The 72089-nt window shown below is 29.3% G+C and overlaps 5 protein-coding genes and 1 long non-coding RNA gene across 9 annotated transcripts; 3 read left to right on the plus strand and 3 right to left on the minus strand.

Moving 5' to 3' along the window:
* The first annotated feature begins 4725 nt into the window (after window positions 1–4725).
* Window positions 4726–6952, plus strand: LOC123305944. The gene is made up of 2 exons (XM_044887784.1): window positions 4726–4924; window positions 6592–6952. The coding sequence occupies exons 1-2, from the start codon at window positions 4738–4740 to the stop codon at window positions 6876–6878; spliced, it is 474 nt and encodes a 157-aa protein (XP_044743719.1). The 5' UTR covers window positions 4726–4737; the 3' UTR covers window positions 6879–6952.
* Window positions 6953–8635: 1683 nt separating this feature from the next.
* LOC123301169 (nucleoporin Nup35) lies at window positions 8636–10514 on the minus strand. 2 transcript variants are annotated; one of them, XM_044883904.1, is made up of 3 exons: window positions 10203–10514; window positions 9808–10138; window positions 8636–9746 (listed from the first exon to the last, which is right to left on the minus strand). In XM_044883904.1, the coding sequence occupies exons 2-3, from the start codon at window positions 10134–10136 to the stop codon at window positions 9092–9094; spliced, it is 984 nt and encodes a 327-aa protein (XP_044739839.1). In that variant the 5' UTR covers window positions 10137–10138; window positions 10203–10514; the 3' UTR covers window positions 8636–9091. The 2 variants fall into 2 exon arrangements, with proteins under 2 accessions (XP_044739839.1, XP_044739847.1); XM_044883912.1 differs by lacking the exon at window positions 10203–10514 and having other exon boundaries at window positions 9808–10158.
* A 1084-nt stretch (window positions 10515–11598) lies between these two features.
* Window positions 11599–17188, plus strand: LOC123301186 (gametocyte-specific factor 1 homolog). 2 transcript variants are annotated; one of them, XM_044883924.1, is made up of 7 exons: window positions 11599–11815; window positions 12119–12282; window positions 13205–13336; window positions 13864–14055; window positions 14132–14203; window positions 14736–14782; window positions 15292–17188. In XM_044883924.1, the coding sequence occupies exons 1-7, from the start codon at window positions 11785–11787 to the stop codon at window positions 15446–15448; spliced, it is 795 nt and encodes a 264-aa protein (XP_044739859.1). In that variant the 5' UTR covers window positions 11599–11784; the 3' UTR covers window positions 15449–17188. The 2 variants fall into 2 exon arrangements, with proteins under 2 accessions (XP_044739859.1, XP_044739867.1); XM_044883932.1 differs by lacking the exon at window positions 11599–11815 and adding an exon at window positions 11945–12057.
* A 3597-nt stretch (window positions 17189–20785) lies between these two features.
* On the minus strand, window positions 20786–21027 carry LOC123301204. The gene is made up of 2 exons (XR_006535426.1): window positions 20889–21027; window positions 20786–20824 (listed from the first exon to the last, which is right to left on the minus strand). It is a non-coding gene; the product is annotated as an uncharacterized LOC123301204 (long non-coding RNA).
* A 1088-nt stretch (window positions 21028–22115) lies between these two features.
* LOC123305563 lies at window positions 22116–28456 on the plus strand. Of its 2 annotated transcripts, none has more exons than XM_044887317.1 (7): window positions 22116–22337; window positions 22638–22801; window positions 23809–23940; window positions 24440–24631; window positions 24708–24779; window positions 25431–25477; window positions 25996–28456. In XM_044887317.1, exons 1-7 carry the CDS (start codon window positions 22307–22309, stop codon window positions 26150–26152), a joined length of 795 nt encoding a protein of 264 aa, XP_044743252.1. In that variant the 5' UTR covers window positions 22116–22306; the 3' UTR covers window positions 26153–28456. The 2 variants fall into 2 exon arrangements, with proteins under 2 accessions (XP_044743252.1, XP_044743253.1); XM_044887318.1 differs by lacking the exon at window positions 22116–22337 and adding an exon at window positions 22484–22576.
* Window positions 28457–29807: 1351 nt separating this feature from the next.
* Window positions 29808–36862, minus strand: LOC123301795. Its single transcript, XM_044884697.1, has 5 exons — window positions 36849–36862; window positions 36575–36779; window positions 31435–31793; window positions 30314–31147; window positions 29808–30227 (listed from the first exon to the last, which is right to left on the minus strand). Exons 2-4 carry the CDS (start codon window positions 36763–36765, stop codon window positions 30318–30320), a joined length of 1380 nt encoding a protein of 459 aa, XP_044740632.1. The 5' UTR covers window positions 36766–36779; window positions 36849–36862; the 3' UTR covers window positions 29808–30227; window positions 30314–30317.
* Window positions 36863–72089: the final 35227 nt, after the last annotated feature.

Consider the following 72089-nt stretch of genomic DNA (forward strand, 5'->3'; position numbering starts at 1 on the left):
GTAAAGATATAGAGCCCGAGCTAGCTTTTCATGTGGACAATATCCTTGATGGTGGTTTTTGAGAAAAGAGACACAACTTCTATGGTACCTATTCCTGAATGTCGGATAGAGGAACGTTTACCGACTTGCACCTTCACCCTGCGGTAAGGAGCTTCTATCACTTTATTAAATAGGGAAGGAACGGAGCATTGGTGGACTCACCGATGCTAATTATCACCTAATGCTGCGTCTACGGAGCCACTGCACTCATCTCTCTTAAATATTTTTTACCATGCTTTTAAATTAATCTGATTTATTTTAATCGCATTTGCGTATCATTTTTAACGGGGCACCTGCATGGGAATGAACACTGGACCCTGAAACTTACATATAATAATATGGTTTATGTTCTAGTTGCATCAAAATAATCTAGACACAACACCTAATTTAGTATTAAAGAAATCTTCTTTGGAGCTTTATTCGAATATAATAAATTCTGATAAAACTGATTGTGATGAAATATGTATTGATTTTCCTAAATATCCCGAAAACACTGGGGAACCAACAGATATTAGTAATTACTTAAATATGGTTGTATCTAAAGTAGAAATGTTTCTTTATGAACGAGTGTTTCGATACGAATATTTTGCCGCAATACCAGATGGAATTCTAGCAATGGTTGATATTTTGAGTGAAGAGCAACCAAAAAGTCCTCCAAATGAAAGGAAATATTTTGAAATATTCACGTTTCTCAATCGAATGTACGGAGAGGAGACATCTCGTTTTTTTTCTAAGGGGTAATTTTTGTATTAGATTAATAGTATCATATTTAATATTATATAAACATATGGCTACAAAAAAATGCTATAAAATTTTTAACTTTAATTATAGTGGTGAATAATAATTCTGAAGGGAGTTTTTAAATGCACATTTGAAGTAGAAAACATGTACATCCAATACGGCTACCGATTAATAAGTACGAAATAAAAAATTTGATTTTTTCTGTTAAAGCCCAAATTTTTCGAATGTCATATGAATTTCCAACACAACTTAACCTTTTAACCTTAATTTTAGATTAAATGACTTTAATAACCGTTTTAATTTAGTTAGCCATTAAAATTTGTAGATTCAAAAATGAAATAAATAAAGGGTTTTCAAGGTCCTCAAATCTACCTTGTGAGGGTTATTCCACAATTTTTGGTTAATGTAATTTATTTGTTATTTGAAAATCTGGGGATGAAGTTATTTGGTATCTTTTATTTCATTTATAAAGATATGCATATATTGTACATTCCGTTGTTTGAGAATAAAAATTTCCTAATGTACCTAGATTCAGCATTTAGCCCCACCAAGTCCATTTAAAAGCAATCTCAATTTAATTTTCATTTAATCTTTACACTCCACTATAGGGAACAGCAATTTATAATGTAAGTGATTGAAACATTAATAATTCCCTATGATTCTCATACAGACCTTCTCTTCTCTGTGCGTACCTATTAACATGTGTCAATGGTACATGACACATGTGTTATGTTAAAACTGAACTATGACATAATATTATCCCCAATAAGCAATGATTTGTATAGAATGTGATTTACAACTCAAAGCACAGCTTGTAAATAAATGAACAGTAAAAGCAAAATTTTTAACTTTGAAAACTCTAAAAAATTGTATATCTATTTTACTTGAAAACAAATACCATGGAACAATCATTCTATCGATTACTCATCTAGTAAGTAAACTTTGGCCTCATATAGTTGCTACCTCATAGATGATATCTGCCGAGAAATTATAGAGTGCTTTATTAACCCTACTATCTCTAATATTTGGCATGGTATAGTAAATCTTACTGATTTTTTAGTAATAAATTTCAGACCATTACCAACGGAAAGAATGGATCGTGTACGTTTTGTTTACATATTATTTAAGCAAATGATTGATTTTGTTGAGGCTCAAGGTGGTCATGTAAAACATATAGATCCTAAATATTTATTATCGTATGGAGATTATGTAATATTTATGAATGCGATATTTCCTCATACAAAAGAACCTACGAAATCAAAAGAAAATATAAGTTTATATGATCGGAAAATATTTGATCGATATTGTAAACGATCCTGGTTAGATATACTGTTACAATCGCTTAAAGGAAAATTATTACCACATATAAACACAAGTAGCTTGACGAATCATGCAAAAATCGTGGATGAATCAAAGCCAAATGTTCAAGAAATTAACGATTCATATAAAATGTCGCATATAAAATGGATATTATCACATGATAGTTTGAAACATTTGAATACACTGGAAAGTAATGTTTATAGTTTACATGAAAGAATTTTACTTGCATGGTTAAATCGTCACTTTGAGTATCACCGACAAGCAATCTGGAGATATGGAGTATGTGTTCCGGCACGTCGTATATGTAATTTTGATACAGATTTATCAGATGCATTACCATTTGTATTTGTAACAATGTCTTATTGTCCATATGTTCAAAAACAATGCTTCAACGATTTATTTACGCATGCAGCTACACTAGAAATGGCATATCATAATGCAGCGCGTTTAATAAACGCATGGCAAGATTTAAATTTAGGCAAGTATTTTTCGCTGAGGTAGTTCGATCACCGGTATAGTAGGGTTACTACTCAAACTGCTATTTACTAAAATCTTTCTAGCTTTTCATCTCTAAAGTAAATAAAAAAACTAAAAGTAGTGTTTATTAAGTGAAAATCTTAATTGAAAAACAATTGTTATTCAGTCCAAAAGAAACTCCAAAAATATGCAAAATGCGAAAATATTTCAGGAAGTCGATTGGAACAACAAATTTCTCTAAAAAAGACTTTTAAGAAAAGTTTTGTATTTTCTACAATAACCGAGTAAAACCCAATTCAAGAATTGTACCTAAATGTTTTGTATGTCGATGGTATTGTGCACTCATATGGTAATTGTACAGTAAAATATGTTACAAATGAAGGAAAATGAAATAAACCGCTCACTTTTTATTAAAACCTTGTGGAATATGTTTCTTAGGTATTAAATACCATTAGTAAGCCATGAGCTAGTTGAGCAAAAATTTCTATTGGTTAATCTATACATATAAAATGCTTTATCTTGAATGACTGACTATGACTGGCGGATCAACTGAAATTGGAGAGTAGGGTTTTTGCATGACGTAGGCATCCGATAAGAAATAATTTTCCGAACTTCTTTTCCTAAGAGGCTAAAAAACGGGGGCAAATTTTGTATGGGACAACGTGATGTCTTGGTCCAATGTACTTCAAATTTTGCATAAACATTCTTTAACATATTTGTATGTATTTAAAATTCAAGTTAACCAACGAAGTGAGTGAATAACTGCTAGTAAACAATAAATTGTTAATTCAATGAAAAAGAATTTAAAATTGACTTTAAAAATTAATAAATAGGCAACTTGTATTACATATACGTTATACATGGATAATAATTTTTCGATTATTTGACAAACATTCACATTTACGTCATACAATTTGCTTACTAACTAATTTTTGTAAACCAATTTATTTTTTATTAACAAATAGAAACATTTGCGCAACTAGCTTACTGAGAAATAGCTTAGCTGTGAAATCTTTTACTGAACAAGAAGTGCAAATTTTATTTATAAAAGAGGTTTAAGTATGTAAATAAAGTTATTCTATTGGATGTTTAGAAATGCTCCCTTGAAAAATCAGCAAAATCCAATTTGCCGCATTTGAGCACAATACCATCAATGTATAATAAATCTTGAAATTAAATATTTTACTAAAAAATTTCTGTCCGTCATTCCACTTAAATAATTTGACATAATTTAACTTTTTCAAAAGGAAGTATATAAAGCATCTTTTAATTTATGAAGCGAATGGGAATGGGACAACTCCCGTTTCGAACTCCGGAAGTCGAACCAATATTATTATACAATTATTATATTTATTTATTTATAATTGGAAATATTTTTATTTAGGGATAACTGTTACACCCAAAGACATTGTTGAAAATAATTCAATATCGATGCTATTTCTTGTACTATTCTTATATTTCACACTGCCTGATTATATACCATGCCAGCTAGTGCATTTTAAAACAAATCTATCAGAGGTTACTTGTCGTTGTGTAAATATTTTAACACCTGTAGAAACAAACTACAAAGTAAATTTTATTGGTAATGAACATACATGTTTTTATACAAATCAAGATGAGAATGTAATTTCAGTCACAGATAGAGGTTTAGTGTTGCGTTTATTTTACCATGCCAAACAAATTGCACGTAGTACAACCACATTGATATTAATTGGTGAAGTTTCACAAGGTGTATTTAGCAGTAGTTTAGTATTGACTTTGGAAGGTGAACCAAGGCTAACCCCATGCCAAACGATTAGTGTTGCAGCATCTTTATATGATAATATTGAAAAAATAATAAATATAAATGTGCCATATAATTGTGCTGGTCAGTTTCAAATATTTATCAATGAAAATGAAATACGTGGTTTAGAGACCTTTACTGCATATCCATGGGATAAAGAATCACTTCGAAAAATACCACGAAAATTATACATAAAAGAAAAAGTATTAAATCACATCGGAGGTAAATCAGCAAGTCTACACTTATATCTATCATTTCTATTAGCTGAGACAAGTAATTATTATTTGATATTTATTAATAAACAAATTGGTGACTTTATTATCAATATTACAATGATACCAGCGCATTTAAGAAAAAGATCTGAATTTACATATAAAATGCCAGAAACCTGTTGTACACGTAAATGCATATGTAAAAATCATACAAGAACGGAATTTGAACTTTGCCCATGTGTTATAAATATACCAATTAGAAAACGTAACAAATATTGGTGGGAATGTTTTCGTAAATCACAACGTCAGGCGTTACCATATGAAGAATGGAGTTTTTGGGATAAACGATTAGGTACTTCATACAAAAAGGGAGGCCAGATCGTTTAAGAGCTAAGCCGGGATAATTTTATCCATTTTTATACACAAAGATAATGTGATATTTATTATATTTTTCATTTATTATACACTACCTACTTTGTGTGTTTTATTTTCAATGTTCGATTCAGAATTTGATTATGTTAAATAGAGCTATTTACACAGACAACAATTTCAACGCTCTTTATATCTCTTATTTAACTATATGTATTTTGGGAACAAACGATGAAACTTGGTACACTTGGTTCTTTTTCGATTTAAGAAGATTCTAGACTTATTAGAAATGGTTAGTATAATAATTTAAAAAAAATAATGATAATAAAATAAATAATGAAGTCTGAGCCATTGCGGATTTAGTGCGGAAAGGTTGAAAAACAGCCGCTCGACCGCTTTGTGTGTGTGTCTGTCTGTCTATCTGTGGAATCGCAGCGCCTAACGTATGAACCGATTTTGATTTTTTTTGGTTTTGTTTGGAAGGTAATTTAATGGAGAGTGTGCTTAGATATGTTTCAAGGGCGAATTTAGAGTTCCGCACCCGAAACATCTAAAAAAATAGGCGATGATCTTCAAAATCGGTTTAGTTTTCAGTTTTTTTGTTTAATTAAATGAAGTGTTCTTAGATATGTCTCATCTGCAAGTTTAGGGTTCCGTACTCGAAAAATTTGTCGAGAATTTTGTAAATTTCCATCGTTATAAATGCGATGTAAAAATACAAATATAAAAAGGCACAAGAAGCATTAATAACACAACCCTTTTAAAAATTTGTAGAATGGAATCTAAATATTCTCAAATATTAGGATAAAACTCCCGGTAGCTTGAACATCTGGCGGACCTTTTACTTTCTTAGTCTTGTAACTAGTTATATCTTATTTTACTTTAGTTAGACCCCAATGATTCTACAAAATTTAAATCGGAAAAGGATTTTTAGCCCACCGTGTACACAGGTTGGACAATTTTAATCTACACATCTATAAATATACCTCGTTTTGTACCAATCAAAAAATAACTTAAACAAAAGTTGCAAAGTTTGATGGGCTAGACATAATGTACTGACAGATTGGACCTAGTTCTTCGGGTTTCTTTATAGCCAATTTAAATCCTAAACGGTAAGAGATAAATTATTTTTTGATTGGTTAACTACAAAACGAGATATTTAGATGTATAGATAAAAATGGCTCACCCAGTATATCATAAATACAGGACATACAAAAAGTATGGAAACAGTCCAAGAATTCGAGAGAGGCACTTTGTTTTGAAAAACGAAACAACAGGTGACCAATATTTAAAAAAAAAAAAAAAAAAACATGAAAATCTCGGGATGGGGCAGGGTTCAACTATAAAACCTGTGAACCTCCTATTTTTTATTAAAGACTCAAATTTCCACAAAAAAAGTTTTTTCGATTTTAACGCTACAATCTTAAAAATTGTTTTTTCATAATTTTTGAAAAAATTAGAGGTGTGAAAAATAAAAGGTTTCAGTTCATTAACATGAAATAATCATTCAGATACTTATTTTCAGTAGTTTTTTTTTTTTTCAATTCGCATTAGTTAACGTCATAATACTAATTTTTTATTTGCTGGGCGATGGAAAATCTTTTTTGTAGAAGATGGCGGCAAAATTAATGATATAATAAACAATTTTAGATACAAACATAGGTGAACGTCTGGTGCAATGGCTTATAAATGAGAGTAGTCAACCAGCGCCTCAAAAGCTTAAAATTTATAAAATAAGAGAAACTTACAAAATCGAGGATTTGGACACATCTGATGGGGAAATCTTACATCCTGCAGAACTATGTATGGAAGAAATGGATATTGATGGTGTAGTCAATTTACCAATTATATCACATAAACCTGGAAAATATATCCTTCAATTGAAATCTGCCGATGGACTTGAAATTCGAATTATTTCTATAAAACTTACAGCCTAATGTATATATAATTAAAAATTTGTTTACTAAAAAGATTCATATTTAAATTAAATCTTCAATTTTAATATATTTGTCAGATGTTCATAACAAATCGTAATAACAAAAACAAAATATGAATTATAAAACTGTTAATAACACTTTAAAGGCATTCAAATATTGTTTTTTATTTTACTGATTATGTTTTAATTTTATTTTTTACTAGCTTTTACCCGCGGCTTTGCTACCAATAATAATTCATTTCAATGAATTCATTATTTGATTAATTTATTAAATCATTTATTCATTTAGAGAACGTACCTAGTCCCCACCCCCTTTACATACCACTCGAATTGTAGACAATGCCAACTTTAAAAACAGATCAACCGATAATAATTTGATAAATTTTACCTATAATTTCGAATATTAGATCGCATTATCATAGAGTAGTAAACTTTTCACCGTTTGGTCCCGAAAATTTTCAAGAAGATATAGAATATGTATTGCAATTAGTTCAAGGTTCCGTAATAAATTATTAATATTAATATAGAGTGTTTCGTATTTAAGATGAAGACGCTCATATTTTTGTTATTTATAGGAGTATCGATTTGAAATTTTGCACAGGCATACATAGACGGGTTACATTTTTTAGGATACTTAACCAAAATCTGAACTTTAAACTCAGCATACAGCAAATTGAACAATATGGCCAATTCTTAATATTTTGCCTAGCGTCAGAAATGGTTAGAGATAAAAACTTTTAGAAATAGTTGCTTAAAATATTTTTTTTCTATTCATTCACCGATTTTCATGACAAAATTAACTTTTTTTTTATTGAAATATTTGAATACATAACACTCTTAAAATTATCAATTTGTCCAATTCCATAGCACACCAGCTATAAAATTGAAATAGAAACTTTTAACACTGGTGTGGTATGGAATGTAAAAATTGCACAAATTGATACTGAAGACTATTCGGATCCAAGAGTGCTACTTTAAGTTCACTTCTTTACATTTAAAACGAGCCCTGATAAAGCCCAAGAGGACCAAGGATAACAAAGATACATACTCATGTAAGTATTGTCTATTTTTAATGAAAGAAAAATGTGTAGCGTTTTTTTTTTGTCGCGTCTATTTAAAAAAAACAATATAGTACAAGATCCGAATTAGGGTCGACCTTCACCCATCCTTTTACCGAATGAAAGTTATTTTTTATGAAAAGTAAAATATTAACAAATATTCCTGTGACGGGTTGCCTTAAAAAATATGGTCCAGACCATTTTTAATATAAATATCAAAACTTGGAAAGCTTGTAAACATTATTTTTGACCAATATTTTGTGGCCAATCATATGCCACCGTAATTGGAACAAAATTATCTTTATTTAGATATGCGAGTCAATGAATTAACAGATGCACGTAATTACTATTTTCAACTTGTATAAATGCGATAATAGTGAACGAAAAAAGGCAGACAACATAGCTGCTACATATTCTTTATGGCTTTTACTTTCGAGTAGATCAAAATTCGTAAGATATGCAAGTCAGTGAAAAATTTCTAAAAATTTTACTCTTGATATTTTCACTAAAAGTAGTCTGGACCACATTTTTTTAGGCAACCCATTGCAGGGATATTTGTTAACATTTTATATTTCATAAAAAATAACTTTCATCCGGTAAACAGATGGGTGAAGGTCGATCCTAATTGGGATCTTAGACTAATACGACCTAGGATTAAATCAAAATGATCGTAAATTTTCAACTTATTTAAACAAAATGGTAATAAAAGAAATAACGTATTTATTTTAAAATAATAATAAACTTAACTAGTGTACAATTAATGAATGTAAAACTTAGTTCTTCATACAAAATATTCATAATTAGAGGTAAAACAATATCCAAATTATTTAAATTCCTGGCCGACGTGCCCATGGATGTGCATAATACAGTTGAACAACAAATTAATAAATATACAAAACACATATTTGCTAACCGCACGTATGTAGTAGCTAAATGAAACGAATCTACCGTGAAAATTAATATTAAAAAAAATATAATCTAAAAATTAAATTTTTATGAAAGCCAAGTTCGTTATTTTTAAGTTAAAATTTTAGATCCCAAAATAAAAGGATTTTTTTGATCAATAAGAACATTAAAAGATAGTTTTTTTAAATATTTAAAACTTGACCCTCAAAGATAATTTGATCAACGTTTTTATTATTAATTATTATGTTTTTTACCACCCAAATACATATTCCATAGCTTTAGTAACAATCCCAGTTGATTTTTGTGGTACAGGTGATGTAATTGTTTCTGCTATATTTGAATTACGTTGTTGAGGTGATAAATACGGCTGTGCCAAAGATCGTACAGGTCGTGGAGATGCTGCAAATGTACCATTGTTTAAATTTGACTCATTTATTGAAACATTTTCTTTATTGCTCAATTCATTTGGTCGATAAGGTAGTACACCAACCATAATTGATCCAGCTAAAATTTTACCATTAAACGCTAATGCTTTACTCGCTTCGTAAGGATTTGAGTATTTAATGTGAACCCAATTCCCTTGTGATGGGAATTTTTTTTCAACAATTGTTCCACACTGTGCAAAATGTGCTAGAATAACATTTGTGGTAGAGCATGGAAAGCCTAAAATTGTTACCCATGTATTATCAGGTGATAATGGATCAATTGGTTGACGATTTGTTGGTGTCCAATTTGATTGTAAAGTTGAATTTTCATGTTGCACACTCAAACGATTAAAAGGTCGTTTGGGCGTTGATGTTAACTTATCTTCCACAATATGGATAGAATTATTTTGAAATGTATCAAAAGTGGTTGCATTTTTAGGCGTGTTTATTGTCGAAGTTTCATTTGGATTGTATTTATACCTACAAAATAAATTTTTATAAATCGAGTTTTATTTAAATACAAATAAACAATTTACTATACCTAGCTTCCAATGTATCAAACAATCCTTGAACAGGGGGGCCACTTTTCTCATTCACCTTTTGTTTTGCCATTGCTGGAGACGTTGGATCAGATTGAAAATATCCAGAAGTTTGATGATATGTACTAGGGTATAAAACTCGATCTGGAGTTTCTGAATTTTTGAATAATCCTCCTCTACTTTTTGTTGGGCTTAATGATCCATGGCGTTGGCTTGGTGAAGTTTGTTGTTCACCCATCAAAAAAGCTGGTAAAAAAGGTGTATTTGAACTCATGTTTAATGGGTTAGTTTTTGGACTTTGAACGGGACTTCCAAGTGTCATTGGTTCCATTTCTAAATAAGTAAATAAAATTCTAAATTTTATATAATCAGAAAATATTATACTTTTGAAACTTACTTTATAATTTGTTTTTTTTTAATATTTGGAGCGAAAATACGAGGTTTTCAAACTGTTGTTTTAGGAGATTGAATACAAAACGTAAATCAGGCAGACAACTTGAGGAAAATACTTCTGTTACGTTGTCATTGAAAAAAAAACTATTTAAAATATTTTAATGAATTTAAATTATTTTTATTAAAGTGTAAAGACTAGGTAAACACATGGCGGTTTTTTTAGTTGTCTTCACTAATCAATCATATATTTTATGTATGTAATCAACACTAATTCATCACTACAAATTTAGATTTGCTTCTGTTCCGAGATTTGCTATTACTTTGAAATAATATGAAGGCAGTTGGTAAGATCATTCACCATGCTAATGTCAAACTTAAAAATATTGTTAAAATTTCAGCGCCGCAGTAGCAGAAAAATAAACCTTTTATCAGGTTATCCAGCGATCATTTCATTTAAAAATACGATAACAAAATACTTATTCGCTCCGTGCGTGAGTTTCGTTTCCATGGTAACGATACACTACTTTAATTATAGAATTGTATGGATGCATACATAATTGTATGGATTGCATTTAAGACTTACATTTAAAATTTAAATTTATTGTCTCACAAATTTAAATAAATAATTATGATAATTTACATTTGAAAAATAATATTTGTTCAATTTGATTTCTTATTTTCACAATTTTTAATGCATTAAGTTTAATTAATTCGTGTTTTTCAATAATTTTAATTTGACATTTCTATAACATTAACATGTAAAAACTTGCAAATTAGTCATAACAGCCCCCTTTAACTCCAAGATTTTTCACTGGCTAGATTTGATAGTAATACCATTGAAAGTGAAATTAAAATTGATTAAACAACGAAGAAGTTATACGCAATCAAAGATTGCTTATAACTTTCAAAGTTTGTCCATCTCTTTTTAGCAAAATCAAGTTGTATATATAATCTCTATGGCGACACCCACGTATGACGTCACTAGTGGGTGTCCTCTTTGTTTAATTAGAAATTTTAAACGTTCATATTTTGCACGCTAGTAAAGATTTTTAAAAATCAACTTCACTTTCCTCTCCCCTATTGTTTTCAATCACTTAGACAACCTGATGTGCAGTACAATGTATGTAACGACCGAAGACTAGACTAGTTCAGCCATAGTCGCTTATTATCCTTCTCAATCTTCTTTGAGAGGTAATTTTCACTATATTGCCATTCTAGTTAGTATATTTTCAAAGGTTCCACTCTGCTGCCAGCCCTGCCAGTCCCATAGTAAATATTCCAAGATAATTAAATTTATATCTAGTAACATTTGATTAAATCACAGTTGGTACGTTTGTTCGGCAGGTATAAGATATGACATATGACCTTTGAAAATTCACTACGATACGACTGTGCTCGAGACTTAGTAACTACTGGACTGAAGTTAAATAAATAATATTATTCATCTAGGTCATCTAGGATATTATTGTAACTTGTTTATGGTAGTATTGAAGGTTAGGTATTGACTCAACGAAAAGAGAAATTATATTATTCAATATTGAGAAGTTTAAATATTTAAAAGTTTGAAAATATTTAATAGTTTGGAAATGAGTAAAATAGTTCCTGCTGTTCACCATGGTAAACAATATACTATTTGTCTAAAAGCCGTATTTTCAATATAATTTTATTACAGACAACATTTTATTAATTTTATATACAGACATCATTGTTTTCATTGACACCGTTGTTTGAGTTGCATTTATTTACCGTTATCTACACGTGATTCAAGGATCAAAATTTTTTGTATTTTTAAAATCACTGATCATAATATACATACTCTTACAATTAGAGCTATTATTAGGACAGCTCATACCATATACGTAATTTAATACACACTTATTTATAACTTAAATGTTAAAGGCACTATAATTTTCTTTTCAGGCCTCGAAGCCAAATTCATTGAATGTCCATATAATAAATCTCATCAGATATTACCGGATAGGATGCAAGTACATTTAGTTCGTTGCCGAAGATCCCACCCTGACGAAATGAAGGTTCCATGTCCATTCAATTCAACTCATGTGGTGGGCCAGTGTGAATTAGAGGTAATCTGCTTTACTCAATTTTCTATATCAAATTACTTAAAATGTCCTTTTGAAAAATATATTTACTAGAAAATATCTATCTCCGTTGTATAAACAAACAAAAACTATAGAACATATAATTTATTATTTTATAATATCATTTACAACTCTAATTCGTAAGGCAAGAGTACAAGCCCATGCTAAAAATTTTCGAGTATGGAAAAAAACTGAATGTCACGTGTACAAATGGGAAGTTACGGTGAAGTATTTTTGTACGGCTTTCTTCCTTGTGCTAGAACCTTATATAAAAATGATGGAAAACCTAGTGCTGTTAAAATATTTTTGTTTCCGTAAATTTCCGAAGCACTACGGGTGATTTTTTTCTGTACGGCTTTTATGTAATTCGCTTTTAATACTTATGTTGAGTTAGTGTCCAGTAACACCGTACATATTTACTATTGCGGAGATGAGATATCAAAGAGTTTCCCTAAATAGGTTGGGGTTGTTGATTTGAAGCAACAGAAAATAAAGTAATTTTAAAACTATTTTATGAATAAACAACAGTTTTTGACACGCCGTACATTTTTAGTGGTACATAGGTGTCTTAGAGGGAAACTACTTTCGCTGAAAAAATAGTACTCATAGTAACCTAGTACTCGATCTAACCCAGTCCGATGTCAAAAAATTATTTTAATTCCAATAGCTCATATTCGCGGGTTTTTTTATACACGTTTCTGTGCTTAATATTTTCTTCAATAGTTGCCTGAATATGTGCGGATATTCGACGCTTGATTGATGACGAATTGATCGGTAATATGCGAATAATATTGGTTTTGCTGTATCTCGGTTACGAAAATTTAACATTGTGCTCAAAATAGATAGACTAGACTATAATGTAGAGAGCAATGGTTGTGATTTAAAAGTACTTGTTTTTAAATTTCAGTATCATATTGCAAATTGTCCAGATCAGAAAACATTAGTTAGCCAACTAATCGAATACGAATCTGAAGAAAGAATTTTCGAACCTATTCCTATCATAAATACTGATGTGGAATGTTCTGAAAATTGGGATGACGTAAGTATTTTTCAAATGTTAAAAAATTTTTCAAATGTGTTACACTCGCATTCTGTAACTATTTAATGATTACATTGGGTATCGTTGTCTGTAGAGGCCTAATGTAGACGATAATGGTTGTGATAATTGATGTCATGACATCATAATAACCATTACTGTCTAAATTATTTCTCTATTGATAATTGTCAACCTTAAAGTTAAATTGTTACAGTTTACAGAAGGTGAGTACTGGGGAGTCAGCGTTTCCATCAATTCATAAAGTGTCGTTTTTTAAAAAGTTAAGAAATGTTGTTTTTGAGTAATCGCGATGACAGACGGGCAGACAGATGACAGGCAGACAACCGGAAATAGAATAATTAGGTGATTTTATGAACACCTATACCAAAATTTTGTTCATGGTATCAATATTTTTAAGCGGTACAAACTTGGGACTAAACTTAATATACCTTCGTATATTTCATATACATGGTATAAAAATTCGTATCATAATATTCATAAATTATTAGTAATGTTCATTTATTATTTAGGTTAACGTACCAACTTATGATCCCACTGAACATTTAGAAAACAACATCATAATAAGAAATATGCAAGTACGTCCTCCAAGCGAACGTAAGGCGTTCCGTGAACAAGAAAATAGGCGTATTGAAGCTTTAAAGGATAGAAACAGAGATAATGCTGGTAGAAAAGATAATGCTTCTTCGATGAATGAATCTAAGGTTAAATTAAAATTTTTATCAATATAATTAATATTTTATGTTTATAAGTTTTCAATGTCACATAATTTATTTTTAGGTGGCAACGTTTCGTCGTCCGAACACTGTTTCTGTAACAAAAAAAGCTACAACAGCTGCTAATAATGCTTGGGTAATTTTTTTTTTTCATTTCCTTTAATTTTATTAATAGTTTTGATGTTCAGAAAAAGGTGCATACAATTTGCTTTTAACACAAAGGAAAGCTGGCTGAATGAATAGGGAACACTCAGTCAATTCTCTATGTCTATACTTTAAACCAAATTATGTGAAGAAACTATCACTCTTTGGTCTGTCCGACTGGCATAGCCTATTTTTTTCCGAATTTCTTTAACGAAAAAAAGTTGAAATTTGGTACTAGTATAGAGTTTGATGATCCAATCACGGTCTTATAGTATAAACAATCGAGTTCTGATTTGGAGTTTTAATTTTGGTGGTTAAGTTAGGAAGTTAGAAATTTAAATGATTTTTTCCTAAGTTTCTTAATTTTGAAGGTTCCAATTGGGCTTTTTTGGTATGTATAGACAGAAACTCGTAAAATTATGTTAGTAAGCAAACGTGTTCAAGATGTTAATAAGCAACAAATTTTGTCAAATGTTACACAAATTAAAGCTTGCCATAATTAATAATAAATTTTATTTTTATAGAACGAGGACCATATGAGTCAAACCAGTACCGTGCAGACAGCAATAAGGTATGTAGCTAAGAATTTGTATTTATATTTTCATATTCATAATAGAAGTGCAGTCTGGCATGTAAAGGGTGTCATTGACTACAATTTCAAGTTTTTCTTTTATCCGGGTGTAGTAACTGAGAATTAAAAAAATTTAAATTAATGTATCATAGAGGGTGCTCATATATCCACACTACGTAGTACACTTTACAAAAACAATGCTAATTTTTTGTACACCATACACTCCTGTAAAAATGTTCACATCCGTAGGGTACAAGAAATTTATTTAATCTTAATAAATATTAAACATTTTAAAATAAAATCCCCGGAGTCTCTCAGATGTTGCATGTTACTACGAAAACTAAAATTTTATGGATAAATTACTGATTAATTTAGCTAGCCTCTTTGTGATCAATTTATGAAAATTATACTTTATTAGTTTATTCTTAACATTTTTTCGGTTATAGTTAGTTACCAAATATAAATTTACAATAGACTATAATATAATCCCTTTTATATTTAATTTTTAGCACTGGATATGATTCTTCCGATGTTGAGGTAACAAGCCAATTTGGTAATATGACTTTAAAGAACACCAATGATGGATTTATTACTGTTCCTTCGCGTAAAAAGTCAAATATGGCAGCACGCGGACGTGGTAAAAGGAATCCATTGAATTGCAGTTGAATGGAATCAAAAATATTGTTATGGTCCATGCAATAAACATATGTTAAAGTAATTTTGAAGTTTCCGTCAGATTGGAAACTGATTACAAAAAACCACCCCAACTAGCGCTAACTCAACACCTATTAACAAAAACAACTCATTGCGTTATGTTTAGTTGGTCTGGATTGAGTTAGCACGAGTTGCGGTGGTTTTTGATCATTTTTTTTTAAGTCAAATTTACAATTTTACTAGTCAATTTACAATCTGATAGAAATTTCAATATAACGGTGAAATATATACATCCAATGTATATTTAGTAACTTTCAATTACAGTGACTGCTAAGCCTTGAAATAGGTGTGATAATAACGCAAATCTGATGCGATGTTAAAATATTTATCAAAAATGATTCACAGAATTAAGATTTGTAACCTTTAATAACTTAGTCGTGACGCACAGTGTCGTAAAGAATATAATATGAGCAAAATTTCCGAACTCATCAATTCACACAGTATAGAGACAATTTATATGAAGAAGGCGATATAAAATATACAGCCAGTGTATCTATAGCTATGAAATTTGTTTCACTCATTCTTTAGAAATTCGTAATTATTATTACCCTTGACAATTATGTTGGCAATTACTTTTATAGCTATTAAATTTTTTAATTGTGGTTACAAAAAAGGATTTGTAAAATTTCAAAGTCAAAGATAAATTTACAGACAATTATTTTCGTTGCGTTTATACACCATGGACTGACTATTCGTTAAATACAAAACTTACCCTAAACAACAAAATATAATTTTGGTTTTTATTAAAAAAAGAAAAATTTTTTGTTTTAAAAAGTTGACTTAGTGTAGGCAATTTATAATTCGTGACCCGTCATTTAAAGGCTATCAGAGAAATTACATTTTAATTTTAAATTCATACACACTAAAATGATTTATTTTAATTAATTACTTATTTTTTGGTCCAAAATAAATATTATAAAATTTGTTAAACTAATAGAAAAATTACTTTTAAAGATGTTACATACTTATACCCCCTAAATCTAGAATTTTGCAGGATGGTACACTTGACCTTAATGTGAAAGTTTTTAGGGTTCCGTACCCGGAAGGTAACCAACGGAACTCTATTACAAAGTTAAGAATTGTTAATTATTATCACCAGTATTTTCCTTTTTAGATAAACTATGTACATCAAACTAATTTCGCGTTAATAGTTATTTTGTAAGCACGTGTATAATTTTATATGCCACTTGTACTATTCTTCGATTCTCAAAGAAATTATATTTGAGTAGAAAACGCAATATCTGCGCTTATATAACAATACCATTTAAGTAACATTTGATAAGTTTTCTTCAGGAAAGACAAAAAAAGTGTATATTTCCTTCCAAATTCTTCAGAAATAATAAATCCATTAACGGGTATTTATTAGCTTTAGCTACGATGTATTCGTTAAAATAAGTGCAATTTTTTGAAGAATTTAAAATGAAACACTTTTTTGGCTTTCCTGAAAACCTGTTCAAATGTTACTTGCGCGGTATTGTTATATAAGTGACGGTATCTACAATTAATACAGAATACAGAGTATTCTTTGGTATCTGTAAAATCGATGTATTTCTATTAGCTAGCATGTTTTGTACCGTTCTTATAGACCATAAATTCTTAAATGAAATGTTTAGAAATAATATATAAAGGCAAACGATAAACTTAAACTTTAAGTTAGTGAAACTTTTCTAAGTGATATGTATATATTTCAAAATATTTGTAATTCAAATTTATAAAAGTTATCAAATAAAATTTAAATGTAAGATGAGCAACTTTGATTTATACATCGATGTTTTTTGCCGAATTGAAATATGCAGTATGGGACAAAGTCCTGCAAACCATTACAAATTCTTTATTCATGTAATGGTTCTAAGCAAAATTTCTTATATGGGTCAACATCCCAAATACCATTGTACAGTCGGTTATCTAATTGTAAATGATCAAGATAATACTATATAAATGTTTATGAGACGTTTGGCATTTATTATTTATATATTAATGAGCGTGTGTAGCACGTTTGTCTTTTTTAGATTTAGTTCACCTGTACATTATCTTTCTCTTTTTTACTATAGAATTATAATAGGTGCTAAATTCACAGGAAGAGCGACTATAATCTTTTTAAACTAAACAATACCAATGCCATAATAAACTGAAATTGATTCTTGAGTTACTTGAAAAATTTAAGTTGCTCATCTAAATTTTAAATGATATTGAATATTAAAATTTTATAATTTTTTACTTGTATAAAGATAATAAAAGTACGTGCACACTATAACCAAAGTTTTTCTAGCCATTGTGTACAAATATCTCAAGAATAAAATAAATATATTTTCTCATACAATCATTTTTTTTGTCGAATATGTTAATATTTTCAAACTACTGAATGGCCTTCGAATAATTTTTGAAGAATGCGTTTTATTTGTGCCCATGCCAAAACTCAATTCAAATGAAAAGTCGTTGAAAATTTGAAACTGGTGTCGTAACTACTTATAGTTCAGTAATGGCTTGTTCTAAAAATGTTTCTACATTTTATGGACATGACAGTTTTTTTTTTTATTTACAGGGATCGTTTTGCCAAAGCCTTGATTTTTTTTAAAACAAAATAATTTTTTTAATCAGAAAATTTGATTCATGAAGTCATAGTGGAGGTGATATTTCGTTACCATAGTCTGAAAAAAAAAAAAATCATGCACGGTGCGGATAGATATTTTCACTGTAAAGAAGGATTTGGTTTTTTTGACAGACTTTTAAAAACAACACTAGCAAAAAAATGCAAAATATTTTTTGTCTGACAAAAATTTTGTGATATTTTGCATTTAATGCAAAAAAACCACAACTTTCTATCATGTATTGAAGAAGAGAGAGTATTTTTGTGATTGTTCTCACCATTTTCGGAGAGTTGTTTGTTAAAAAGTATTTTGATTTCTGCCTTCATATCAAACTTAAATATTGTCGAATAAAATGAACGCGCATCCTTCTAGGGCTATTACAGAAAGAAAGGAGGATACTTAAGGGATTGTTTTTCCTATTTTCAGGATTTCATCATTATTGAATAGTGTTGTATTTTATAATTTCTCAGTATAGAAAGTTATTGTAATGGGTTCGATTTTCGAAATCGAAATTTTCAACATATCTTTACTTTTCATGGTCAGGACAAGGCATTAACACCAATTTGAAGAACTATGTGTGCGTGTACGTATGCATATACGTTCATGGTCATTTTTTCCGTAATCGATATCGTGCGAAAAAAAAATGATATCGACTTCGTTATGGTGTCGATCGAAGCGTATTAACGACAATTTGGTCCAAAAAGCATTTTATAATATTCTGTTGCTGGTTTGGTGTAATTAGAAACAAATCAAGATTTTTATTAATTATTATATTAAATTTATTTTATTAAAGTACATTTAGCCGCTTGTTCATAAATTCGACTTCGCTTGTATAATGAATGATGAATACTGACTGTTTGATGCTTAGATACTGACTGAGAACAAGTTCTAATCAACTTCGTTCCCACTGAGCTTAGTTGGCGTGTGTGTCAGATGTCATATTACTGGAGTAAATCTAAGCAAAAAAAGGCTGTTATATGGATTAAAAGTTCGAGCAGCGAAACTTTGGGGTTTTTCTTTTCACATCAAAATAAGTATTTTTTGAAATTTTTTACTTTCCCGGAGTGGTGCAACATGTTTAAAAAACAAAATGGCGTCAAAAATAAAATTTTTTTCAGAAATTTTATCATTTTTATTTTCTATTCGCAAAAGGAGACATCGGTGCATATCCAAATTTGGTAGGTTTGTAGTCCATGTTAAGAACTACTCCTCATAATTTTTTGGTGGGGTTTCGCCCCTTCCCCTCCCAGTTATATATATATGTATACATACATATGGTAAAACAGTTCATTTGACTATAACTTGAAAAATATTCGATTGATTTTAATGAAACTAATACCAATAGTAGGTTTTATTACTTACAACTTTCGGTTAAAATTTCAGCGAAATCCGTTAAATAGTTCGGCCAAAATTTCCAATTTAGGGAATTGTTTAAAATGGCTGCCATTTTATGCCATTTTGTCCTACGAGGTTGAATTTTTTTTTAAATTGTAGAATTTTTTGTTATCTTTCGATTTTATAATAAGTGGCTTACCCGTAAAATGACTCCTTGATCCATATTTTTGCGAAAAACGGAAAATTTATCACTTTCTGGAAATAATTGTTTGGGGGGTGTATGGACTGGCTTTGGGGGGTGTTTTTTGTTTTGTCATGAGAAAACTATTTTTAAAAGAGGTCTATATGGTTTAAAGCAAAATTTTTAAGTTTTAACCCCCGCGCTGTAAGGGGGAAGGGGTGTATGAAATAGATGTATCTTAAAAGATTTTAAAAAGAGGTCAAAATAGTTTAAAATGCTAAAGTAACCCAAAACTTTAGATGCTTTTATTAATATAGCACTTGTTGCACCACTCCGGGAAAGTAAAAAATTTCAAAAAATACTTATTTTGATGTGAAAAGAAAAACCCCAAAGTTTCATTGCTCGAACTTTTAATCCATACACAAGGCGTAATTTCACTCTACTACAATGTCACCACCGCCAATGTGGTTTAGATTTAATTGAGAAAAAAATCGTTCATTATTTATGTATTCGGCAGGTTAGCATGTTTGACAAATACGAATTGAAAGCTTTTATTTTTAAAATAAAAATCCATAATTTCGATACTTTTCTAAAATGAACGTAGTTTGGTGTAAAAATTAGATAAAAAATAGGTTACATATCTAGGTATAAAACCTAATTTTTAAATATATCAGTCGATATTAATTATTTTGTCCATTGTATTTAACTAGAGTGATACCCACCCGCTTCGCTTGGCTTAAAAGGAAAGATTGATAAAGATTGCTCCCGCTTATCCCTTTTCTATAACACTCGAAATAATGGTGGGGTTTATTTTACAGAGGTAAAATATATATTTTTTTAAATGTATAATAGTCGTAATTATTTATTGAGTATATCAGAAAAGATGGCCTTGAAATATTTTATATTCACTATTTTTACAGAAATCTGTAATTTACGGTAATTTCACATGTCAAATTAAATTTTTTTATTTATTTAATATATCTTTATAAATTATAGTTCATGTGTTATTCTGATATATCAGCTATATTGCTGTAGAGTTTCATTAAAAACCATTCGCTAATTTTAGCAGGTTCTTTTTTGTTATACCACGTTTTATAGTGACTGACGTTTCATGTCACGTCACACGGGAATGCTGTCGAACGGGATAAAAAGAATCCTAACTCATGTTTAATGTGTTAGTTTTTGGACTTTGAACGGGACTTCCAAGTGTCATTGGTTCCATTTCTAAATAAGTAAATAAAATTCTAAATTGTATATAATCAGAAAATATTATACTTTTGAAACTTACTTTATAATTTGTTTTTTTAAATATTTGGAGCGAAAATACGTGGTTTTCAAACTGTTGTTTTAGGAGATTGAATACAAAACGTAAATCAGGCAGACAATTCGAGGAAAATACTTCTGTTACGTTGTCATTGAAAAAAAAAAAAACTATTTAAAATATTTTAATGAATTTAAATTATTTTTATTAAAGTGTCAAGACTAGGTAAACACATGGCGGTTTTTTTAGTTGTCTTGAAACTAATCAATCATATATTTTATGTATTTAATTAACACTAATTCATCACTACAAATTTAGATTTGCTTCTGTTCCGAGATTTGCTATTGCTTTGAAATAATATGAAGACAGTTGGTAAGATCATTCACCATGCTAATGTCAAACTTAAAAATATTCAGGTTATCCAGCGATCATTTCATTTAAAAATGCGATAACAAAATACTTATAGTAGAAAGGGCCATATTACCCATAAAAATGTAACGCTAGATTTTATAGTAATAGCATTGAAAGTGAAATTAAAATTGATTAAACAACGAAGAAGTTATACGCAGTCAAAGATTGCTTATAACTTTCAAAGTTTGTCCATCTCTTTTTAGCAAAATCAAGTTGTATATATAATCTCTATGGCGACACCCACGTATGACGTCACTAGTGGGTGTCCTCTTTGTTTAATTAGAAATTTTAAACGTTCATATTTTGCACGCTAGTAAAGATTTTTAAAAAACAAATTCACTTTCCTCTCCCCTATTGTTTTCAATCACTTAGACAGCCTGATGTGCAGTACAATGTATGTAACGACCGAAGACTAGACTAGTTCAGCCATAGGCGCTCCTTCTCAATCTTCTTTGAGAGGTAATTTTCACTATATTGCCATTCAAGTTAGTATATTTTCAAAGGTTCCACTCTGCTGCCAGCCCTGCCAGTCCCATAGTAAATATTCCAAGATAATTAAATTTATATCTAGTAACATTTGATTAAATCACAGTTGGTACGTTTGTTCGGCAGGTATAAGATATGACCAAAGTTGTCAACTTAGTAGTTTTACCACTAAAATTAGTGGTTTTTTCTACTATTTTTCTACCTTTCGTGGGCAAATAATTTAATATTTTAATATCATTTCTGGCAATATTATTGCTCTCTAGTTGTTTTTAGTGGTTTTCTATCTCCTGTTTAGTGGGCCTTAGAGTTGAAAGTTGGCAACACTGGAAATGACCTTTGAAAATTCACTACGATATGACTGTGCTCGAGTCTTAGTAACTATTGGACTGAAGTTAAATGAGTTAAATAAATAATATTATTCATCTTATTGTAACTTGTTTATGGTAGTATTGAAGGTTAGGTATTGACTCAACAAAAAGAGAAATTATATTATTCAATATTGAGAAGTTTAAATATTTAAAAGTTTGAAAATATTTAATAGTTTGGAAATGAGTAAAATAGTTCCTGCTGTTCACCATGGTAAACAATATACTATTTGTCTAAAAGCAGTATTTTCAATATAATTTTATTACAGACAACATTTTATTAATTTTATATACAGACATTGTTTTCATTGACACCGTTGTTTGAGTTGCATTTATTTACCGTTATCTACACGTGATTCAAGGATCAAAATTTTTTGGTATTTTAATATCACTGATCATAATATACATACTCTTACAATTAGAGCTATTATTAGGACAGCTCATACCATATACGTAATTTAATACACACTTATTTATAACTTAAATGTTAAAGGCACTATAATTTTCTTTTCAGGCCTCGAAGCCAAACTTATTGAATGTCCATATGATAAATCTCATCCGATATTACCGGATAGGATGCAAGTACATTTAGTTCGTTGCCGAAGATCCCACCCTGACGAGATGAAGGTTCCATGTCCATTCAATTCAACTCATGTGGTGGGACAGTGTGAATTAGAGGTAATCTGCTTTACTCAATTTTCTATATCAAATTACTTATAATGTCCTTTTGAAAAATATATTTACTAGAAAATATCTATCTCCGTTGTATAAACAAACAAAAACTATAGAATGTATAATTTATTATTTTTTAATATCATTTGCAACTCTAATTCGTAAGACAAGAGTACAGGCCCATGCTAAAAATTTTCGAGTATGGAATAACGTTGAAAAGGATGCTCTTATATGTAAAAGTAAGTTTAAGGTCAGTATTGCGCGGTACAGGTGAGTACAGGTGAAAAACTGAATGTCACGTGTACAAATGGGAAGTTACGGTGAAGTATTTTTGTACGGCTTTCTTCCTTGTGCTAGAACCTTATATAAAAATGATGGAAAACCTAGTGCTGTTAAAATATTTTTGTTTCCGTAAATTTCCGAAGCACTACGGGTGATTTTTTTCTGTACGGCTTTTATGTAATTCGCTTTTAATACTTATGTTGAGTTAGTGTCCAGTAACGCCGTACATATTTACTATTGCGGAGATGAGATATCAAAGAGTTTAACTCCTTTCCCTAAATAGGTTGGGGTTGTTGATTTGAAGCAACAGAAAATAAAGTAATTTTAAAACTATTTTATGAATAAACAACAGTTTTTGACGCGCCGTACATTTTTAGTGGTACATAGGTGTCTTAGAGGGAAACTACTTTCGCTGAAAAAATAGTACTCATAGTAACCCAGTACTCGATCTAACCCAGTCCGATGTCAAAAAATTATTTTAATTCCAATAGCTCATATTCGCGTGTTTTTTTATACACGTTTCTGTGCTTAGTATTTTCTTCAATAGTTGCCTGAATATGTGCGGATATTCGACGCTTGATTAATGACGAATTGATCGGTAATTTGCGAATAATATTGGTTTTGCTGTATCTCGGTTACGAAAATTTAACATTGTGCTCAAAATAGATAGACTAGACTATAATGTAGAGAGCAATGGTTGTGATTTAAAAGTACTTGTTTTTAAATTTCAGTATCATATTGCAAATTGTCCAGATCAGAAAACATTAGTTAGCCAACTAATCGAATACGAATCTGAAGAAAGAATTTTCGAACCTATTCCTATCATAAATACTGATGTGGAATGTTCTGAAAATTGGGATGACGTAAGTATTTTTCAAATGTTTAAAAATTTTTCAAATGTGTTATACTCGCATTCTGTAACTATTTAATGATTACATTGGGTATCGTTGTCTGTAGAGGCCTAATGTAGACGGTAATGGTTGTGATAATTGATGTCATGACATCATAATAACCATTACTGTCTAAATTATTTCTCTACTGATAATTGTCAACCTTAAAGTTAAATTGTTACAGTTTACAGAAGGTGAGTACTGGGGAGTCAGCGTTTCCATCAATTCATAAAGTGTCGTTTTTTAAAGAGTTAAGAAATGTTGTTTTTGAGTAATCGCGATGACAGACGAACAGACAGACGACAGGCAGACAACCGGAAATAGAATAATTAGGTGATTTTGTGAACACCTATACCAAAATTTTGGGACAAACTTGGGACTAAACTTAATATACCTTCGTATATTTCATATACATGGTATAAAAATTCGTATCATAATATTCATAAATTAGTAATGTTCATTTATTATTTAGGTTAACGTGCCAACTTATGATCCCACTGAACATTTAGAAAACAACGTAATAATAAGAAATATGCAAGTACGTCCTCCAAGTGAACGTAAGGCGTTTCGCGCACAAGAATATAGGCGTATTGAAGCTTTAAAGGATAGAAACAGAGATAATGCTGGTAGAAAAGATAATGTTTCTTCGATGAATGAATCTAAGGTTAAATTAATATTTTTATCAATATAATTAATATTTTATGTTTATAAGTTTTCAATGTCACATAATTTATTTTTAGGTGGCAACGTTTCGTCGTCCGAACACTGTTTCTGTAACAAAAAAAGCTACAACAGCTGCTAATAATGCTTGGGTAATTTTTTTTTTCATTTCCTTTAATTTTATTAATAGTTTTGATGTTTAGAAAAAGGTGCATACAATTCGCTTTTAACACAAAGGAAAGCTGGCTTGAAACCAAAGACAAAACTGAGCAATACCTATACAAAATTGACCGCTCTGTAGAAAGAGACAAAGCGACTGTGCGCTAATACCTGCCTCTTTTCTATGGATCTGTAGAAATACTCTAGAAACTATTTACTTTATAGCTGAATAGGGAACATTCAGTCAATTCTCTATGTCTATACTTTAAACCAAATTATGTGAAGAAAATATCACTCTTTGGCCTGTCCGACTGGCATAGCCTATTTTTTTCCGAATTTCCTTAACGAAAAAAAGTTAAAATTTGGTACTTGTATAGAGTTTGATGATCCAATCACGGTCTTATAGTATAAAAAATCGAGTTCTGATTTGGGGGTTAAGTTAGGTAGTTAAAAATTTAAATGATTTTTTCCTAAGTTTCTTAATTTTGAAGGTTCCAATTAGGCTTTTTTGGTATGTATAGACAGAAACCCGTAGAATTCTGTTAGTAAGCAAACGTGTTAAAAATGTTAATAAGCAACAAATTTTGTCAAATGTTGCACAAATTAAAGCTTGCCATAATTAATAATAAATTTTATTTTTGTAGAACGAGGACCATATGAGTCAAACCAGTACCGTGCAGACAGCAATAAGGTATGTAGCTAAGAATTTGTATTTATATTTTCATATTCATAATAGAAGTGCAGTCTGGCATGTAAAGGGTGTCATTGACTACAATTTTAAGTTTTTTCTTTTATCCGGGTGTAGTAACTGAGAATAAAAAAAATGTAAATTAATGTATCATAGAGGGTGCTCATATATCCACACTACGTAGTACACTTTACAAAAACAATGCTAATTTTTTGTACACCATACACTCCTGTAAAAATGTTCACATCCGTAGGGTACAAGAAATTTATTTAATCTTAATAAATATTGAAACATTTTAAAATAAAATCCCCGGAGTCTCTCAGATGTTGCATGTTACTACGAAAACTAAATTTTTATGGATAAATTACTGATTAATTTAGCTAGCCTCTTTGTGATCAATTTATGAAAATTATACATTATTAGTTTATTCTTAACATTTTTTCGGTTATAGTTAGTTACCAAATATATATAATCTTTAGTATTTAATTTTTAGTATATTTTTTATAGTATTTAATTTTTAGCACTGGATATGACTCTTCCGATGTTGAAGTAACAAGCCAATTTGGTAATATGACTTTAAAGAACACCAATGATGGATTTATTACTGTCCGTTCGCGTAAAAAGTCAAATATGGCAGCACGCGGACGTGGTAAAAGGAATCCATTGAATTGCAGTTGAATGGAATAAAAAATATTGTTATGGTCCATGTAATAAACATATGTTAACGTAATTTTGAAGTTTCCGTCAGATTGTAAACTGATTACAAAAAACTACCCCAACTAGCGCTAACTCAACACATATTAACAAAAACAACTCATTGCGTTATGTTTAGTTGGTCTGGGTTGAGTTAGCACGAGTTGTGGTGGTTTTTGACCCTTTTTTTGTAAAGTTAAATTTACAATTTTACTAGTCAATTTACAATCTGGTAGAAATTTCAATATTACGATGAAATATATATCCAATGCATATTTAGTAACTTTCTGTTACAGTGACTGCTAAGCCTTGAAATAGGTGTGATAATAACGCAAATCTGATGCGATGTTAAAATATTTATCAAAAATGATTCACAGAATTAAGATTTGTAACCTTTAATAACTTAGCCGTGACGCGCAGTGTCGTAAATAATATAATATGAGCAAAATTTCCGAACTCATCAATTCACACAGTATAGAGACAATTTATATGTAGAAGGCGATATAAAATATACAGGCAGTGTATCTACACCTATGAAATTTGTTACACTCATTCTTTAGAAATTCGTAATTATTCTTACCCTTGACACTGTTGGCAATTGCTTTTATAGCTATTAAATTTTTTAATTGTGGTTACAAAAAAGGTTTTGTAAAATTTAGTCAAAGATAAATTTACAGATAATTATTCTCGTTGCGTTTATACACCATGGACTGACTATTCGCTGAAATACAAAACTTACCCTAAACAAAAACCTATAACTTTGGTTTTTATTAAAAAAAGAAAAATTTTTTTGTTTTAAAAATTTGACTTAGTGTATGCAATTTATAATTCTAGCCCGTCATTAAAAAGCTATCAGAGAAATTACCTTTTAATTTTAAATCCATACACGCTAAAATGATTTATTTTAATTAATTACTTATTTTTTGGTCCAAAATAAATATTACAAAATTTGTTAAACTAATAGAAAAATTACTTTTATAGATGTTACATGCTTATACCTCCTAAATCTAAAATTTTGCAGGATGATACTCTTGACCTTAATGTGAAAGTTTTTAGGGTTCCGTACCCGGAAGGTAACCAACGGAACTCTATTACAAAGTTAAGAATTGTTAATTATTATCACCAGTATTTTCCTTTTTAGATAAACTATGTACATTAAACTAATTTCGCGTTAATAGTTATTTTGTAAGCACGTGTATAATTTTATATGCCACTTGTACTATTCTTCAATTCTCCAAGAAATTATATTTGAGTAGAAAACGCAATATATGCGCTTATATAACAATACCATTTAAGTAACATTTGATAAATTTTCTTTAGGAAAGACTAAAAAGTGTATATTTCTTTCCAAATTCTTTAGAAATAATAAATCCATTAACGGGTATTTATTAGCTTTAGCTACGATGTATTCGTTAAAATAAGTGCAATTTTTTGAAGAATTTAAAATGAAACACTTTTTTCACTTTCCTGAAAACCTGTTCAAATGTTACTTGCGCGGTATTGTTATATAAGTGACGGTATCCACAATTAATACAGAATACAGAGTATTCTTTGGTATCTGTAAAATCGATGTATTTCTATTAGCTAGCATGTTTTGTACCGTTCTTATAGACCATAAATTCTTAAATGAAATGTTTAGAAATAATATATAAAGGCAAACGATAAACTTAAACTTTAAGTTAGTGAAACTTTTCTAAGTGATATGTATATATTTCAAAATATTTTTAATTCAAATTTATAAAAGTTATCAAATAAAATTTAAATGTAAGATGAGCAACTTTGATTTATACATCGATGTTTTTTGCCGAATTGAAATATGCAGTATGGGACAAAGTCCTGCAAACCATTACAAATTCTTTATTCATGTAATGATTCTAAGCAAAATTTCTTATATTGGTCAACATCCCAAATACCATTGTACAGTCGGTTATCTAATTGTAAATGATCAAGATTATACTATATAAATGTTTATGAGACGTTTGGCATTTATTATTTATATATTAATGAGCGTGTGTAGCACGTTTGTCTTTTTTAGATTTAGCTCACCTATACATTATCTTTATCTTTTTTACTATAGAATTATAATAGGTGCTAAATTCACAGGAAGAGCGACTATAATCTTTTTAAACTGAACAATACCAATGCCATAATAAACTGAACTTGATTCTTGAGTTACTTGAAAAATTTAAGTTGCTCATCTAAATTTTAAATGATATTGAATATTAAAATTTTATAATTTTTTACTTGTATAAAAATAATAAAAGTACGTGCACACTATAACCAAAGGTTTTTCTAGCCATTGTGTACAAATATCTTAAGAATAAAATAAAAATATTTTCTTATAAAATCATTTTTTTGTCGAACCTGTTAATATTTTCAAACTACTGAATGGCCCTCGAATAATTTTTGAAGAAAGCGTTTTATTTGTGCCCATGCCAAAACTCAATTCAAATGAAAAGTCGTTGAAAATTTGAAACTGGTGTCGTAACTACTTATAGTTCAGTAATGGCTTGTTCTAAAAATGTTTCTACATTTTATGGACATGGCAGTTTTTTCTTTATTTACTTTATCAGAAAATTTGATTCATGAAGTCATAGTGAAAGTGATATTTCGTTACCATAGTCTGAAAAAAAAAAATCATGCACGGTGCGGATAGATATTTTCACTGTAAAGAAGGATTTGGTTTTTTTGACAGACTTATAAAAACAACACTAGCAAAAAAATGCAAAATATTTTTTGTCTGACAAAAATTTTGTGATATTTTGCATTTAATGCAAAAAAACCACAGCTTTCTATCATGTATTGAAGAAGAGAGAGTATTTTTGTGATTGTTCTCACCATTTTCGGAGAGTTGTTTGTTAAAAAGTATTTTGATTTCTGCCTTCATATCAAACTTAAATATTGTCGAATAAAATAAACGCGCATCCTTCTAGGGCTATTACAGAAAGAAAGGAGGATACTTCAGGGATTGTTTTTCCTATTTTCAGGATTTCATCATTATTGAATAGTGCTGTATTTTGTAATTTCTCAGTATAGAAAGTTATTGTAATGGGTTCGATTTTCGAAATCAAAATTTTCAACATATCTTTACTTTTCATGGTCAGGACAAGGCATTAACACCAATTTGAAGAACTATGTGTGCGTGTACGTATGCATATACGTTCATGGTCATTTTTTCCGTAATCGATATCGTGCGAAAAAAAATGATATCGACTTCGTTATGGTGTCGATCGAAGCGTATTAACGACAATATGGTCCAAAAAGCATTTTATAATATTCGGTCGAGCCGAGCGAATTTTGAATTATTTTTTATAATTATTTATTATGCTGGGAAGTTATTCGTGTGGACCTCAAGGATCACACCAGACCTTACCCATGGCTTGTAGTTTTTCCTTCTACAAATAAAAAGGTATACTTTTGTATAAATTCAAATTATACTGAATTATTTTACCAGTTATCATGAGATTGGTATACAATCTAATAAATCAATGTCACCACCGCCAATGTGGTTTAGATTTAATTGAGAAAAAAAATTTTGAAGTCATCAGGTTTAAAATAAATTTTTATTTTTAATCATAGTAAAAAAAGAAGAATAAATTACAATATCTACAAAATTACAAATAACTTTTGTGAATTCATTATATATAGGTATGGATTTTCTAAATTCGTTCATTATTTATGTATTCGGTAGGTTAGCATGTTTGACAAATACGAATTGAAAGCTTTTATTTTTAAAATAAAAATCCATAATTTCGATACTTTTCTAAAATGAACGTATTTTGGTGTAAAAATTAGATAAAAAATAGGTTACATATCTAGGTATAAAACCTAATTTTTACATCTATTTATCAGTCGATATTAATTATTTTAGCCATTATATTTAATTTAATTAAATCATTATTCTTGGTTCATGGTGATACAAGTGCCAAAATACAATATTGTAAATAAAATAACTTTTGTAGTTGAGCTTAATTGAGGCATTTGTCCAACTCGAGTTAAACTGGTAGTTCGACCTTTTTTCTTTCTTTGAATAATTTGTGGAGTTGTGATATTTTGACATCTATAAAAAAATTAAAAACAACTGATTTTTATTTTAACCAAAATGTAAAGATTCTATATAAAATAGGAATATTAAAAAATAATCACACATTTAGTTTTTAACAACTTTTTCAACTTGTGGCGAAGATTTGGCATCCATTTGTTTTTGAGCTAAATACCTAGCAAATTCGAAGGCAGGAACATTTGAATTTTCTTGTGAGGAGTCTGATTGTTTGTTTGTTTCAGGTAACAATTCTGGTTCAATATTTTCGGCATTTGGCCCAGATTTACGTAATTTATTATTTTGTGTTGCTAATTGTCTTAATAATATTGGAGCTCCAAACACTTGTCGTGATTGATAATTTAATTTAAATGGAATTGTAGTGTCTTCCAATTGTGATTGTTCTTTTTGAGTTTTCTTGCTATCTTTGAGATTTTCGTTTTTTGTTTCTTGATAATGTGATTCAACTTGTTGTAAATTTTGTTTACTTTCAAGTTGTGGTTGTAAAAATTCATTGCTTTGTTTGAATTCATTTTGTAAAATTAAGAAAGGTTCTTGTTGTTGTTGCTGCAAAAGTGCACGATTTGATCCCATTTCATTTGGATTAAAAGTTTCAACGTCTTTTGAGTTTTGCCGTGAATCAAATTCTAACGGATTTCCAGGTGCGAAGAATTGTGGTGGAAATTGAAATGGTTGTGATGAGTACATGTAGAGTGGTTGCCCGTTTAATACAAAAAATCTTTGCCCGGGTTGTACAGCTGGAACTTGTGTGAGAAATCTATTTTCTGGTAAATTTGAATTTTTATCAGCTGCCGCTAAGACATCTTGTTCACCAGCAGTATTTGGTTTATCTGGATTTTCTAATTTTGCCGAATTTTCTTGATTTTCTCTATTTTCATCTTTTTGTAGTTTTTCAGGTTTCTGGTTGTTATTTATAGTTTCTGAAATTTAAAAGAATTGAACATTAATTCTTGGCCCTCGTAAAACGTCCAATTGTTTTCGTATTGAAATAAATCGGAAATCCAATGAATTGTATCAGAAATTCAGTTTCCGATTTTATCCTTTTCAAACCTTTTCATTATTTTGAATAGAAGACATAAAATTTTAATATCCTATTTATGAATGGGTTGGAATAATTATGGAGGCAAAGGTATTCAACACGACTAAATTTCCGATTGATTGGAAAAGGAATTCATCGTAATTTATTTTCTAATGTAAATAGTTTTACCTGGTATCAGTTCTGCGTCTTCTGGAGTAGGTCTAGCAGCCGGACTACCAGGTTGAGTTGCAGATCCTCCGCCATTTCCAAATACATTAAAATTGAATGGAACTAATGGTGCCCCACCTGGGAAGAATTGTCCATTTGATTGTGGAAATAATATTGGATTTTGAGGTTGTGGGCGCACGTTTGATATTAGTACTGTATCTGGATCTGGTTGAAATCCATTTCCATTACCAGGAGGTCTTGGTATAAATACTGCATTTGGATTTAATGTCGGTCGAACATTTACACTTGGTACTATTTCATTGTAATTAGGTGTTTGAGCCCCCGATGGAATTGGAATATTATTTGGATAAATATAAAATCTTAAAAACAAAAATAAATCTTTTAAACGTGATAATCCAGAAAGTATTGGTTTATTCAGCTATTCACTCTGGATATCGAATGTACAGGGTGCCACAAATTGAAATAGTTCGACAGGAATGCCAATGGTCGTTTAGAAACGTAGATCATTTAGAACAGATAATAAGGGAAACAGTTCAAGAAATCACTCGCGAGATATGTAGGAGTGTATTTAAACTATTTTTTAAAAGATCAATTACATGTATGGAACGCGAAGGTGGTTACGTTGAGGCAAAACGAACTAAATGTTGTTCCATACATGTAATTGTTGAATTCTTTAAATACACTCCTACATATCTCGGGAGTGATTTCTTGAACCGTTTCCCTTATTATCTGTTCTAAATGACCTGCATTTCTAAACGACCATTTACAATCCTGACGAACTTTTTCAATTAGTGAAATCCTGTACATATTCGATGTCAAGAGTGAATAGCTGAATGGTAATATTTTCGAAAGCAGAGATTTTTATAAATAGTAATTTTTTTCGTAAACCTTATAAAAAAAATAGGTTTTCCATATGTAGCTAACTTAACTTAGGCATGTGTAGCCTAAATATTCACGCTGGGAGAAAAGTCAAAGTGGTGTACCTACTTCTTTTTTGTGCATAATTTTATGATATTATTTTTTTACAAAGGCTGAAATTGTGAAAAGGGTAATGGTCTAGTTTCCCTGTGAAATGTGAAAGCCTATAAACGTGTGCATTTTGAGTAGCTTTTAGGAATACCACACCCTTATAAAAATGGGGGATGTCATATAATATTGAAGCCTATCACATTATTCGTCGAATCCTAAAGTACAGTTTAATAGAAAGATTTGCATCTAATTTTATGATAAATATACGTCTAGAAATTCATGTATATTCGTCTCCAAAGATTTTCGCAAGTGAGACGCTCTTTATCATGGAACCTGAAAGTGATGGATTCCGCTTTTTATGACATTCCTTCAAGAAAGAGATAATCGAATAATAAATGCAAAAATCATCTACAAGATACCTTAGAAATTGTAATTTTAAGAATTCGAAAAAAAAATTAAAAATAATTTTTTCACTTGTTTGAAGATCTCTTCCTGTTAGAACGACAAAAAAGAATGTCCAATAATTTTAAGCTTGCAATTAAAAATTTTCAAAGCCCCGTGAAAGAGATTGCCTCACTCTTAAGAATTATCTTAGAGAAAAATATTGGTCGAAGCACAATTAAGCTACACCAGAACTTATAAAAGGGTATTTATCAACGGCATTGATTGTATGCTTACCAGCACCGTGACTATAGCGAGAAAATAAGATTAGAAACGGATAATGTTATAAAATAATATTGCATATATGGTACTAAAATATAGTAGGTACTATATTATAAAAAAAACTTGAACATTTCTAGAAAATGTAATTTGTCTACAACTCATAATAAATATGATTATAATTGATTAATACGAACAAAATATTTATTAAAATAAATATACTTAAGTAATTTTTTTACTTTAAATTATAGATTTTGATAATCGTTTTTCAAGTTATCAAATAATTTACTATTTGCATTATGTAACTATTTGAAATAATAATAACTTTATATAATTATGAAGTATATCGGAAGTACTGGTTGAATAAATTTTGTTTGAAAATAAATATTAATATTTAAAAAAAATTTCAAAATATTTAAACATGATCCCATAATGAAGCGTTAATTGTATAATTCTTTTTAACTCCTATTTGAAGGATCGATAAAAGTAAGTTTGGCAACTATAGAAACGTACCATATTAAAACTCGTTAGCAGAAAATTCACCTTTCCCCCTCATTATATATTTTTCTGATTATAAAATTTTATTTATTTTTCTGATTAAGCTTTTTATGGAAAGAAATGAGATTTGCGTAATACAAAGTTTTAACAGTGATGTTTACGAAAAATTGTTTCAAACTTATGTTCTATGTTTAACGGTTTACAAGATGGGCCCTAGGGACCCAAAACCCAATTGACCTATGTTGCTCATTTACGTCAATTTTCACGTCCTGAGATCTAAAAAAATTATAAAAATTTCAGCTTGATATATCTTTTTGTTTTTGTTTTTGAGTTATCGTGATCACAGACGGACAAGTGGGAATCGATTAATTAGGTGATTTTATGAACATCAATACCAAAAATTTGTTCGTAGCATCAGTATTTTTAAGCGTTACAAACTTGGGACTAAACTTTGTATACCTTGATATATTTCATATATACATGGTATAAAAAGGGGAAAAGGAACATGAAAGTTAACACTCCCAAAAAGCACATTCTTAGCATAACTTCTATTATCTCTCTTTACCAACATCGATTCACCTAGTTTATAATTCTACATATACCTACATATAATTTCTGTGCATTTAAACTAAAGTAGGTCGCTGGAAATGCCCAAAAGTAGCGAGAGAAAAATGACTAAAAAAAAAAAATCGGGAAAAATATAAATAAATATATTCAAATTTGCTTTTATCTTTTACGATTTAAAAACATATTTTAGTGCGTCCGTTCTAGATTTCGTATGATACATTGACGAAATTTCACGCATGTGTATTTTTTACTTGAGCTCAAAGTGACTTTTTAATTTTTATGTGTCAACATACTGTTACATTTTCTGCTCGTTGTCTTTTTTGTTTTCAATTATTGTGACCGACAGCCAAACAAACAGTAGGCGAATTAGGTGATTGTCAGAACACTTGTCCCAAGTATACTGGGTGTTCCAGACCACCCGTCCAGGCTGATTATTTTTGAAAGTTTCAAAAAAAAAATGAAAACGAAAAAACACGTATCAAATATTTTTTGAAACTCTATCACACCCTACTAAATACACTTCTTACCTTCAACCCCTTGTTAGGGGTAGGGGGTGCAACTTAAAAAAGTCAAATGGAAACCCCCATTTTTTTTGCAGATTCAGATTTGAAAAATTTTCGAACAAAATGTTTCTATTTTTTTTTTGACAAATCTGAATCTGCAAAAAAAATTGGGGGTTTCCATTTGACTTTTTTAAGTTGCACCCCCTACCCCTAACAAGGGGTTGAAGGTAAGAGGTGTATTTAGTAGGGTGTGATAGAGTTTCAAAAAATATTTGATACGTGTTTTTTCGTTTTCATTTTTTTTTAAACTTTCAAAAATAATCAGCCTGGACGGGTGGTCTGGAACACCCTGTATATGAAATATATCATTTTTTACCGTTTTAAGTGTGTGTTTATTTTAACTTAGAGAGTATATGATATATATCCAGTGATACTAAGTGTAGTCCCAAATTTGTAACCTGAGTGTCTAAGAGTCCATTTCAACTTAACCGCACGTCTACGATGGAAAGTGAGGTTGAGTTCGTAAATGAGCAACATAGGTCTTGGGTCCGTAAGACCTATCTTGTAAACCGTTAGAGGTAGAACAAAAGTTTAAGTGTAAAAAATGTTCCTCATAAAAAATAAACAAATTTTGTTTGAATTTTATTTTTCGTAAACACCACTGTTTACTCCTGAGGGTGCAAATTAGGTTCGATTACATATATGTATGTGTTTGTTTATTTATGGGATCTATCTACTATGCCCACTGTCGAAGTGAGAAGGAAGATACTCTTTTTACTTTGTGTGTAAGAGTGGCTACCTTTCTTTACTTACATGACGTTAAAAAAACAATCGATTGCGTAATCAATACTGTCTAAGCATAATATTTCAACAATTAACTCAGTCAATTGTTTCTTTTCACTTTTTCTGTTTTTATTTTCTATCATTATATATTATCGTTACAAAATTTAGAGTAAATTTTACATACATTCATGTGCATTACATATAGTTTGTAAATATCATGAGTCACGACGAATCTCTAAATAATATAATCTAATAGTGAAAATGAAAAACAAATTTCTTGGAAATTTTTCGATCCCATATACTTTTATTAACGAGATAGGGCTTCGTTAATTATTAATTAAAATTTGGGAAATTTCTCGATTTAGGTATCAGTGTCGTCGAGACTGGTAATAGTTTGGTCAAATCAGCAATCATTTTTAAATACAACTAATTTTATAATAAATTAAAATAACAATATTATATGTCATTGATCAAATTTAATGTATTAACAATAATTAAAAATCATAAAAACATTTTTAAAAACTCAGTTGACTAAAATTTAACTGTCAAATTTAATGATTAGCTGTTTAATTTGCTAAAAATTTTGAATTTTTTTCTAATCATTTTAGTTTATAAAATTAATGTTTTACATCTGAATACATATTAATTTATTATATAAGGTTGAGCCGATAGTACACTGCATTTTTGCAGTACACCCTAATTTTTTTTTTTTAATACCAAAAATAATTAATAATTGTTTTTAGACTCGTTGTCGTTTTTACATTTTAACCTATAGAGGGTGGAGCAACATTCTCGAAAATGTATGCGTTCATTTAATATTTGCTATTCACAATATGTTAAAATTCCAATTTTTAAGGATTAATGATACAAAAACCCTTCGCCAGATTTAAAAAAAAAATTTAATCGCGTGATTTAGTAATTCATACCATATCAAAAACAGATTTTTAGCTATACATTGGCTTGTTATTGCAAATTTTTTTGTAAATATTTAAGGAACTTGTAAAAATGTTCCACTAACGCAGAACACTTAACGACTGAAGTAATTTCGTTTGTAAGCCAATCTATCTTTTCACTTGCCACTTAAATTTAACGAGTTAAATAGCTATTGCCAAAGGTTTATTTTTTAACTTAATCTATAAGGTTTTAAAAAAATCGTTTACCTGTCAGCAAATGGAGTTCTTTGTTGTATATCAATACGATCAGCACCATTTGTTTGTGGGATTATAGGTTGTAAGCCAATACCTGCTGGTTGTCCAGGATAAAATAAAACTTGTCGAGAAGGTATCGGTAACGATGTACATTTAATATAATTAATTAACAACAATGAACAAATTAAATATAACACTGCCATTATTATTTTTTATTCTACAAAAAAAAACCAAAACGTTCCAAAAACAATGTAAAAAATTACTAATTTAAATAACAGAAACAAACCATTAAATTTTCACTTAATAAAAACAGTAATTTTTTTTTCTGTACGATGTGAAATACTTCGAGATCACTAGGATAATGCCCTACAGTTATGAGGAGTGGTGGCTTTTATATCCTCAATGTTGAGTATTGTTTATTACAGAAGTCAATATATTATTTCACATATATGATATATTGTTCTTCAGGATTGCAACGAGATTTTTGTTTTTATTAGTGGGGGTGGGGTTTGATGTGTGATGATGAAAATTCAATCTCTTCTACTGAATAACAAATAATTTTAATATAAAAATTGCATTGCACATGGCACAGAATGGTTCTAATAAATACAGCCATAAACAAAAATTTATAGTTAAAATAGGTTATTATTAAGTTTTTTTGTGTTTTGATACTATTTAAAATAGCTTGTTGCATTACAAGTGAAATTTACAAAATTGAAAAACCCCCGACAATTTTCCGGGTACGGAACAATAAAATCGGATTTGAAACATGTCTAAGAACACTTTCCATTAAATTTTCTTTTTGCTTAAATCCTTTTCAAAATTGAGCCGATTTCGAAGAACACAGAACCCTGAATTCGCACTTGAAACATAACTAAGAACACTCTCCATTAAATTGCCTTTCAAACAAAATAAAAAAAAATCAAAATCGGTTCATCCGTTTAGGCGCTACGATGGCACAGGCACACAGACAGACAAACACACATAGCGGTTAAACTTATAACACGTCTTTTTTTAGTTCGGGAGTTAAAAAATTGTGAAAATGATCAGATTGCACAAATATTATTTTTTAAATGTAAATTTATCATAATTATTTTTAAATTTGTTATTTATTTATTTAATTATTTAATATAATCGGGCAGCTAACCCTTTAAAAATATAATTCTAATATAAATATAATATTGTTATACAATTATATATGCATCCATACAATTATATTAATAGAGTAGTTTATCGTTACAATGGAAACGCCTCCAATAAAACTCATGGATAGTGCGAAAAGAGACGGTAAAACTTCAATTTTTATATATCGGAATGTTAAAAGTATAATAAATATCTGAAATGTCTGACAATTATCGATACATTCAATTTTATTTTGTTTTTTTACTTCTTACATGATCAGCAACTGAAATAAATGAAACCATGATTATTAATAACCATTGAAAAATGTATATGGATCAAGCACAATTCCAAAGAATTCTTTTGTTTATCCCATGTCGCTCACATATTATAATTTATTACATAAAAAAAACTGTAATCTGTGATGTCGCTCATGGCATGCGATTAGCCATAGACTTACACAGTCGCTATATTGGAACATCTTATTTCGATATTTCAATATATCGTTGCCATATCCATAGTTACTACTGGCGTAAAGTGTCATATAAACAGCTTTTTACGCCACGTGATGCAAACCTTAGAGTAACTAAGGTTACTAAAGCTACTTTAGAGAAACACTTTGATTGTCATTGGTAGCACTAATACCAATCATAAAAAATTTAATTGTTTAAAATCACTGTTTAAAATTTAGTTGTTATTGCCTACATTAAAATTGTATTTGAAAGTTCTAAAAAACATAATAACAAAATGTTTCACGCCAAAACTAGCGAATGGTTTTTAATGAAACTGTACAGCAATATAGCTCATACATCAGAATAACACATGAGCTATAAATTATAAAGATATAGACATTTAAAAAAATTAAGTTTAATCTGACATTACTATTTTAAATTTTTACAGAAATCTTTAATTTATGGTTCAAAATGATCATTTGCTCCATCTGCGATTATTATTTTGCTCCATAAATTAAAGATTTCTGTAAAAATTTAAAATAGTAATGTCAGATTAAACTTAATTTTTTTAAATGTCTATATCTTTATAATTTATAGCTCATGTGTTATTCTGATGTATGAGCTATATTGCTGTACAGTTTCATTAAAAACCATTCGCTAGTTTTGGCGTGAAAGCATAACAAACGAACAAACAAACAAACATCCTTACTTTCACATTTATAATATATAGGGATAGGGATAGGGATTAAATAAAGCCGTTATGAAAATAGATATATTGTAAACGTGGTCATTTAATGTTAGCCTTACTGTGTATGTATTATGATAAATATTACAATGTTTGTTGAATATACGCATACATGTAATAAAATAATTTGATGCGCTTGGGAAGCGCCGTTTTACCTTCACGCAGAAGTAGTACCTATGGAAATAAAATATAATAATTGTCAACACATATCATCTATAATTTGACTTATTCGACGACGATCTATCTCATTGTTATACAATTCAAGTATTTTATAATATTTTTTTTTTTTAATAAAAAATTCATACCGATGATGATATTCTTATGAAATTATTTAAAACTTATAAAAAATAATGTGTGTATATTGTGCGTTTATGACGTTTCATCATTTTTCAATATTATTTGCAAATCAAAAAACATCTTCTTTTTTTTCTTGAATTGTTTCCAATAACTTTTTTTTCTTTTAGGTAAATTTCAAATTTATATCTAATATTATTAATATGTATGGGGTGTGTACTGATATTGAGTAATTAATTATTATATTATTTAAAAATCATTTTCTTTATTATTAGAATATTGTAGAATAAGTTTTTAATATTTTTAAACACAAGAAAATATTTTTTTATTGAAACGTGCGGAACTAAAAAGTATAAAATAATTTTAAAATTAAGTTTTCGGGAGATGTATAGGAAAAGTATGTGAGAGATTTCATAGCCCCGATCTGGGTCTAAAATCTAAATATGTCTGGGTCAATAAACTCCTAAATTTGAAATAATTCCGGAGGGACTTTTCGGTATCCCAACATCGTGACACATTGATAGATACTTAGCGATAGACCTTCATGTATTTAGAAAAACCTTGAAAATTTGGAAATTTGGCAAAGTAATTTGAAAAATTTATATAATGCAAAAATTACTCTATTCTAGAGTTCTATTATTCTCATTTATTATCTTTGATAATATTTATATAACCATAGGTCGTATGGGAAGAATTACTAATGACATCATATGGTAGTCATATTTAGTCCTAAATATTTTATTGGAATTACTAGACTATGATAAAATGAGTATCTTTTTCAAGATTTTGGATATTAACAATTCTTTTTTCTGAAACTATAACATATTTTAGAGTATGTTTTGAGTTGTTGGTTTATAATGTCTAATTTCATACCATCTAAGACCGATAATAAGATTAAAATATAATTTGTTAATTCATTCGAAGGCTCAAATTATTTGTTTCAAAAATTTGAGTAGAAATTTTTTTTGGAATCAATTAAAAACTGAATATTTTAACTGTATATATAAAATTTTTGACCATTTCAAAAATCTAAAAAATGGATGCGTTTTTAATAATATTTTTGAAAACTGCATATCTAGAAAAGTGTCGAAGTGAAACTGTTTTTTTCTATGGGATTTAAGTAGAAAATTTTGTTAATATGGCTTTTGGGTCTAGACTAATTTTTACAACTACAATTTTTGACCAAAAAATAAAAAAAATAAAATAAAATAAAATAAATAAATAAATAAATAAAACAATAACTATATCTATATTACGGTCGTTGTGTGCGTAGTCATGGTAGGGACAATAAAATCGATGCCAGCGCTTTAAGTGAAAAATTTTGGATTTAAAGGGGGCTGTTATGACTAATTTGCAATTCTTTACATGTTAATGTAATAGAAATGTCAAATTAAAATTATTGAAAAATACGAATTAATTAAACTTAATGCATTAAAAATTGTGAAAATAAGAAATCAAATTGAACAAATATTATTTTTCAAATGTAAATTATCATAATTATTTATTTAAATTTGTGAGACAAGAATATTAAATTTTAAATGTAAGTCTTAAATGCAATCCATACAATTATATATGCATCCATAAAATTCTATAATTAAAGTAGTGTATCGTTACCATGGAAACGAAACTCACGCACGGAGCGATAAATTGAGTAAAAATTCGTTTTAAAACTGGCGAAATGGGAAAGGAAAATTTTTGGTTAATTATTTATAATTTGCTGTAGTTTTTTTTTTTTTTTTTAAATATTGTAAAAAACTTTTACAAACCATACCTGAAATATAGAACCTCATTTATAGAAGTTTGTTACACACTTACCATATTAAGTATTTTTATTTGAATACTATACAATTGTGTAGAAAATATTAATAATATTGATTGAAGTAAAATCATATTATTTAGCAATTTATTATTTTATTTTACACGAATTTTTGTAATTTTTATTTAAAAAAAATTCTACCATTCGATTAGATGTGTGTACATGTGAAAAACAAACTTTTTGTAAATGGTTTACAAAATTTGGACAATGAATCACACTTTAACTTTCAGTTTAAAATTTTTGTGAAACAAGGAAGATAAAACGTTGAAATTATTGACAGAATTTCTTTATTCTATTTTAAAGGTAATTTATTTATTCTATTTTAAAGGTAAGTTAAAATTTATTTTAAATATTCTCTTGATTTTAACATGAACAATTTAATTATGTCGGTAGATAACTAACAATATTTTCAAAATTATTTAAGATATCGATATAAATACAATACCCAATTTTTTGTATATTCATCATATTTCTTCCCGTTGCCTCCACCAAATTTGAAAAATTCATTTCGTATCGGGATGACCATAATTTAGCAACATTTTGGTACCGTAATTGTTTAGTCAACCAACAATTGTTTAAGGAAACTTTATTACCCAAGGGATGGAAGTAAAGTTGGCGTTTATTTAACGGGCTAAGTGGGGCAAGTGGATTGAAAGATAGCATGTGGTATCTTTAAAGTTGTTGTTTATATTGCGAGTGGAATATAGAGGTGCTAAGTGAGGACAAGGTTCGTAGGTTTTATAAATGAATTAATAGTTCACTACGAAATGAATCATTTGAACAACGCAAACTCAAATGATCATAACATAAAAAAAGATTGTGTTTGGAACCATATAACGTTTGGAACGTGTTAGACCATTCGCTGATCTTGGAAATACCAAAATGTGTTCAAAATTGAATTTTTTTTGACAGAAAAATTTATCATAATATAAATTTAAAAAAAAAAAGGAATTAAACGAAAAAACCACAATTTTTCAACAATTTGCCTTGATTTTCTCTGAAATTTTCTATATTTTACTGGATTTCCAAAAAATCCTTTTGCACCATGCACCATGTTAGCACCTTTTAAGCAATTTTTATTTTTGTGTTTATAAATAAAACGCTTATTTTATAAAAAGCTTATTTTTTGACCCGCGCAACTGCTTCTGAATGGAAGCTCTCGAAATGAATAAATTTTACCCATTTTTGCAACATTTTTGGTAATTGCTGTGTTTTTAAATTATAGCCTCTATGTTATTCTGTTGTATGAGCAATATTATTATAAAACTTCATCAAAATTCATTCAATAGTTTTCGATATCATCCTGCGAAACGGACGGATATTTGTTAGTATTTTTATAAGTTATAGCATTATGCTTTTACGTATGTTTTTAAATAACTTTATAGATTAAGAGCTGATACATGTTGTGAGCTATTTTTTAATTTATGTAAGTATCAAAGTTGATGTTTCTAGGTTTTTTCAATTAATGTCCAATGTCCGTCTGTATTTGGGGCCAGTATGATTTACGCCTTGAAAAAATTTGTCTTTATGAACTCTCCACATACCTCATATACAGATATATAATTCAGGGAGCATTTTCATTTAGGGAGCATTTGACATTTTCAACTTGAGTTCAACGGGACAAAAAAGTGAAATGGTAGAATACCTACTTGTATTTGTCCATTTCAAATATCGAAACCTCATAAAAATGTAATGTAACATACAGAATGTCCTTGCATATCATACATAATATTGCATAAACAAATATTATGGCCGAGATAAAATATTTCCATTGTATTTATATTTATTTATTTTTCATAAACAAATCACGCATTTGGTGTGTTTGTGTTAAAATAATGCTAACAAACAAAGTTCATAGTGTACCTAGCTAGCTTATAGTTGGCTGCTAGATACACAAATTCATCATTATAATTACTTATCGAACACAAAAATAAAATAAAATCATGATTATGAAGCAATAAAATTGTCCTGAATAAGGTAAGAGAGGGCCTTAATAAAATAAATTATTGTTTATAATAAAAATATGCATATAAGATGTTACAACAAATTATAAAGGTGTTCGAAATAAATATTATTAGTTGTAATATATTCATAGATTTCGGTGCTTCATTTTCTCGCTTCCGCCTCATATGGATCTGAAAAGTACTTTTTTTTTTTCATTTCCTAAGACATTAATCGTGCTTGACGATTCTTAAACCTTATACTATTTTTTTTGTGAGGCTCTCGGTATCTACTTCAATACTTTTGATCGAGAAAACTTCAAAAATACTTTTAGAACGTTTATAATCGTTTCGTAGCTCCTCTAGAACATTATTCTAGAGGTATACATAATATATTCACTATTTATATTATAATCATTATTTTTTCCCCGCTACGTTTGGTACCTTCAGAAGCATCCTGGGGGAAACCGCTTTTTTAGACGTTTTTTAAGGTTTGCTTATCTTTGCAGTTTCTTAAAAATTGAACTTTAGAGTTGAAAATTAGTATGCAGGTTGAGTGAGCGTCCGGAAAGTACCTTTTGGGGGATGATAAGGTCCCAGCTTTTTTTAACCTTTTTGTGTGTCGAAATATAATGAATTTTCGCTGTTTTTGAGGCAACACGCGCCTCCATAATTTCTCCAAATTGAAGTGGTGTGCTGATTATTTGTATTTAGATAAATCATTATCAAGAAAATGTATTTTGGAGATGTTTTTTAGCCCCTCACTCCCCATTTGTATGTGGAAACATTATGGCTTTATGCGGTTTTCAAGTCTTGTAAAAACTCATTTTTGAAAATTATATTAACTTAATGGAGACCTAATTTGGAAGTAATAATCATTAGTTTGGCATTATGTTTGTTAGATTTCTCTCAACGACTTTAGCAAATTGTAATAGGCGAGGGAAGAAATGTCTCTTTTTTGGCCAGAAGTGGAGCAAAATTTTAATTTGTTAGTCTTAATAAAGTCTTAACCAAAGGTTGGAAAAAGAAAACCAATGCTCTTTTTATTTGTCTCGATCAAACTTGGGTAAGGACAGCAAAACGAATTAAGTATCCTCTTATTTACCTATCCGTTGGATTAATTAAGGAAGATCAAACAATCCAAGCAAGATCAAAGATATAGTTATCAACTTTGTATATTCGTTCTATTTTTATTGACCATTCTATATATTATTTATAAATATAGTTTGATTTTCACTTATTACCTTCAAATATCATAAACACAAAATAATATTTTATTTGTTTACGTGTAATGAATTTTATTTTTGATTTTGATAGTATTTAAATTTTTCGCACGCACAGATTATTAATTTTTTATATTTCATTTAACAGTGCCCCGATTCAAAATTATTTACAAAACGGATTTCCGAAATACAAAAAAAAAACTTCAGGCGGTATCTTGAAAAGTACGTTAAATGATCAAATTATCAACTTTTTGGATACCATCTAATTAGTCCATTTCCGATTTTCCGCTTGTCTGTGAACAAGATAGCCCAAAAACGAAAAAATATATCAAGCTGAATTTTTATAGCGTGCTTAGGACGTAATTGGGTCTTGCATCTTGTAAGCCGTTTGAGATAGAACAAAAGTTTAAATGAAAAAAATGGTCCTTTTAAAGAAATAAACAATTTTTGTTTGAAATAATTTTTCGTAAATATCACTGTTTATCCATGGAAATTAGTTTAGAAACATTATATAGAAGATATGTATACAGATATTGGATATATTATGTATTTGTTTGTTTGTTTGTTTGTTTATTACTGTGCACATTGAGGAAGTGAGCAGAAAGATACTTTTTGTGTAAGAGTGACTATCTTTCTCTACTTACATGTCGAAAAAAATATATGATTGCGTAATCAACACTGCCTATACTTGGTATTTCAACAAGCCAATTGTTTTTGATTTGAATTTTTTTTACTTCTTTCTAGTACTAAGAATTGAGCGTATCACTCTCATTAAAATATGAGTATAGACTGACTTTCGCTTCTTCAGCATATGTAATGCTTAAAATAACATCAACAGCTAAAACATGAGTTTCGCATCGGAAAACTCGGTACAAATTGTTGTAGGATATCATGTTTGCTGAATTTTTCATTTCAAATAAATTATTTGTAAACTTATTGTAAAAGATCGGACTAAAAAATGTTAAAATTTTAGCATATCATAAATCGTAAAAATTATTAACTTTACCTGTATACAAATTACACAATTGATCCAATATATTAAAGCGATTAGTTGTAATGTTTGTTATACAAAACTTGTCATATATAATTGATAAATATCGAATATTTAATTAGTATGATTAATCATAAATGGTAAACTGTGTCTTACAATTAACAATATTAAGAAAAAATTAATTTAAAGTAAGCGAATGCCAATGCTTTACAGGGCTCTGTAAATGTTTTTCTCTTAAAATAATATGTGAGTAGGTAAGTTGAGACAACGGTTGTGTGTTTGAACACGTTTTAAGATATTTTGATTAAAATTGCATTCGCAAAACAGCCCAATGTCGTTCGAACAATTTTTCGTGTTTTTGTATGAAAAAAAAAAAATGAAATGCAACTAATCCAAGCAGATCCTGACAACAAGACCCGGATGTATCTCTTCTCACTTAGATTTCTCCTTGTCAAGTTTTTTTTTTTTTTTTTTTTTTTATAAATTTCGTTTTACTCATACTGGATTGAAGTTTCAAACATTAAAAAAATTATCAACTACACGGAAAGAAATGTATGGCGTTTACTACACTACTGGTATGGTATAGAGATTGATACTATAATATCTATGTTAGCATACGAAATATTACAGTATTGAATCTATCCACCAGAAGTATTGTGATATCGCATGGTAGAAGTATAATGGGCCTGGCGACCATACTGCATTAACTCGTTCGTCACAACTATTGTTAATGTTACTATGCCTTCAATGGTCAAATCAGTATAGCATTCACACCGATACTGACAAAGTAATATCCACAAAAATTTCTTACCGTTCCTAAATATGATTAAAAACTATGTCTGTGATTCAAGGATTCGCCCATTGCTTCGTTCGCGATAAAATTATTCCAATAAAATGAATGCACAATTTTTAGTCAATAAAATCTACATCATAATTACTTAATATTATTACTAATAGGGAATAGTATTGTATTTTTTTTTATATTTTTAATTCATTGTTTACACCGTTATAATAAAGTAAAAAATATAAGTACTGCTTAAAAATGCTGTATTTAAGTATAAAAAAATATTTAAAATACATTATAATTTTGAGGTATTTAAACGCAGTTTTTTTGGCGTTCTCTGTTGATGCAGATAAATACGTGATCTGTCAATTGGTGACAGTTTAATGTATAATTTACACTTAAAAAAAATGAATTTACAACACAGAATTTACACTCGTTATTATTAAGTTTTCTAATAAAAAGTCGTAGAATAGTATAATTTAATGAAATACCATATAAAATGTAAGTAGGTAATTAATATCATACAGTATGTCAACAAATTTGACAAGCCCGTACTATGATGTCACGTCCGTATAAAAATTTGAACTTCCGTTTTAGACATTTTTAAATGCCCTCACTTAATTATTACTTTTATTAATTAATTAATTGTAAGTAATTAAAAAGATATTAATGACTAAAATAATGGTTAAGTTGAAATGTCCAGTCATTAAAGTTACGGAAGAAAAATATTTGAACCAAATTTAAATTTCATGAATATTCCCTATCACAACCATAAAATGTAAATTTGTTTTACTGGTACGAAATCCTAATTATACATATATCATATTAAATCTCATTACAATACAACTAGTATATAAATTTTATTGTAACTGTTTGGAAAAAAAACTTTATCTAATTGAAAAAAAAAAAGATTTCTTGTTAAATGTAGGCTATTTGATTTGGTCTATCTAATAAATAATAATTGTAAATTAATTCTCATGATTAATAGACAACTGCTATTTTATGTGCAATAGCGGTTCTATTCTAAAAATCTAATCTCATATGTGAAGTTGATTGATTTATTAAAAATGTTTTATTTGCTATTTTAAATGCCGTCACTGATTTTTCATTGTATGAAATCTGTGAGAAGTATATTACTCGTATTTTCATTTCATTTTCATTAGTATCTGTTAACATTAGTTACAGGTAAATGACCGCCTAGGAAAATTGAGGGTCAAGTTACTAACTGCATTTAAAAGATAAATCTTGTTCAGTTTAAATCTATTTTATTTCATGAAAATGTTTAAGATAATCTTTTTCGTAGTTATTGCGATTTTAAGGATGTATGAGCACAATAGTGGGGGGCACAAATTTAAAAAATATGAGAGAATGAACGCAAATTCGAAAAATTTTGAAATCAAATAAAAAAACTTGTAGTCATACACTAATAATAAAATTATTTTTTATTATTTTATTTATTTGTTATAATAAAGTATGTACTACCAAAAACTTAATATAAATTCAATTACTAACAAATTTCAATTTGATGATAAATTATGATATAACTTGACGATATAAGACGAAAAGTAAGAATAAAATTTTTCAATATCTGGTGCAATTTTCAAAATATCGAAAATTGAAAATTTTGTTTAATTATTCAGCTTTTGGTATTTCGAAACCAAGGCACATATCGTCTACATTTATGAAGTTATGACAAAATTCATCACTAAAGTTGAAAATAAGATTAAAATAATTTCAACCCTAAATCTACCCTGCTCCTATATCCCTTATATGGACGGAGACACTTTCATTTCTATTTCATTTTCATTTCTATGCCATTGTTTATATGTTTACTTTCTATTAAAAAGTTTTTTTTAATATGTTTTCATTCATTCCAAGTGAAAATTATCAAAAACCTTCAAATTTGTCGTGTTTTGAGATTCGATTTTCAATGACTTTTTTCTTAGAAATTTGCACGGATACCTATGCTGAAATTTTAACAACATATTCTTTGAGTTAAATCTACATCCTTAATTAAGATGGTTCTTGTATAACTAAAAATAAATATATTTCGTATTCGGTAAAGCTGCGTGTTTCAAGAAAATTGATCTGAGATTGAGTCCCAATAAATATTTTTAACTAACCACAAGTTTGACTCGTGGTTATGATAGTACTTGTCTTATTGATAATAAAAGAGTTTGGTGGATGGGAATAGATGTGAAAATTTCAATTTTAGCACAATGGTGGAAGCGATGGGAAGGAATATACCAATGTATTGTATATATTTACTTATTAAATAAAAAGTATAAGTAAACATGAACATTTAATAATGTTTCATGTCAGAGAATTTTTTAAAATAGAAATAACTGAGAAGAGAAATATATCACCGACAGGTAAGTTTTGACATTTCCACCTTTGAATAAACAGCCAAATGGCTATGTGTCTATCTATAATCAATTAGCCTTAAAATTTTAAATATAGTTAACTGAGATATTTAATTTAGTTTTCAATTAGTAAGCGCATAGAAAATTTGGCAATATTTTAATTCAATTAAAAAACTCCAGAATATAATAGTATGGGATAATTTCAGGATAGAGCCGTCATTCGGGTCATTTCGGGTTCGATTTTTGGCGAATATTAAAAATGACCTCATAATTATCTAATATTATTGGATTTTCTGATGATCAATGGTGGGAGGTAATTCGATTTTCAACAAAATTTACAAGTATTAAATATTATTATTTTTAACAATATCAGTTTTAATTTTATTTGAATATGGAAATTATATTTAAAGTTATTTAGTTCAATATGTGAAATACATACAAAATATTTAATTTAAATAAAATTTATATCTATATTACTATAAATTTTGTCACAAGAATGTCATTCAAGAACAATTAAATATAAATTACATTATTTTCAGAAATCAAGATCGATAAAATTATTAGTTAATCCACAATCAATCAAGTTCTTTTTTTTTTTGAAAGCAGCTACCCATTTTATGTAGAAACGTGCCATTTTTTTTATGAAATAGTAACAATCTTTGATAAAATATCTTGAAATAATTGAAAAACAATTTCAAGAGGATTGTTAATTTTCAATTTGTTTTTTGTTTTTTTATTACATTTATGGCTATGTATATCGTTATTATCTAAAAAGAGAAGAGTTAAATTTTAAGCTTTTATCCAATAACTAGTGTGGTTTGAAAGGACGACACACCACCACGTGTGGTTTATATATCAGTTGAATTTTCAAAAACCATATTCTAAGACATATTTGATATATAAGATATAATTTTATTCTTACTTTTCGTCTTATAACAGGTTGGCTGATAAGTCCCCGGTCTGACACATAGATGGCGTCGCTAGTATTAAATGCATATTATTTTTATATAGTACTAACCTTCAAATGATTCGTGTTAAAATTTGACGTCTGTAAGTCAATTAGTTTGTGAGATAGAGCGTCTTTTGTGAAGCAACTTTTGTTATTGTGAAAAAAATGGAAAAAATGGAATTTCGTGTTTTGATAAAATACTGTTTTCTGAAGGGAAAAAATACAGAGTCCGGAAACTCATTATCAAGCCAAGTTTTTGCTTCCACTGTATTTTTTCCCTTCAGAAAACAGTATTTTATCAAAACACGAAATTCCTTTTTTTCCATTTTTTTCACAATAACAAAAGTTGCTTCACAAAAGACGCTCTATCTCACAAACTAATTGACTTACAGACGTCAAATTTTGACACGAATCATTTGAAGGTTGGTACTATATAAAAATAATATGCATTTAATACTAGCGACGCCATCTATGTGTCAGACCGGGGACTTATCAGCCAACCTATTATTGTCAAGTTACAACATAACTCACCATCAAAATTGAAAATATATATTTTCACGGGCACAACTGTTTTTTTTTTTAATAATTTATTACGGTATTCCCATTTTAAGACCTATGTTAAATATGCCTACTTTTGAAGCCATTTATATATTTAAATAATCGGGCAACCCATCCTAAAACTTTCAGAATTGATTTAGGCTTAGCACATCTTCATATAAAAAAAAAATAAAGCCTTTTATCCAAAATTGCCCTGGAGCTCGTACATTCTTAAATTTTTTTTATTAAGAATTAATGGTTAGAACATTTAGGATTTATTTGAGGTAAGGATGTGCATGTTCCTATTCCGTTATATGTACCTATTTATTTTTTACTAATAGTATTGAAATAACTGGGGCAACTATGATGTCCTATTATCTTGGGAGATTGTTGGACTGGCTTTGACTTTAAACTGATTATAATGTACGTTGAACCGATATGATATACTTCGATTACATTCATTCAACAATAACTGAGTGCATTAAATATTTACCAATTCAAGAATATTACCACGGAAGAGCAAATAAATCTTCAAAACGATAATTAAATTTGAGAGAACGGCCCGGGACCGTAAGATCAAGATATTTTGTTGGTAGGGAGAAAGAAATCTCTTTAAATCGATAGATCAAGCAAAGAACCAGATATCTGCAGGTCAATAAGAATCAATAAAAAAAAAAAAAACAAAAAACAAATATCTCTATTAGGTATAATAATGTTATTGCTCACATTTCGAGGATAGAAATAAAATAGTTGGTGCCTAATGGAATATAAATCTATTTTTTAATGAAGCTGGCGGTTTGAAGAGGCTTTTGCTTTAGTAAGTTTTTCGTATTTGGAGACGTTAAAAATGACTCTCACTGTAATTAAAATGAAAAGTTTCTGTAAAATTGGCGCCAAGTATACATTTAATCAAGATAAGATACTTTTATTTCGTTTATTCAATCAAGATTAATATCACTATGTATTCTTAGAAAATCAATTTGTGATTAACATGACAAATATAATTTGCAATCGAATAATCTTCCAAGTAACGAGCACCCAGGCCCGTGCGCAGGAATTATCCAAGGGAGGGTTCCAAGCTTTTGCTCCCCATGTTAGGTCATAAAGTCAATAAAAACAAGAAATTCTTTTTTCGAGTAAGGGAACATTTAATTAGGTTAAAATATAATATTCAGTCACTGTTTTTTAATAAGTTATTTCTGCGAAGTACAGAAATAAACTTTTTCGAAATTCTGTGTGCAATGGCCTCTAAATCGCGATGTATATTGAGCGCGGACTAAACTGTTTTTTTTAAACCGCCGTTTATGTATTAACACGACGCAATGTTGAAAAGGAACGTTCATTTGTCGCTGTTGTCACAGGCAAAACTGTCAGAACACGAGGCATTTAATAGATATTTGGAAACGTATCTTTATTGCAAATATCGAGTGAATTTTTGACACAAGTTGAGCTTTGTCGACCCAGATATCACGGGAATAATCGTGCAAAATTGAATATTCTAGTTCAAAAAGGCGAACAAGAGATTTTTCATCAAAATATTTTATTTTATTGACAAAGAGACAAGCTAAATTTGATAAATTATTGCGATGATTCAAAATTCGATATACCGTGCGTTTGAGAAGCATCTAGGGATAGAACTTTATGTCTGTAGTATGACTGAATACAGAATACATTCGTCATCTAAAAGAGTAAGGACTACAGATACGATAAACAGATACGATAGGTCAAGCTGTTGTATGCGTCCAGAGAGTGGGAGATTTGTTGCATACAATTTTTTTGTCAATCATCAGTGCTACTGACTTATCGTATCTGTTTATCGTATCTGTAGTCCTTACTCTTTTAGATGCATTACTAAACGAATGTATTCTGTATTCAGTCATACTACAGACATAAAGTTCTATCCCTAGATGCTTCTCAAACGCACGGTATAATCTTCAACTAATCAGTCTGTATATTGGAGCCTTGAGTTTGTTATAACGCGAGCGTTGGCCTCCGCACTTCTATGTCGTATTCATCGCAGATCATGGTTTTGAACATTTTCCTGAACTCTTCTCCTACGTTTCCTCTTCTTTCAGTCAAAATCTGTTTCGCAGCATCAACTAGTTCGACATCCTCGTCAAGATCCAGATTTTCTGTTTGAAGTACCCGACTCAAAGGCAAAGTCAAAGAATGTACGAGCTGAAAATGTGCATGAATATCTGATTTGTTAGTGGAAGTGCGTCTCATAAATGAGTGTATTTACAGGACTATATTGTTAGTTCAAAATTTATGTGGACAGATTCTCAAAGGGAGGGTTTTGCCCCCCAAAAGCCCTCCCTTGCGCACGGGCCTGCGAGCACCGTTTGTAGTTTTGTAATCTTTATTTATATAGTCAAGTATAAAATATAAATTAATATTCTACAATTTAATTGCATAATCAGTTTAATATTTAAAGTAAAATTTATAAATATCTTACATGACTTGAATTTATATTGAATTTAATTAGAACATTATTAAAATTAGAAATAAAAACAAAACTATAACATGTAATTTTTAATTGTATTTGTCCTTGAACTTGGCATTGGCCATTTTTTACTTATGCATTTCATTTTTAGCTAAAAATCTTTGGTATACACTCCATGTAACCTCTATATATATATGGATTAGAAGATTCTTCAAATGTTTATAGCAAAGTCTGTACAAAGATATAAAACGTTGTGAAGTTCCCCAGATAATTTAAGAATAGCTTATGGCAAATTTTAACTCTACATAGAGTCGTAGCCAGCTAACTTCATGTGAAGTTTGCAGGGAACCTAATTTTACGCACCTCAAAGTCGCTTCAGATTTTTTATTTTCCTGAATAATTTATGGATTACTTAGAGTCTTTAAGCTTACTTAGAGTCTGGTAAATGCTTTCTTTCATGAGATACGGCCATGGCCCATCAACTTCGAGTGAAGTATCTAGCCCTTGTAGTTTTTACGTTTTAGGGCTAACTTGTAGCAAATTATCGAATAGTGTAGTTTGTCTTTATGTTAAAATAGTCATTAAAACTTCATAGAGGTAGAATCTGTTTGACTTCTTCCAAGGGTCATGCAAACTTCATAGAGGTAGAATTTATTCGACTTCTTCCAAGCGGAATGTTTGCACCTAGTGTGATTAGGGAGTAGAAAATCTTTTTCATTACATTAGATTTTGATGAGAAGCCCCAATAATTAAGAATACCTATCCTCACTAAATGAAAAGCGAAATGAACCGATGGCTGCGCAGAAGCTCGAGTGAAGTAGTTTTGAATTCGTTATTCGTTCTTTTATTGTTATCTAATCTATTTTTGACTATTCACCGTTTAAAATGAGAATGGACCGAGTTGAACCATCTCACTCTTATCTTTTAATAATTCAAAGCTCAATTGTGCTTACCCTGAAAATAACTACTACGTTTCAGATGCTAACATAGAAGTCAAGTTTATGCAATTATTCATGGTACTTAACATTTCGATTTATTTTGTTGTTTATAATAACCGCACCCAAAATGTACATTGGAATGTATGGTAAATTTCGTTTTATGCACATACCATCAGCGTAGATGATAAATTGTTTTCAATTTATTGAACTCTGCTGTAGTGGGTTTTATGAGTCCATTGTTTATAAAATAATAAATTTGGTGATGTATAAGGTACCTATGGTGCCTACATCAGTTCTTAAATAATTTACATATGACATATGAAGGGTGTTCTCATATTTATAAACTACCCTCGTTAATAGATCTGGCAAAATACATCATTAAATAATTTCCGTATAGAAAATTTTTGCAGGATCCCTTTTAAAAAATTATCCTGAAAAGTGCAGGTGTCGGTGAGTATATCAAAAACTGTTCGTAAAGTCGTCAAATGCAACCGATTTTTGTTTTTTTTTTAGTCAAAATTACCTTTTATACTGAGTTTTATCGAAATTGGAGATAAAAAAATTTCTCAATTTTTTTTGTATCCCTTTGATAAAATCGAGAAAATCGCAAAAAACATTTTGTTTTGGAATTTGATGAAACTCGGTGGATGGGTTAATTTCGATCTAAAAAGTATAAAAATCAGGTTAATTTAATGATTGGATACAGAGTCTCTGAGATATCGCAATTTTTGAATCGATTTTAGTCCGTATATCAAAAACTATTCGACCAGTTGCCGAAAGCACACGATTTTTGTACTTTTTTTGCCAAAATTAACTTATACACTGAGTTTTATCGAAATTGGAGATTACAAATTTCTCGATTTTTTTGCAATTCTTTTAAGGGACAATTTGATAAAATCGATTAAATTGAAAAAAAAAATTTTGTTTTGGAATTTAATGAAACTCGGTGGGTGGGATAAGTTTGATCCAAAAAGTATAAAAATTAGGTTAATTTAATGATTGGACCCATAGAAAGTTCCCCACCAAAAAAGTAAAATCAATAAATTTGTGTACAAATGGGTGGATAAGTGAGGGCTATAACGTGATAGTCTAAAGGAGAAATTGTCAAGCAAAGTGGGCGGGTATCTGCTAGTTTTATCATATAATTTGGATCAAAATTAACAAAAAAATGTTCTTAGACATTTTTCTGTAAATCCTTCAAATAAAAATTCAAATAAAAAATTCTTAAAACGTGAAAAATTTCGACACGATTTTTCTATGTATAACTTTTATTTATGTGTAAAGCATACTCAAAAGTATCCCGCAAAAATTTTTAGCCTAGTTGCATTTTTAGTGTTTAATTGTTAACCTTCAAAGAGCGCGCGAAATACCACCCAAAAATAAGGATTATCTATTCTATAAATGCTAGAAAGATGGGATTTTAACCAATCGACTCGAAACAAAGTCAAATTAACAGAAAGGTTAAACAAAGTCAAATTAACAAAAATTAACACAAATTTCTTGAAGAATTTAGAATCGGTCGAAAAATGGCATGTTGATAAATTATAGTATATATCTTATTTTCTATCACTTTGTTTGTAATAAAAGTTTCCTTAATATGAGTAGAAAAATTCTTAAAATTAAATACGATAACATACGATGTTTTTTATGGGAGTCTCAGATCATTAAACACCGAAGGGCAATTAGGGCAAGACCGGGTCGCCGGACCAAACACTATCTTTGGCCACACTGTATACTGATTTTTCATAAATATCTTTTAAAATATAATACTTAAAGCTTTTGAAAGTAGTTGAAAAGGCATAAAATCCATTTTCAGATTTGGTTTATCTAGAAAAAAACAATAATATATTTAAATTCAGAGTTGTTCGATAAAAAACCGTGCATATTATTAGTGAAAAAGGGTTTGGGAAATTTATAAGGGATTATGAACATCTCGATAAAATTTAAAACAAATTTCTAGTTTTCTTTATAACATTTTCCATTTCCATCAGAATATACAACTATTCATAAAGTATTCCTTGAAAATAATGAATATTTTTATTCGTCATTTCTTTTATTCTAAATATTCTTGTGGGTAGTTTGGGAAAAAACGCTATATGATTCCCATCCATTATTGGGAAAACCTTATTTAATAAAAATTTTTGATTAATAAACAATACCTTTATTGTTTTTTTTTTTTTTGTTATAAATATTTTTATTTTTGGTTAAAAAATTAGTTTAATCATATACCTTTTGTTTAAGTTTTACTCAATATATGGTCAGAATTTTTGTGACTAATATGTGCAAATACATCTAGTCTAAATAAATTATTATTGCGGTTTAGGAAATAGTTTTTAATCAACCAAAATATTACTCAGATTTTAATAAAAGGGGGCATGCACCGCCAAGCACTATTTTTGATGACTAATTTTAATTAAATGATATGTGGGCAAATTCCAATTGTCGTCACTATTTAAAATAAGAATTTTTTTTTTCATTTTTAACACGCTTTTATTAGCTGGGTATGTATCTATGTAATGAAATCCTTTAACATGATTTTCTTCCATTTCAAAACGATGAGTTAAATTGAAACTTTGCACACTTATGAAGGACGGATGATAATGGCAATGCAATAACTTAATAAGTTTAGTCTAATTATCCTAATCAGAATCTTCAGGATGAACTAAACAATCTTTGATGGTGGAAGCGCAGATAACATTCAATAATATTAATAAAAAACTATACATAAAACAAGCTGTACTAAAAGATAGAAAATAAATAAAAGTTTAAAAAATTAAAAAAACACGCTTTTATAACTGGATGATCTAAAAAATAGAAAACAATATATATCAGCTCAAAATAGAAATAGTGAATAGAAAAAAATCATTTTGTCGTAAAAAAGCGAGTGCTTTTTAAAATATTTTATAATGACTTTACATATATCTGTTAATAAAATATTTATACTAGTTCAAGTCTAGAGTTTCTAGCACTCCACGTTTTTTGACAACAAAACGATTTTTTTCTCAGCCATTCTATTTATTTATTTTTTGAACTGATAGAAATTATCTTCTACTTTTTAGTTCAGCTAGTTACGAAAGCGTCTTTAGTTTTGTTTAAACTCTTATTTATTTTATACTAAACCACTGATTTAATATTTACATCCTAAGACATATTAAGCAAAGTATGCTTTACCTGATTTGGAAAATGTAGGTAAATATATAATTTTTACCCCGACTATACCTACAATTGCGAGGGTTATGTGTTTCACCGATATGTACCTATGTATGTTCATCTGTTCGGATCTAGCTTCTAAGCTACTTGTCATAATTTGATAAATGAGGTATCGTTGGAAGCGTCTTGATCGCCCGCTGGTTATATAGTTTCGTCACATTAAATTGAATACGGCGCCCTCTAGAGGACATAAAGCTATGACAGCATTTTTCAAATATATAAATGTTGCTATCTTAGATCATATATTTTAAAATGGTTTAAATAAAATAAATTTTAAAAGTATGAAAACAAGAAAATATTTTCATCTGTAATTATGATGTTAAAATCGTCATAACAGTCGGGGGACCTTTAACATTATGCAGTTTTCCACATTATCGGAAAGAGGTTCCCCGACAAATTTACTTATCATAACAATTCATATGAACATATTTTCTTGTTTTCATACGTTTAAGAGCACGATTCTGTAATTGTCGGGATATAAGTTTTCGAAATTTATTTTATTATATGTAGATAATGTTAGTCTTTAAATCGAAATAAAAATGATTATTTCCTTATAATATATATAGTAAGGTAGAACAATAAATTATAGTTCGTGCATTAAGACCAATTAGTTTTCAGGACAACACAACTAATGATTGGAAAATGCCATTTAACATTATTGTTTAAATTAAGTACTTACATTGTAACTGTGTGACACAAGTTATTTATTTACACACAGGTGTTTGTACCGAATGACTGTCTACTAATTATTATGATTAAAAGGAATAATTTAATTCGTATATTTACATTTTTCTATATTTTTTTCTATAATTTTTATTGTTCATAATTCATTTCACGTAAATATTGGTTGCAGTCGACGGGAATAAATAAACCACAACGTAATATAAACTATGCCTCCGATAAATAGAAGAAATTATACGCAAAATTATTCGAAATTTTCTAAACATTACGATGACTAATTGAAGAAAAAAAAACAACTAAGAAAACATCATTTACATACAATCGAAGGTCTTTAGAATTTATAACAAAACAACGGTATTTGAATTCTGGACTCGATTTTTGTAATCTACATGATTTTTCAAACTAATTTTAAAAAATGTGAAAGACGTATTTGTTCTAACAATCAACCACTTGCGTGACATATAACGGTATACGCATAGCTTTCGGATTGCGTTAGTTCTGTAGTAAGGGCGTCGCCAGCCAATGGGCCATCGGAGACAATGTGCAAGACACAGAACATAAATTACAAGAAAAAAATGTTTGCTCTAGGTTGCCAACAAAGACAAAAGGCGGAGAATTTTTGCGATTTTTTTACTTATATAAGTACTATTTTACGCATTGTTTTCGATGTGGCTAGGAGAAGCTGCGTAACTATGTAATAAGACCATGTTCCGTATTTCATAATTAGTAGCAATCAGTAAAATGTTAAAATTGTAAGATAAAAACAAACAATTGACTGAGTTAATTGTTGAAATACTGTGTAAAGACAGTGTTGATTACGCATTCGTTTGTTTTTTACGTCACGAAAGTAAAGAAATATAAACAAACAAACGCATACATAATATATGTAACGTATAAATTAAAAATATAAACAATAGGTACCTGTTTATACAATATACATACTAAATAAATGTTTCTAAGATAAATTGCGCCCTCACGTGTGATATCTCAAAAGGTTTACAAGATGGGTCCTACGGACTCAAGATCTTGAACTATGTTGCTCATTCACGCTACAAAAATTTCAGCTTGATATATCATTTCGCTTTTGAGTTATCACGTTAACGGACGGAAAGACAACCGGAAATGGATTATTTAGGTGACTTTATGAACATCTAAACAAAAATTTTGTTGGTAGCATCAATATTTTTAAGCGTTACGAACTTGGGACTTAACTTAGTAGATATATGAGACCTTGATATATTTCATATATACATGGTATAATTATTATTTTCATGAACCTCAGCGTTTGATCAAATGTGACCTCAAAATTCTTCTTTAGAAAAAAAAAACATGTATTTAATTATAAAAAAAATTCATTTGAATTTCGATTTTTGACTTTTTTCAAAATTGATTCACATTTTGAATAATTTTTAACCTTATAAAATCTGAATGTGAATACAGATTTTAATTTTTGAATAGAATCGAACAATAAGCACATTGATGGGCTCGTGTTCTTTAAAATTAAATAAAAACATCTATAATGTAAAAAAAAAAATGTTAGTTCAAGTTTATTGATTTATCTGTCAGTACAAAAATTATAAATTAAAAAATAAATTAAAATAAATTAAACCTAATACATATTTAAACTCTATGATAATATACTCCTGGTGATCTTGGGATTACTGGGTCTGGTCCTGCTTTCACCTAAAAATTGATACAAAAAAATTGTAAAGTAAGATGAATATTTATGAATTTACTGAATTTAGAAATGTTTAGAATATTACCTCAGGAATGATTGGGGCCGATGGTGTTGGTATTGCAATCCTGGAATTGATGTTATAATTGTACGCAATTGGTTGAGCTCTAACTGGCAAAAATAAAAAAATTATTATTTAATTATCGATATATATTTTCAAAAATTTCTAGAAAATTTCTAGATTTTAAATGTCTTCCATTCGATATTTATTTTATGAACTGCAAATGTTCAGGAGGAATTTTACGGGATTTCAATTAATTAGAAATATTGAAGATAGAAACAAAATTTTGGTATAGGTGTTCATGACACCACTTATAATTAGTTCATTTCCGTTTGTCCATTCGCCCGTCTGCCCTATCTGCCTATGAGCACGATAACTCAAAAACGAAATGAGATATCAAGCTGAAATTGAGTGCTTAGGATGAAAAAGCGAGTTCGTAAATCAGTTACAAATGTCCATTGGTTTTTGATCCGTAGGACCTATCTTGTAAACTCTAAGAGATTGAGAAAAAATATAAATATAAAAAACGTCCCTTATGTAAAAATAAACAACTTTTGTTTGATATTTTTTTTTGTTAACATCATAGTTTTCGCGCAAATTTGAGCATCACTTTAGTTTCTATTTTCTCATAAAGTTTCTATTTTCTTCTAAACTATACAAGATGGAAGGTTGAAAATTTGTAAGTAGCTTCAAATAGTGAGTCTATTAATTATATTAAGGGGATCAAATATAAAAATTTCGAAATTTCGAAATGACGACTTAAAAGTATAAATGTTTTGGTTTTTTAAAGTTTATGTTATTCATATGAAAAATGCAAGGTCTGATATTCAGCACTATCTATACAGGATATTTTAACAATTAACTCAGTCAATTGTTTATTTTCACTTGTTTGTGTTTAGTTGTAAAGGTTCATGTTTTTAACCACGGATCATAATTGTATACTGTAAATTATTCACCTTTCTAAATAATAACAATAATAGAATAATTAATTGTCATTCATTTAATTATAACGGAAAACAATAATTATATTTCTAGGATATTTCTGCGCGCACTGTACAATTTTATTACATAAGAAACATTGAAAAAAATAGTATTATTAAAATTATATTATTTGTAATTATTTACAACATGAATTTGAAATTAAAAATTAATAACGGGAAACATTTTTGTGTTTTTTTCGTCTTGGTAGTCGAATTTATTACTTATTATTATTGTCTATTATGAATGTATGAGGATGACAACAATGTTTGATTGAAAGGCTCAAAATTTTGTTATGGGTACAATTTTATTCAAAGAATATGTGGTTAAAATTTTGTGGTTTTATTTTGAAAGTTTTGTTAATTTTCACTTGGAACGAATGAAAACAAATAAAAAACAAGAGAAAACAAACAACTGACTGAGCTAATTGTTGAAATACATTGTATAGAAAGTGTTGAATATCAGTATACTTGCATTATTTTTTATAAATTAGAGGAGTTTAAAAAACCGGAAAAACAGTTTAAGGAATATTTTTTACATTTAAAGTGATATTCTATCTCTAAGAGTTTACAAGATGGGTCTTACGGACCAAAGATCTAATTGACCTATGTTGCTCATTTACGAACTCGACGTCACTGTTTACGTCCTAAGCACGCTATAAAAATTTCAGCTTGATATCTCTTTTATTTTTTGTGCTATCATGTACACAGACAGACAGACAGACGGGCAGACACACGGACAACCGGAAATGATAGTTTTCTGACTACCCCTTAGTGGTTGTCTCTCTTGATAAAGAGTGGATGGTAATTAAACGACATGGGTAAACACAACTCAAGAGATTTAATAACGAAAATTATATAAGACTTTCACGAAATAGCCCAATCCCTGCGTCAACATGGCTACTTCCAGGAATGATCATGAATAAAAATATTAATATCGACAGTTCACTCTATATAAAGATACAGTTACAGTGAGGTAGATAAGAAAAATATCGATTGATAAATATTGATTTTTAAACCCGAATTTACTATCTTGCTACTCGACTTATTATTTTATTGATCAAAAATTTAAAATAGTTACACATGATTAATTTCTCGCTTTAAACAAACATCGAGCATGATCTTAAATTGACTTTTTGCTTGAGATGTAATAAGTATGACTACTAATATCATCTTAGATTGACATGGTGTATGGAATTATCTAATTAGCCAAGCAAACAGGGGGTCTTGTGATTGTCGAAGGCTTATAACAGTCGGCTAGACCTTATTATAATATTATTTATATTATACGAAACTACTTTAAATTTTTGCAATACACCCACTACGCACAAAATTTTTTAAGTACTTGTCACAGAATAAATTCGGCATTTTTGTATAAAGTAAATAAACATCAAGAGTCAATGATTCTGTATAACATCGATACTGTTTCCGGTAATATCGACAGAAAAATATTACGAATTAAATATTAAATTTCATTAATATTCTGTACATGCCATTTGCAAAGAAATATTTATGTTAAATATGATTTTATTTTTTTTGGTGAATTTTTAATTTTATAATAATCATTGAACATTTATTTACTAATTCACATGTAAGCACACATCAATTAATTCAGTAAATTTTAAAAATCAGAAACGGCTAAAACGAGATATTTTATTTAAAAATCGGCTTTAATAGAAAGAATGGCTATCTAAATTATTGAAATGCATGCTTGGTTGTAGCATGTATAGTAACTTACTCAAATGCAATCATGTGATTGGAATTTCGAATTTTCTTCTTAAGAATTAGTTTAAAATTGATAGATTATTATTTTTTTAGGAAGTTAAAAATTGATAGATTATTATTTTTTTAGTATCATTGAGTGGCGTGCTATCCTAAAATCTACTAAAAATTGAAGGGGGAGTATACGCACCCATAACTTTCGTGTAGGCAGGTATATGAAATTTGGTGTAAAGTGGCAAATGCGCAATTATATGTCCATGTTTCGGGATATAGTCATTTTAAAAAAGCTTCCCTAGAATTACTTCAAACTTGAGTGTTTATGACTCCCCTAGATTGGGGTTATCAGATTGAGCCTTGTTGAAAAACGACAGATAATACAATATCTCCAATATTAAAAGCTATTCTTAACGAAAATTTTTTCGAATGTAGCACATTAATTGAAAGAAGAAGGAGGCACATTATTAAGGGCTACAAATATTTTAATTTTCACTTAAAATTTGTGTTAATAGTTGGGTAAACCTTTACAAGGGAAAGGGCGGCGAAAGAGTTCAAAAAAGTTTTTTACTGTAAGGGTTCTGTTTTTAAAGAAATCAACAGTACATACATTTTTATGCACACCTAATTTTATTTTGATTATTTATGTATTTCGATGAAAACATAATGGTTTCGCTGCAAACAGCCAAAAAATAGAAGGCTTGTACGTTAAGGGTGGCTTACGGACCTTGTTTAGTAAAGGTCTGGGCAGCCTCGTATACCGCCTGAAGTTAGAGTGAGAGAAATTATTCTATCCTTGCATCTTTTATGTTTTAGAAACTTAGTGGTGCCACACGATTTCTTACTGGCGTCGTCATATTGTTTCTTTCAGTCGTTACATCAATAGAAAGAGCAGCCTCTTTTTGCCAGATTTGAATTTTGAATAGAGTAAGATAAAAGGGTTTAAGTAATATCCGTTAATAGTAAAATCAAGAATTAAAAATTGGGGGTTACTATCTATATAATATTAAAACGCAGCTTTTTCTACGTTGAGCATAATGCCAAAAGGGCAAATTTTTGTTATTTATTACTTTTATTTTTGGTAATATAAATTCAGTTAATTGTGTGATTTATTCAAATACTTGTTGATTAAGTGCATATTATATTATCCACACTTAATTACGATAATTAGTACAATAACACGATATTACCTTAACACTCAAATATTGATTAAATTCAAAGACATTTTGATTACTTAAACATTAAATAATATCGTGATTAATATAATTAATATTATTATTCACATTATTTACTCTGTTATCATAAACATTTATAATTATTATTCTGTATTGTATACTATTTATTAGGTGTTGTTAATTACAAGTAAACTCATCAATTCGCATGAAAGGTAATGGAGATCGATAATGATGATATTATACACATATAAATCAGTTAAGTGCGAGTTCAGCTCACAAGTAGTGAGCTCCCTTATCATGAAATAAATTCTGTAATTATAAATTTGAGTAAAAAACCCTCCTTTATGGTTAATGGCATTCGAACAAAGTTTATGCAACAATGACTCCTAATATTGCTTCGATGCACGGGAGCATCGATATTGTAATATCTTCAAAGATATTGTAATATCTACCATTTTGGAATACGGCCCGATCTCGTATCCTATACCAAAAGAGAGATATACACCTCTAATAAACCCGAGATGGCTTTTTCGACATAACTGAGAAACCATTAATTTCATGAAAGTAGCTCAACGAAATTTAACATAAGTGCCGCTTTAGAATAAAATAAAAGTCTTTCCCTTCTCAGATGAATATAATGTCATAAATATAATGTTCTCAAAAAACGTCAATTATATTAACTTTTTCTATTGTCCAAGTTTTGAGATTATGGCTGTTGTTTTAGGTTTTTTTGCCTTTGGAAATTTTTCATTTTCCTTTTAATGACGAATTTAATTCATAGTTTCAGAAAGTTGGACCATTTTCTATCGGAAAAATACGATATCCTGTGCGAATTATTTCAACTTAAGTAGAGTAATTTATACGACCATTCGTAAAGATACTCAAGTCAAATACGAATTAATTTTTAATGATTGTATAATAAAGTATATTTCTGATACTGGTTATAATTTTTGAGTAGCTAATACGATCTGTTAGAATTTGATTCAAGATTAAGAAGTTTTTAGACTTAGGCTGCGGAGCTGCCTACGGAGTTAAAAAAAACAATTTTTCTAAATCGCGAACATTAGATCTTCAATGTAATAAAAAATAATTTAAATTGATTCCAAGGTGAAATTTCCTTTACTGTTTTAATTAATTAATTTAAGGTAATTAATATTCACATACAATATTGATAGTAATCAGAAGATTCATCATCATCGTCAATATTGCCTCCTTGTTGAATGTCGTCACTACCAGCTGCACTTGTTCCATTATTGCGATTATTATTTTTACGTTTCTTCTTCTTATCACCCTTTGGTTTTGTAGTAGATGTCGATAAAGCGGCTTCGGCCGGTTGTTTTAATGCACCAAGTGGAATACCAACTTGGCTTGGTGGTACTCCAGCGATTGCTGTGGCAATTGGTCGTGCTACAGCTAAACCACCAGCTCCTACAACTGCTGTACCTATTGGTTTACTAACAGCTACACCTCCAGGGCCTAAAACCGTAACATCCTTATTATGTATTGTATAATATATGTTGGCTATCTATTATGCATACGTCGAAAAAACCACTTAACAGTTTTTTGTCACGTTTTTATAATCGTTACTCTTTCTAGGTTACAATATCTAGACATGCAGATTGCCTCTCGCTTGAAGAACGAACAAAATAAAAGATAAATCTAGCTAAATTTATCATTTCCTATGACTTAACCAAGAATTTTGAAATGAAGCTCAATATTTCGATTTGTATCACAGAAAAGTGAAGATAATCAACTTTTAGTTAATTTTAATGGAAAATCTTAACAAACGTTAGGTGAAAAAAATATCAAAATCCTCTTCTTGTAAAGTAAATTAGAGAAAACTCCTAATTCTTGAGACCAAAATTGAATTGTGGGTGACACTTGATCATATTGAATAATATAATACTGAAAAGTAGGTAAATTAAATATCCAATGTGTTACCTGCTATGGCTAAACCAACAGGACGCACTTCTGCTACAGAAGATCCTTCTGGTGGAAGGTCGACAGCAACGCTATCTTCATTTTCTTCTTCTCCTTCTTCCTCTTCCTCCTTTTCCTCTTCTTTCTCTTCTTCTTTTTCTTTTTCTTCTTCCTTTTCCTTCTCTTTTTCCTTTTCTTTTTCTTTCTCTTTTTCTTTTTCCTTCTCTTTGTCTTCCTTATTTTTTTCCTCTTCTTCAACTCTTATTTTTGAACTAAATGGCACTAAAATAATTTTAATTCTTGATTATTGTGACGGCAAATTTATAGCGTATGCTAGTAACGATAATTATATATTTATTATATTTAAAATAAATTTATATCTTAAATAAATGATTTAAGAAATAATTTAAAACTTTAAAAATATGAATATTGGAAAAGATTTAACAAAATAATTATCACAAAAAATTTCAGTCAAATTATACTAGTTATTTACTTTCAGTTCAATACCCAATAATTAAGTTTGTATAATTGTTCATAGGCAACTTGTAAGATGTAATTATTAATAAGTTTGCCTATATCATATTATATTTTGCAATGTGATCAAATGTTTGTTGAGTTGTTGTAAGATAGTATCTAGAATTTAGATGTAGATCCAAATAAATTTTTTGTAAATCGTTCTTTTTTTTTGTGTAGTTTGTAGACTGGCTATCCAAATACATTCATATACATTGATTTTCTCAATTTGAATAAAATAATCAAGGAAAAAATTATTAAATAATGTTTTATGTGAATCAGAAATTTCACATAATGTAAAGTTGATCACCGTTTGACCTCGAAGGTTCCATCAGAAATTAAAACTAAAAACATACTTTTCATTCCCTTCGAAAAGAAGAAGAACCGTATTTTACGGCTTTTAGATATTCTTTTCCGTTTTTTGAAAAAATTATCTGGAAATTTTTTAAAAAGTCGACTTGTTTACGCATATGAATGGGGTAAACATATATGTTGAAAACGATCAAACTTGCTTTGACGGTCGTGTGACAGAAGCCTGGAGCTTCTGAAATTTCAATACATGTTTTACAACATTTTAGATAACATTTTTGCGAACGGATCTAATCAATTTTTAAGGTATTTTCATTCGATAAAATTTAGTCATGACGGATATTTTAATTCGAATTTTCTACGGAAGTATTCCATTTTCGAAAAAATGTTTTTAACAAGGAGCAATTTTCGAATTTAAAGTTTTGTTATATCTCTTATCGGCTAGAAACTTGATGAGAAGATTCTTAAATTACCCCGGAGTCCTGATTAAAATAAAATATCCCCGTTCAAACTAAGTAACTTCATAAAATGTTAAAATGACTCGTCTTATAAGTATAATGAGATATGAACAAGATTCAATTTTCAAATGAACCCGAAGATGAAGCTAAAATTCAGGATCGCCATCAAATATTCCTATTAGAATACAATAACAGAAGCCATTGCTTTTTAATCGCTATTTTATTTGTTTTATGCATGTTTCTGATCAAAATTGTCCTTATCTTAATATTGAAAAACTTCATTTTGCAAAATGTATAAAAAAATATAACTACCTTTAAAAACACCTCGTAATTCTGTACGTTGATTTTCTGGCACATAATATAATCCATACGCATTTGGTTGTGGCTGTTCGTGAACCAAACTTTTCAATTGTATACTATTTAGTTTTTGTATGGCATCATTTAAAATTCGTACATTATTCTTATATTGGACATCATTTTCTAAATTAATACCATTCAATTTCGCTTGCTCTTCTAAATACATAATATTACCAGTTGTAATGTAAATTTTTTGTAGTTCTGTAGCAAATTCTGAACGTTCAGGAACAATATTGTTTGTAGATGCAGCTCCCACTAGGGCATCATTCTGTGCTTTAGTTATAATTTTCTCAGCGATAATATCACCTTGCGCATTACGCTCAATTTGTAATACTTGACCTTTAGCACCACCATAAAATGGTATTTCTTCAATTAATAATTTTTCGTCAGTATTTTCTCTGTGTTGTAATCTATAAAAAAAAATGAAGGCGTATTCAAAATAAGTAATCAATATTCTATAATTGTATTTGATTTTTGTGTTACTTATTATGAATAATAAATCCATGTTTGGTCAATTCTCTTTAAGTTAATTATCATGCGGCCCCCTTTCTTTTGAACAGAATTTATTTGGCCACGCTGCGCTGTCTATGTTAACTGGTTTACTTTACACCACATCGTGTGACTTGAAAATTTGTAATCGTTATTATTTTAAACGTTTATTGAATTTTAAAGACATTACCTAAGATTGGTTAATGTACCTACAATTATTATTTAAGGTGTCATGTACATAGTTTTTACTACCGTATTTCTGGATGCTCAAAAATGATTACAAAACAGCTCAGACAGAAAAATATGTGATTTATCCATCCGAGAGGCGACAACCGCATTTTCGTTGCTTACATACGAATTAATTCATTTAAAATAGTATATATTTGTCAATTGAAGAATTATATGTTTAAAAAATGTATCTGCTATTTATTGTAAGCTAATTGAATCATTGAATGTAAGTCAAAGCGTTAGTTGAAACTACTATTTATTGATATAAGGTTAGAATTTAATGTGTTCTCTATTATCGTTCAACATTGTTTATATATGTAATGTTAGTGTCTTCAACATTTTTACTTTCATTGTTATTTTTATGCCAGTTTTGAGACTATTAATGATTTTAATTGTTGCTATTCTTTCATTTCTTGAGAGGAGTCTGCTTACTATATCTAAAAATATTAGTTTTTCATATCTTCGTAAAAGATGAATTGTTAGATTCGTTCAGAATATTATGTTCAGAACTTTTTTTTATGTTCAGAAGATTTTCGGAAATACATGGAACCTTTGATGTCTCGTGCAGATATAGGTACTTACCATGTAGCCATTTTATAATCCAAAATAGGTAGGTAGATGGATATATTTATAAATAAAAAACAGTATAATATCTATTTTGACCGAATAGGCAGGACTGGTCTTATAGTAGAACGAGCAATTTGGGATCAAAGGCAGTGTAATCAGTGAATAGGGTGTCCGTTAATTCGATACTTGTTCTGGAGGTGCTAATACTAGGATTTATTAGCAACAAATTTGAACCGTAAAGATGGGACGGAAAAAAACGGCTTCCGAGCTTCCGCAGTGTTTATTGTTACACCCGACTTTTTTGTTATATACTGGTGTGAGATCGGTAATGATAAAACATTCTTGGTGAGCTTAAGCCTTGATAGATATTTGTTGGAATAGACAGATCAAGTGTATAATACGTTTTTTGAGCAATCATCTTTGGAAAAACAGCGCTCTAGCAACTTGAATGATTTGATAGTGATCATTTTCCACCATGAGATTAATTGAGCATGCCTTGTATTTTGAAAAAAGTGAAAATAGGCTACTGCAGAAATTATTCCACTGCAAGTTTTTTGATCAAATTTGTTGCAAATGAGCCTTAGTATAACCTCGATTGTTTCAGCCGTTTGTATGTACAATAGACCACCATCGCTGTATGGGTGGTGAGAATACATATCCAAACTCTTAGCTGGTTTTTTTACATGGCGGGAATGCAAAAAAATTTTATTAAATAAAAAATATTTACAAAAATATATTAACAAAATAAATATTTACAAATTCTTCACTAATTTCAAAATAAGTTAATTTTTTTTAGATTTTCGAAAATATCCAACTTCTAATTCACTTTGTGCATGTGCAATTCCGCCAGGTCCTGCTATTGCAACTGCTTCTGGATAGTAATATACATCTACATCGGTATCTTCATCTAAAACAGCACGTGAAAATGGTGAAGCAATAGCTGTGCCTTTTAAACCAGCTATAGCTTTTGATATTGGCTTTAATATTAATGTAATTTTATCCTTTTTACTTGTTGTTTCTGGTTTTGGCATTTCTGTGGTTGTTTCTATTGGAACAACTGGAACAATTGGAATTAACACTTGTTGAGTGTAAGTTGGGAAAAATGTTTGAAATTCTTCCGATCTTTGTACGTTATTTATTATTTCCGTTAGGTTTTCATTTTTGGTATCATTTGATGGTACAGTCTTCAACTCTTGTCGAAAAATGAATAATGGTTTATCATTTTGTAGTACTGCTCCATTATTTACGTTTTCCAGGTAACTTCGAATATTTTGGTTGATTTTTGAACTTTGTAGTAAGTCTGTTGTATCTGTTTTGCTAGTATTAACTTTGGTTTTAGTTTCCAATGCTTGAACATTACCTTTGGGTACTTTAATTAAATTATTTTTAATTTTCGATTCAGAAGTTTCTAGAATTGGAGAATGTTCCACTTTTGGTAAATGTGTATTTGCCTCATTGTCGATTGTTTCTAATAATGACTGTTCTTCGTAGTTGGGTAATTGTGTATTTGTTTCACGAAGGTCTTGATGCTTGTTTTGATCTAACGGTTGTTTATAAGTAGAAGTTTCTATAAATAATTGATCATCTTGTCTTGGTAACTGCTGTGTATTTGTGGAAAATGTTGAAGTTGGTTCTAGCTTAGATTCTAAAAATGATTGGTGTTCAAGTTTTGGTAACTGTTGCGTATTTGTGAAGGTTTTCGAAAATGGCCGAGGTGCTAATTTTGGAAACTGTTGTATATTTCCCAAAAATGGTTGAGATTCTAATTTTGGTAATTGGTTTATATTCGTAGAAATTTCTTCAAAAGGTTGGTATGTTAATTTTGGTAATTGTTGTATATTTGGAGATTCGAGTAGCTGACCATTTAATTCACCTCTTCCTAAAAATGATTGATATGCAAGTATTGGTGGTTCTTGTATATGTTGTGGTTGAAATAATTCAATTGATTTAACTTGTTCAATTAGTGGATTAAATGAATGCCGTTGATTTAACATTGGTAAACGTTGAAATGTTCGAGGAAATGGAGATTGTAATTGAATCGAATGTGGTCGTATATTTTGATTGTAGACTTCTCCTAATAGACGATATCTGGAGAAATGATTCCTTCTTCAATTTTTGTGCGTGTTTGTAATAGTCGTGAAACATTCTTATTCATGCCATGCAGTGCATTTTGGGTTAGTAATTCAACATAAAACACTTAAAGCTTGTGAAAGGATTTAAAGCAAAAAGAAAAAACATTAATTTTTATTATAAATATTTTTATTTATTTGTATGTTACAATCATAAATATTTAAAATTTGGTAACATACAGAGTGTATCAAAACTGCAATTTCATAATTTTTGAATTTGAAAAAATAAATATTTTTAAACACTTTTAATACACCCTGTACAAAATACAATCGTAACAGAAAATAAATGAATACAAAAATTAAAGCAATACTATGGACCCTGCATTAAAATTAAATGTTAAATTCCTTGGCAAACTTCTTATGCCATAACTTAAAATTATTGATTTATTTGAAATAATACTGTATTTTAAATTTTGATTATCATAAATTTATAATTTAAAAGGTTATTCATCCCCTTTATTATGATAAACAATTGGGCCTGTAGCAACCACTTTACTGCCCGGTGGCAGAGACCTAGGCTCTCCATTCTTATTTAAACTTTTACCATCTGCATGAGCCTTTAAAACTATTTCTGTCAAATTATGTATTTCTGGTATTGAATATATTTTTGCACCTGGTCCAGCAATTGCAACACCATTTGGTTGTGTATAGGCATAGCCTCCGGGGCCAACTACAGCTGTACCCCCACTCCCGGCAGTAGCAATTCCTCCAGGCCCAGCAATTGCTACGCCACCTTTTCGTACTTTTAATTTATGAATAAAAATCCCGTTGCCCATATTATCTTTACTGAATAAAGTTTTATCCCCTGCTGGACCCCTTGAATCATCTTGAGAATCTAACATAGTGTCTGTCGATGTGTAAGCATTTGGTGATAAATCATCTTCATTCTCTGAATCTGGAACTTTACGCGGTCTTAAAAATGATTCGAATAATTTCTTTTTCGGTGTGTGTAATGCTAATTGATCAATAACAATTTCGTCTCTTGTATCTTCATCATAAGTGTCATCTTCATCGTCGGATGATCTAGTTTTTCTTGCTGTAGAATTTAATGATTTACCAGCGCGTATGGATATTTCTTCAGATTTCGGCCGTGGTTTTCCTTTAAAAATATTCGAAACACGTTTACATAAATCTGCTTCGGGTCCGTATTCAATCATTTGAGAAAATGCGTTATAAAATGACAAAAATGGATCGTTTATCACAATAGGAAAGTAACTTTGAAATGGCCAACTAAGTTGTCTCCCTTGTGGATTGTTATTAGGGTAGCCCATAGGAAGGGGGCTAGATATATTTGAAGTACCAAAACCACGCTGGCTTGATTGGCTTTCCATAGTATTATCTGGACTGTAAGGTTGTTGTGCATAAGCTTGTGGAGAAAACATTTGTGGAGGAAATTGTTGAATTACAGGTATTCCTCCAATAAAATAGGGTGCATTTGGATTATTTTGATACTGTTGCATTGGCTGTGTTGGATAACGCCCTTGTTGATTCATCATCATTAATGGATTTGGGATCATTATATTTTGCCGATGAATAATTTTGCGTTTAATTACATGCCCTTTCGGTATTTCTTCGTCATTATCTGAGTTCTCAACATTATCATTTCCATAATTTTCATCGTTGGTATCACCACTTCGGCTAAATATAGTGTTTTGAACGCTTTTTTCATTTAAACTTTTTAAATATTCTGTAATTGGATTATCAAATGGTGACGATTGACGAATTTCAGGTCCTCTATTGGAATAAAAATGTTGGTGTTGGTACGGATCCCTAGGATATGACTGTAAGGCTCGGTTATAACCATCTGTATTAATTTCATCATAATCAGTAGATTTTAAACTTTTTTTATTCGTATATCCTAATTCGGTATTCAATTTCGAAATTTTATCCAATATTTCTTTGGTATTTTGAGCTCGAGATTTTGTTTGGTAAGAATTGTCGAGCAATGTTCGTTCTTTATTTTCTGTTGTTGGTAATTCGTATGCATATTGTTTGTCAGTTCTGCAAGTAATGTAATTTTTTGTCAGTTATTTTTTAATCTACAGCGTGTACTATAAAAATATAGTAAAAACATGAGTGATTTCCTAATGCCTATTTCTTTTTCATATTTCATTTTTTTTAAACTATTTATTAATTTTAATGTAGGTATTTATTATAGGTCGTATTTGTAGTTTTAATATTTTATCTTTCACTAAAAATGGTTACTACTTAAATCTGAGTTTTACTAGGTATTAGTAACTGTTTTTCCGCCAAACGTAAAAGGGATATTATAATAATTTTCTCTACTGAATGTAATCGGCCGCAAATGTAATTTTAACGAAAAAAAGTCCCAAGAGATGAGATTTCTCCAAATCTTCTCGGAACAGTTTTCCTGCCAAATATAGGTAGCGCCGGTTTTTTACAATCAGTGGAGAGAAAATAATTCTAAAAAAGTTTATATGGCTTCAGTGAGAAAAATTAGAAATTTG

The sequence above is a fragment of the Chrysoperla carnea genome, chromosome 1 (genome assembly GCF_905475395.1).
Source record: "Chrysoperla carnea chromosome 1, inChrCarn1.1, whole genome shotgun sequence".
NCBI lineage: Eukaryota > Metazoa > Arthropoda > Insecta > Neuroptera > Chrysopidae > Chrysoperla > Chrysoperla carnea.

What these genes read in the sequence shown, in the direction of transcription:
- LOC123305944 (XM_044887784.1), top strand. Translation starts at nt 4,738, where the DNA reads ATGCCAGAAACCTGTTGTACACGTAAATGCATATGTAAAAATCATACA. An exon ending in TTTTTGGGATAAACGATTAG is followed by an intron (nt 4,925 to 6,591) that starts GTACTTCATACA and finishes AAACAATTTTAG; the next exon opens with ATACAAACATAGGTGAACGT.
- LOC123301169 (XM_044883904.1), bottom strand. Translation starts at nt 10,136, where the DNA reads ATGGAACCAATGACACTTGGAAGTCCCGTTCAAAGTCCAAAAACTAAC. An exon ending in TTTGATACATTGGAAGCTAG is followed by an intron (nt 9,747 to 9,807) that starts GTATAGTAAATT and finishes TTTATTTTGTAG; the next exon opens with GTATAAATACAATCCAAATG.
- LOC123301186 (XM_044883924.1), top strand. Translation starts at nt 11,785, where the DNA reads ATGAGTAAAATAGTTCCTGCTGTTCACCATG. An exon ending in GTTCTGAAAATTGGGATGAC is followed by an intron (nt 13,337 to 13,863) that starts GTAAGTATTTTT and finishes TTTATTATTTAG; the next exon opens with GTTAACGTACCAACTTATGA. An exon ending in ACCGTGCAGACAGCAATAAG is followed by an intron (nt 14,783 to 15,291) that starts GTATGTAGCTAA and finishes TTTAATTTTTAG; the next exon opens with CACTGGATATGATTCTTCCG.
- LOC123305563 (XM_044887317.1), top strand. Translation starts at nt 22,307, where the DNA reads ATGAGTAAAATAGTTCCTGCTGTTCACCATG. An exon ending in GTTCTGAAAATTGGGATGAC is followed by an intron (nt 23,941 to 24,439) that starts GTAAGTATTTTT and finishes TTTATTATTTAG; the next exon opens with GTTAACGTGCCAACTTATGA. An exon ending in CTTCGATGAATGAATCTAAG is followed by an intron (nt 24,632 to 24,707) that starts GTTAAATTAATA and finishes ATTTATTTTTAG; the next exon opens with GTGGCAACGTTTCGTCGTCC.
- LOC123301795 (XM_044884697.1), bottom strand. Translation starts at nt 36,765, where the DNA reads ATGGCAGTGTTATATTTAATTTGTTCATTGTTGTTAATTAATTATATT. An exon ending in AGAACTCCATTTGCTGACAG is followed by an intron (nt 31,794 to 36,574) that starts GTAAACGATTTT and finishes TTTGTTTTTAAG; the next exon opens with ATTTTATATTTATCCAAATA. An exon ending in AGACGCAGAACTGATACCAG is followed by an intron (nt 31,148 to 31,434) that starts GTAAAACTATTT and finishes TTTAAATTTCAG; the next exon opens with AAACTATAAATAACAACCAG.